Source organism: Leptosomus discolor, chromosome 1, assembly GCF_034619465.1.
Source record: "Leptosomus discolor isolate bLepDis1 chromosome 1, bLepDis1.hap2, whole genome shotgun sequence".
NCBI classification, from domain to species: Eukaryota; Metazoa; Chordata; class Aves; order Leptosomiformes; family Leptosomidae; genus Leptosomus; species Leptosomus discolor.
The window spans coordinates 77,273,534-77,334,481 of record NC_141391.1 but is presented as its reverse complement, the minus strand read 5'-3'; the positions used below and the strand labels follow the sequence as shown (position 1 = coordinate 77,334,481).

Here is a 60,948-nt window from a genome sequence, read left to right as displayed (position 1 = left end):
CTGTGGGTTGGGAATGTCCCCAACCAAAGGAGCCTGTCATCAGTGGGCAGCTCTTCTTTCAGCGGTTTACACCATAGCTCCACCTGAAAAATGAGGATTGAACATACAGCATTTCCACCACAGATGCCCTTTGCCAGCTTTTCTGGGCTTTTTTTGCTCCAGTCCTTTTGAGGCAGCGAGTGGGAACCTTGTATCCCCAGAGATGTATAGGCAGCCTTCCCCATTTGTCTCACTCCCCAATTCCAGAGGGCCACGGGATCACTGACCTGATGCTTTAGTTACAACCCAGCCATAGAAACAGAGGAAAATAAGTGACTGTTGGGATCCTGAGGGCACAGACAGCCTTCACATCCCTGACCAGCCTACCCTGGGGCATCCCAGCTGTGCTCCAGCTGGATTTCCCCAGCATAACCCTGCCCAAGCCTTCCCCCAGTGCCCAGGCAGCAGCAGCTGACCCTGGAGTCCACCATGGCACCCCCACGCTGAGGCTTTCTGAAGTGCCGGGGGATCCCCAATCTCTCATAAATGCCTGTGAAGCTTCTCCGCACACCTCTTGCATTTCACTCGCGTCTTAGTTGTTAGTCCCATTACGGAAAAAATAGCACGAATTAGAGCTTTAAATTGATCTCTACAGCAGCTAAGGGCCAGGGCCAGCCTCTTCCCAAAGAGCCAGGAGCCAAGGGCAGCTGCAGGGGAGCCCGAGGTATTGCCTCCCCAGCGGCGGGTGTGTGCAGAGGGGCAGTGATGGCAAATGGGCCCCATGGACAGGCCAGCCGTCATCGGGTGAAGACAAGGCAACCAGTCCGTCCCAAGGCCAAGCCAGGAAACCCAGCCAGCCATCCGGGCTCACGGCTGGGGCAGGCATGTGGGGATGTGGCGCAGGCCAGGGCAGGAGGCCCACCCAGGCCAGAGCTAAAATGGGGCACCCAGCCAGAGGGTACATGAGGTGCCCCGGGTGAGGCTGACCTGGGCCATGCAGGCTGGTTTCCACACACAGAGCCACGACAGTCAGTCACATCTGTAGTGGCAGAGGCCTCACGTCATGTAATTTCCTTGACAAAGTGACATACGTCCATCTTCTGGGCACATTATGGCTTGCTATACTTGTCCTTGATGAAGAATATTAATTACCAGCATCTCTTACAGACCAGTGGAGTTGTTTAGGATGAAATTTTCAATTGCCCTTATCCCTGACCTATTTCTGCCCCCACTTAAATTGTTTGTAAAATTCCCATCTACTTCAGCATTAAATCAGCTCAGAAAGTGGGAAACTGATTTGGTCTTACCCTGTGGTTTGAAACAAAGTTTCTTGTTCTTGTAAGCAGAGTAGGCCGCTATGGATCCAACAACTAATATTACAAAAGCGGTAATTACAGGAGATGTAACTCCAGCTATTAATCCTGAATCTGTGGAAAAAGGAAGAGGTTTTTGTCAGAGGCACTGAAATGGACTTGAGCATATTCTCTACTAAGGTGTGCTTTTTCCAAACTACAAGAATTGTTTGGTGAAACACTGGAAATTCATCAAATAGAATTAGCCGGAAGACTAGAAATTATGTTACATTACAGCTGGTATGAAAATGATGTCTTAAAGCCTGGTTTAGTATATGTACTACTTTTATAAGGTTAAAATTTTCTTACTATCTTATGATGATTGGAAACAAATTATAGAATAAATTATTTACTATACCTGTGTTTCCTCCATGATTGAAATGATGCTCCTCTTCTCCTGCAATAGAGGGTGAATTTTCATCAAGAAGTGTTTTTCATCTTGTCTTGAGAACAAGGTCTTTACTCGGCAAAGTGTGATTTCGTATAGAAGGTGAAAGGGGGCGGCTCGGCAGGACTGTGAGAGAGGAGCTCCCCTTTCAGTCTGACTGATAGCTGTGCGGGCCAGAGGTATAACTGCCCATCATCCTGATACTTCGTTTTTGGAGAACATTGTCTTCAAAAAACGGGATAATACTTAGCAGTCTACATCAAGCGAATTTTACAGGGAGTGGGGAGCCAGTGTGCTCTGGCTGTTCTCTACTCCCAGACAATCAGGTGATTTATCAACAATTTAAGTCAAGATCACAGGCTCGGTGCATCTACTTCCAGTTCTCAGCAGAAGCCCCTTGCTGTGGAACTGTCCTAGCTGAATTCAAAGACTGTCCTAGCTGAATTCTGGCATATGCCAGAACTCTACAAAATGTTTAGGAATATGTTTTAAGTTTTAGCTTCTGGCTCAAATTCATGGTTTGTGGAGAAGAATAATCAAAAATAGCAGAGTCTTGTCATATACCTTCAGTGACAAGCAGATTACCACTAAAGCAAAACCAGTCAGCTCCAAGTTACAAGTATTAGGGAGAAGCTGCAAGGAGGGTTGTCAAATACTACCTGTTACGTGTGGTGGTAAAGGCTTCCCATCAAGGAGATCTGAGTCATCAAAACCTCCTGCAAGATAAGGATTAGGATTTCTGTTGCGAAATTATCTGAACAATGATAACCCCTTCAGCTCCCTTTGTCTGGTCTTTTTGTAATGTTCTAGGGAGGGGTGAGGGACCTTTGAAATCTCAGCTTCGACACAGCGGATGTGTCAGGTGCCTTGCACTGCATGCTGACAGAATGCCACCTGTTCTGCATCTGTATTGGCACCTGTGCGATGTGCAGGCTTGGGCTCTCAGTAGCACAAATCCTAATGTAGTATCAACATCTCAAATCCCAGTGGTTCCTGGAGTAGGAATTCAGTGGGTCCTTTCCAGGAAAGACTCCAGAAGGACTCCAGAAGGACCTGTCTATGTCTCACCACTACAGTCACACCAGAAGTAAATATGGGATACATGGTGGTAGCTGGGATAGATGTGCCACTTCCACTTTATTTAAGTGGGTGCCTGGGACCACACTCAAAAGCCATACGGGCTTACATCCACCTCCCCAGTGCCACCTGTTGTATGCCCTGCAGCCATCTCAGTATGGATTTGAACATAGGCTTATCCACACCCTGTGGCTAGATGTCAAATTTGAACCTTAGCATCAGCGTATACATACCCAAAACGAAAAGGCAAACAAGATGTTAGTCTCATGCTACCCAGGAGTCAACGTCCCACATTTTGGGCAGACAGAAAAGCTTGATGATACCAAAACTAAAACTCAGAAAATCTTTCCAAACACTGGGTCAGGAACAGTGATTACAGAAGGGACATGGAAGGAAGGGATGATAAAAACTATTAATAAAGAAATAAGAGAGTAAACTACTCAAAATATCTGCTCTGAACAGCTCGTAGTGCTAGATTGTCTTAGGAGAAGATATGCTTACCAGAATTACTATAGCTTCCTGGTCGTGGTGGAAGAGGTGGGTATAAAGGTTTTCTTGAGATGTCACCTAATGGTAATTAATATTGTTAGATGGTTGGACAGGCAAAACTGAGAGCTGTAAATAAAGAGTGTGATAACCTGAGATTTTACACCTATTTCTAATTTATCCTCTGGTGAATTAAGAGAAGGACCTTGTCACTAGTTAAAAAAATCTAAAGCACTGTATCAACAAATAGCCAGCTACTAAAACTAATTAGAAGGAGAAAATGGAACAGTTTCAAAATTAAAATGAGAGAAGAATTCACGAAAATGTGGAAGGGAAATATTTAATGTATTTCTGGCAAGTGCTAACATTGTTTAATGCTGACAGCTGGGAAGCACAGTGTGTTACTGTAGGTGTCAGTGGTGCAGTTATGCAGAGCCGACAGAGGAGCTGGTGTTCTGGGCTGGGAAGGAAGCAACAGGTTATCTCTGCCTTCAGCAGGTATTAAGATCTGCAGATTAGTTTCATCAAACAGATGCTGAATTCATCTAATGCTTGATGAATTTTCTACTCTTGAGCAGTGCAAAATAAACTCAGACTTCAGCTTTGGTTTTTACAACTTGGTGCTGGTATTTGGCCTTAATTTTTGCAAAAGTTTTAGAAAGAGAAGCATTGGATAGAGCAGGAGATCTGATGACAAATAGCAGTTTCCAAACTGCACATACAGTGCTGGAGTGGCGAGAGCTGACTCAGGTCAAAACCTGCCAAAGTTAGATCTGCGTATGTAGAGTAGGTTCCCTCTTACTGTCTTTTCTCTAACCAGTTCAGTCACATACTTAACTGCTGTCATAGCCAGACAGTGAATTTAGCTCTGAATAAATCAAAGGTCACAGAAATAAGCAATACTTTCCCACCCTCTCCCTAAATCTTTCAGCTTCAATACATGCCAGATGCCCTTTTATTATGTTTTCTTCTTGCCTTGCTGCTAAATGTAATGCTTCTGTTTGTGAGTAACATTTAGGTTCTCATTCAGCAAATTATTTAGGTGTATGTTTAGCTTCAGTCGAGTTTAGGCTACTGCCGCCAATGGATTTTAGGTAGAGTCTTAAAGCTTTGCTGAATTAATTTTAATTATTAATTATTTTTAATTAACTTTGCCCAATTAATTCTACACAATAGAAGAAGAAAATTGTTCTGTTCCAGACCTATGTGTAACGAACTAAGACTCACCATGGCACAAAAGCAGAAAACTACTGATCCCATTATTCATTTCTATTATGATGCTGCACTTATTCAGCCTTCTCTAAGCATAAGACAATATATTCTATGGCACAGCTAGTGAAAAAATCATGTCTTCAGAACTATTGGTAATGAGGTACATTAATCCCATTATACCATGTATGAATGTCAATTAAGAACCTGAACTGAAAATGGGGCAAAGAAGTAAAAACTGAGGGAAACATCATTTGCCATCCTCTGAATGAAAAGGTGGGGTTTAGTGAAGATACTTAAGCTATTCGTTAATAATTTAATCAGCATACTAAACCCACCCTCTCATAAAAGTACCCATTAAAAACTCGGGGGAATGGAACAATTAGTATGGGCAGGAAGAAGTGACAGTGTAAACATGGGAGTTATAAACAAAATTAGATTCAGCTTTATAAATGGTTGGGCTCAATGATCTCAAAGGTCTTTTCCAACTTGAATGTTTCTATGAGTCTATGATTCTGTAAAGTGTGGGCTAACATGTCATTCAAACACAGGCATGACATGCCACAGGGGAACCTGGAAATGCAGAAAACCCTAGGAATGGGAAAAAATAATATAAAAGTTATGATTCTCTAAGACTGAAACATGAGTAAACCAGACTGCTGCAACTGGAGCCACAATTCAGGGGTTCTGGGCAATGGGCTGAGCAGTAATTTTTCTTTTGTGTAGCCTTGATTCAAGTGAAATTTTAGGCTTTGATTCAATACTACTTGCATTTTAGATAATTTGAGTGTACAACGACCTTTCTAGAGTACTTAACATCCTTGGTATACGTCTAAACACACTAAACAAAATGTGGTACAAAAATTCCCAAAGTCAAGAATTTCGTATGTCTACACAGCTCAGCACAGTACGGTGAATGCTTCCTGGGTCAGGTCTGGATGTTACGGAAATACGTGGAGGTTATAGCATGTTACAACAGCTTGACTGCCTCAAGCTTAAGCTATATCTTGTCCATCAGTGCTCATCTCTGAAACATTCCTTCCTGCATTTCTGATTTGGGATCAGCAGAGCTACAACAAGCTCATACCTCCTCTCTATCCACCGTTACCTCTGATTCCTAATCTTAGGCAGACTCAGTTTTGGTACCTGAAGAAACTTCTGCCATCACCTGTTGTCTTCAACCTTCTGCCAGAGGCCACCACCCTGAACCATCGCGGCTGAATGGGCAGTACCTTCTCTTCCCAGCCATGACTGCGGTAGCCTGGCATGGTAACGCCGACCGTAGCTGACTCCAGCTCACGGAGGCAGGCCAGCCTGCAAGCTCCCGTAGCTGGCAGCCAGACACAGCCCATCCTGCTGTCCCCGCTCTGCACGATGGCCTCTGGCAAAAGGGCTGCGTGTACCTGGGTTGTAATGACTCCCATTACTACAGTTCCTCCTACAGTCTAGAAATAGCTTTTCGCAAATTAGGCAGACTTCAGAAAAAGACTACGAAAAAAGCCAACCGTTGTATTTGAGAAAAGAAAAGAATACTCACCCCCACCGAGAGCATCTCCTAAATGCAGATCATTGTCTAAAAATTAAAAGGAGGAAGATGTAGAGAAGCGAGTTACACACAATTCTTGGTGGAAGTGAGATGTTAGTGTTATTAGAAAATGTACAACTGAATGTTTGACAAGCAACTTTTTCAGATCAATCCCACAAATTCAAATAAGGTATTACCCTTTTATGGAAAACCCTTACAGAATTTAGTATTTGCCCACACAATAATTGACAAATGATACAGTATTTTCTACTCAAAATAGGAAAGATTTGTTTCTGCTTTAAATAAGCTCAGAATAAATCTCATAATGCAATTAAGTTCAATACCTCTTTAATATATTTGCAAGTACATAAATAAAATTAGCTATGTTAAGATATTAAAATGTATCTGCTTTTTAAGCATACTTATTTATCAACATTTATGTCTGTTGTTAAAACTGGTGTATGCATGTTTGGCCCAGGTATAATTTGTTGAACTGCAAAAACAGAATACACATTTCCAGAACAAATACTGGGAAGTAATAAACCTACTTAGGGAGAGAGAATTGAATCAACTAATTTATGTGAGGGTCATGCTGACATAAAAATTTTTGCTTCAAGCGATCATACGCGCCTCTCTGAGGTTGGGTGACAGTCTGTTTTTCTTTGGCTGAGCTATAAATGTTTTAAAATATACTCAGACGTCTGCATGTGCGTGTTATGCAGGGAATCAACAGGCTATGACCATTCCCCCAGCGCTGTACACACGTCTTGCTGTACCCGGGATGGAATTTTCCATCCGATAACCAATTTGTCTGTGAGCTGCAGATGCATAAACAAGAGGAACTCCATTTCCAGTGTGCAGGTGTTGATATGAGTTACGTGGGTGATATTTTAGGGTGTGTGTGGAATGACGGTGAGCTCTGAAAGGTCACTGAGTAATAGGCATTACATCAGATGGTTGTCATGCCTCCAAGAATCCCTTGCTCTTTATAAATGTAGAGTGCTAGAATGAATCAGAAGAAAAGGGAAGGCGAAATCTACCTAAATTTTGATACCAATGCTTATTGCCACAGAAAATTAGATAGACACTCACTTAAATAAAAATTTTTTTCGTTGTGATTTTTTCAGAATTCCCAAAACCCAGGAAAAGCCATCCGAATGCGTCACTGTGCAGAACTCTGCCTTCTTGTGTTCTTTATATCCAGAGGGAGTGGGAAGCTGCTTTTGCACAGTATCTAGTCTCATGTGTGTAACAACTCAGAAATGCTTTGATGTCACCAGGAAAGCTGGCAGGAAAATAGTCAAATTCATACTACATGACTCAGTTTGTTCTCATCAAGTCAGCTGTTGATCCTGACTGTGGCTGGCCAGCAGAGAGTCGCATTTCAAAAATAACTTTACCTGTCAAATGTTAACACCTAAGAAGCAATAAATTGCAAGCCGGATTCAATTTATTATTGAGATGGAGAACTCAGGTAAAATGCAGGGTTCCGCTCTGCAAGGTCCACGCAGAGATTAGTTGCAGAAATGCTAAGGTTGATATGAATGAAACACAAATGGAAATGCATGTGTCTGTAGGGACCAGAAACAACAGCAGAGCCAAAGGTTAAAAGAACAGACAATAAAGGTCACCGTGTCCAGCAGTAAAATTGAGGAATGTGTTGTTTCTGTCAAAACCAGCAGGCTTGTGCTCCGATAAGACGACAGTACAGATGACTTGTCAGCAGAAGGAAAGCAGAAGGGCACTCTAAAACCAGAGGTTGCAGCATTATCAGCTATTCCACTGCTTCTCCTGTTTGCCCACCCAGAAAATAGACCGTAGACGTACTCTATGTACCCCAAACAAGCAAAACCAAACAGTGGGCAGCAGCCTGGCCTGGGGTTCAGAGATGCTGAAGCAAGCAAGATGATGAGGCAAAGGACCTCTCCATAATAGCTAATGACTCATAAAGGGTATAAAAGATCTGTACATGACCTAGTCTGTCATTTCTGATCAAGGACCACAGAGACAGGATAAGGACTCGGTAGCTGGCGTACCTTGTCCTGTGTTGCACGTGATGCTCACCAGACCAGCTAAGCATGCACATCTTGGTGCTCATGAGTACGTGGGTTTGAGCGTATGGCTGAATTAAATCAATGGCAGGATAAATGTGATAAATGGCTAAAATCAACTTATTTAGGGATTGTGTAAATAAACATCACATTCCATTAAATTTTGTGTTGAATTTTGTTATGCTGGATGGGAGGTGCCTACAGGAGAGCTTCAACCCAGGCAGAGGTGCATGGGAAGTGATGCCCAGAGGACATGACCTGTACAGCAATTGGCTTCAGCTGAACCAAAACCACCATCTCAGCCAGCCTCATTTCTCAGTGATACCGGCTGAAAGGGACACAGAGGAAACCCTGAGGTTAAGATGAAGCATCAGGCAGATGCTAGGACGTACTTTTGTATCGTCTTTCTGCACTTTCCAAATCCAGTAATTGATTTTTAACACTGATTTTTAAAGGTAGTTTTAATTGCTTTTAAACTCCCTGAAATCCTTTTCAGTGCTGAAGGAGATTCCAAAATGGTCTGGAAAACACGGAGTTCTTCATTCCCAAGAATTAGTGAAGTTGATTCAGGTAGGACAGATAATCACCTGATGGCCATAACTCTAACAGATTTAGGAGTCCCTGAAAATAATCAAATTCCTTTCACCTGACTGAGGCAGCTTCATGGTAGATATTGGCATCCCCAAGTTACTTTTACATGTGACTGAGGACAGAGTCTTTTAGGGCATGATTCAGGTAACCTACTTGAAATGTCTATATTAGGATGACTGTAAATCCACATTCAGTGTTATGACCTGTCCCTAGACGTGCTGATTTCTCTCCACAGACTTTAATGGAAGTCAGGACAGTTCGCTAAGTAGAGGGCAATGGCTCAGCAGTCCTTTACAACAGTCACCCCTGATCTAGGCAAACACAGGCCTTCTTTGCAAAATTGAAGTGGGAAGGAAGAATGCAGCCATTACACGATTTAGTAGCTACCACATTCGCAAAATGCTGCCTCTGTTTGTTCAAAGAGCAACCCAGAGAATCATATGGAAAATGTAACTGCTTTCATGTACCTGAAGACTTACTGCAATGTTTAGCCAGAAAAGGACTGAAAGTTGTTGTGTGGGCTGATGTTCTCCAGCATTTCCTGATTCAAGCATTTTGTTTGGTAGCCAGAATTTTCTTTCAGTATAGTTTAGGTGAAAAATGTCTCTATTACCATAAAATGTTCTGTCATAACTACATGTTATGTACATTTTGTTGTTGCTTGGGGTTTGGGTTTTTCAAGAGTAATGAGTGTTGATTGGAAATCGTCATTTGTCATCCTCAGGACTACAGCTAAAACCTTTTGGTTCTCTCCGTTTTTCAGAGCCTTTTTTCCTTTCTGGCACAGGTCACCGTAGCAATCAATTCTGCGTAATATTAAGTAAATATATGGGGAGAAGAAAGAATATCCAAATTCCTTCTGATTTTTTTCCAAGTCTTATCAGGCATCATGAATACTTATGCAGAAAGAAAAGATGGGGTAAAAAAAAGTAGAAGAACAGTTACCCATTTTTAGCAAGAGTTACCCATTGTTATACTCCCCAAGGAACCCAGTACAGGCTGGAAAAGTGTGAAGATCTTCAGGAAATAAAATGCCATCAGTGGCCAGTCATGCTCTAAAGCCTTACTGGAAGCAGTAAAGACATGTAATTGGTAATTGTCCAAAAAACGTTTACTTTACATACAGAAGACAGCTAGTATTCACACAATGAATGCAGCTGTGGGACATGAGCAAATGTGATAAAGAATCTCATGGGAGACAGTTTCTACATATCTAAAATCAATTACGACCCATTGTCTTCATTACTTACTCAGCACAGGCCTCGTTGGTCTTCTGATCACTGTAGGCTTCCTGGTAATTACGTCCTCTGTGGGACACAATGACATACCAATAAACAATAACAGCTTAAACTTTTTCAGCTTGCCTATCTGCAAGGTATCTACAAATCTGGGTTTTTACATTTTACTAGAGAGCGGCTTTCAATAAATCTTTACGTATCATGACAGAAGCTAAAAATGAAGTGTTGTGTTTTCAAAGCCAATTTTTTTTGTTTTAAAGACAATTTTAATTTTATGACAGAAACATTGAAATATAGCATTTCTCAATTCTGTATATCTTTAACTTAAGTACTAGCCACTTCATATTCCAGTCCTCAAGGAGAAGGACTTAAGATTTATTATTGGGTCTAAATGCCATGGTGAAATAAGAATAGGAGATTTACCCACCTGGGTGATCAAGAGCATCAGCTAAATCAAAATCACGTTGACCTAGAAGGAAGGTGACAGAAGGAAAGAGACTAAGTCAGTGGGCAGGTTTCCATGAACTCCAGATCTGAGGGCTCTGGACAAAGCCAGAACACTAGTAAGAGGCAAAAAAAAAATAAATCCACCCAAACAGGAGCAGGCACAGAGCAAGCTGTCAGCTCGTGTCCCTGCGCCGTGCGGTCCTGAATGGCCACACGAGACGCGCGCATTTAATTCAGAGAAGCTGTTCGTTCAGGTACCGCAAAGAGAAGCTGCTCTCTCACGTTACCCATATCCAGCTGCTGTGCAAACACGCCTTTGAAGGACACCGGTTGCCTGTTACGGGGCACAAGGGCTATCGCCAGGAGGCGGCTGAAAGTAGCATTCAGCACGGTACTTGCAAACTAGAATCATTAGGTGAGAATTTTTAATATCTTCATTATTGTTTTACTAGCTCAGCTTCAGAGAGCAGCTTTGTTGGCAACCTGCCTTGTGATCACATGTAACATGAATCATCTTGTTTTTAAAAAAAAATTCTTCCTGTAACGTGGCAGCAATAAAAGATATACAGGCATGTTTGTCTAATTTATTTTCCACTATACCTTAAAAATTCTGAAAGGGGAGAAAAGAACCTTCCTGTTGTGTGTTAGGTGACAATGATGGCAGTAAATGTCACAGCAGGGCAATTATGACCCTGACCTTTGATGTTAGCAGGTAAATAAAACTGGGAAATGTTTAAAATGTATAAACTGAAGCGCATGGCTTTGAACTGAATGAACACCATTATTCATGTGAGTTTTACTTTCCACTCTCTACAATCTGCCACCTTCCTTTTAATACACATCCTTCATGAAACATCTCTTTGAAGAGTATGTACTCATTAGTTTTCATCCAGACGGAAACTTCACCGTCCTTGTGTTTGCACACCAAATACAAGATCAGCCTGCGCAAACCCGCAAAAAGTCACGACGTGCCATGGCTTCCCTAAGTAGAAAAGTTTTACTGTGCTCTATTGAGTGAGCCTCTTGATCTGCGTCTGTTTATCATCACATCTAAAAGGCTTAATACCTAACTCTTCGATGGAGTGATTTTCTTGTGATGTCTTGAACACTTCACAGTGAGAAAGGCTTCATTGTTCAAGCAGGGAAACTGAGGAAGAGAGAGAGGCTGTCAGAGGTTCTCCAGCACGACAGCGTGCTGGGTTCAGCTCTGCCCTCTCTTCTTGACAGGTGCTGTCTGTCTTCACGGCATTCTTCACATTAATCACTATTCCTGAATAATACCTCTTGCCTGTGTCAAAGAGCTCCTGGGAAGATTAATTATCGGTGGTAGAACACTGTGTGATCCTCAAATAACAATCAGCACACGAGCATAAAGTAGAAATGTTTTGATTCCCGTGAGGATTTTCACATAAGTCTGTGAACTTAATTAGAGCTGGTGTCTGATGGAAAAGATAAAACAAGGCTGGAATGCAAAATAGTGAATGGCTACTTAAGCAAAACTGTCCATATAAAATATTATAACAAACCTGAGTTTGGAAAGGAAAAGTGGCTAACGGCTTTCCCAGTAATGTTATCAGAGTAGCATTTTATCTTTTATCATTTAAACTGATCTTAGAGTGTCACCTCATCTGACCATCTCTCCTTCCCCTGCCCTGGCTGCTCAGCCAACCTTGTCAGGTCCAGTAACCTTCAGATTGGGTCCTTAGATGGATGATGTTCCAAAACCCTGACAGTCTTTTTTTTATATATGAATCCATTAAATACATAAATACATAAAATTGACACGTGGCTTCCTCAGGAGATATTCCCTGCCAGAGCCCTGAGGGCACCACCAGGCCCTGCCCGCGGGCTGTCACAGCCGTGACGCTGCCCAGCCACGGCATGAGTTGATCCCGATGCAGACCCCTCCCCTCAGGCTGACATCCTGGCATTGCCTCGACTTATATGGTCAGATCATATTTTTCTGAAGCATTTCTTCAGTGCCAGCAATAACGAGCAACTTAGATTTGACTGTCCTTTGACTTTGTCCTCTGGATAAATCTTCGTTCTTGTTTGGCGTCCTGAGTGCTGAAGGAGGCTGTCTGACCTGAGCCCTGCTGCTGCAGGATACTGCCAGCAGGGATTAAACCATTGCTTGTCGGAGTGAGTCACCAGAAATAATTTTGTAACACTGAAGAGCTGTAGCCCAAAACAGCTCCTTTCTTACAGGTCCCGACATGCAGGAACTAATGTTACAGAAAGCAGCTACCGAGGTCCTAATGCTCTAAGGGGAACGTGAAAAAATCGTCTTGTGAAGGAAGACTCTGGAAAACTTCCGGGTATAATATTTCTTTGAAGTTAGGAAAAAAAGCAAAAATAGAAGGAAGAGTCTAATCAAAAGAGGTTCTGAAATTCAAACAAGATAATGCAGATGCTTCCAGTTGCCTGAGAACCAAAGCAAAACAGCAGACTGAAACAGTTACTAACATCTGCCCTTCTCTGACGTTTCCCTCTCCTGTTGTATGTCTGCTCTGTTCTTGAAAAGATGGGAAAAGACAAGAGGTGTTGCTTTGAGACACCAAGGGAGAAATGGAAGACAACTAGAGAAACTTGAAGAAGAGAAAAAAGAAGCCTGAAAATCCACTGCAGAAATTATTCAGATTTACTTTTTTAAAATTATTTCTGATGATAAAGCAAATAATAAAACAAACAGACACCAACACAGAATGACTGATTGTGAGTAAGACAGGAATCTACATTGAAATCTCCTTGGCTGTGTGAATATAAACCTTGACAGATGGGCAGATTGTATGTGGACATCTGTGCAGCATGGTAAATGATATTCCAGCAAACCAAAAGAGTGCTTGGACTTCCATCCCGACTTTCTCCAATAATAACGTCAAATGACTGCAAGGAGTAAGATTTTGTGGAGCAGAATTTTAAATGCTCATTACCATTTCTGAAACTGCACCTAGACATTTTAAGAATCTAATTTGGGAGGATAACAGATGGTTAAATATCTGAACAGCCCAGATTTCATCTGCAAAATGGTGGGTCTAAAAACAAAAACGCATTAAGAGAGTCAGACAGTGTTTAGCTCAATAGGAACTGCAGTCACTTCAGGGAACTCTGAAGATAAATGACAAAAGAAACAAATTAGTCAAGCTTCTTCACAGAACAGACTGAAAGAAATTAGTTTTCCACATATAAAAATCGCCTCTTTTGGGACCAGCTTCCATAATAGAAACAGATGGAAATATATTGATGAAAACGAGAATGAAAGAAATATTAGTGGAGAGAAAACAGGTTTGTTCCTTTAGGGTTTTTTATTTGGCTGATTTTGCATGTATGTGGTTTTTGTTGAGTTTGTTTGGGTTTTTTTGTTGTTGTTGTTTGATGGGGTTTTTTTTAACCTGGATAAAGTATGAAGATATTTAGCTGTGCAGGAGGTATTATCTCAGAGTTACTACTGTTATTCCTGCTTTGGGCTAGTATGCTATTTCTTAGCATCACTTCTAGCCTTTCTTCTGGGAGTATCCCTGGTTTTACATAGAAATAAAATTGTTGTAATACTGTGTTTTGTTGGGTTGTCTACAATGATTCATAACAGAGAATTTGAGAAAGCTTGTAAGCTCCTGCTTGACACCACAGAACCGTCCTTATCTGCAAATGAGAAAATGCCAAGCTAAGAAAGCAAGCCTTCCAGATGGATATACAGTTTGTATCATGAAAGGACCTATTTTAATGATGTTTATACTAGCTGCTCAAACACAATGAACTACACTAACAGCAGGACTTTTGCTGGCACTGCCAGCCTTATTTGGGATGTAATTCCCTCATCTCCACCCAATACATGTAGCTGTGCCAGTAAAAACCTGAAGCGTAGACCTGGCCTACATAGCTAACAGCAGACTTCTCTGTAGCAGCCAAGCAGGGGAGAATGGACTCCATAAAGCCAAGCAGCAAAACATAGTAGCTTAAATGTCAAAGTTGCTACGTTTATTTTTACAGGTGTGATTCTTCCAAGTAGGACATTTGCTTTCACTGATGCCCATGATTTCTATAAGTCTTTTTTAATATCATGTGTGGAAGGCTGGTGATATAAAAAGGTTGTTAGGCCACTTGCTCTCTTATGGGGACTGTTATGGTTGCTGTTTGCCGCAGAGATACTGAGCCAGCTTTTACTAAGTTCCCTTGAATATAAGACACATCCTGCTGAAGCATCACGGAGCTGAGGTCATCTTACCCCACCAAGGCAGTGCCTTGCAAAGTGGTGTCCTCAGGCACAGGCGCTTTTCATGTTCACAAACTTTTGCCCATTTTAGTTTTCTGAAAATGTGACCAAAATATCCAGTCACTAAAATAGAGAAAGCAGCACCTTTTGCCTGTGGTTGAATTTGTGACCTGAATGTTAACTGGATCCATCACCCTTTAGCTGTGTAGCTGATTGATCACAAGGGTCTGAGGTCCCACACTTTTTGAGAAGGATTTACAAGGAACAAGGCTGGATTCTGCAGGTGGCTGTTGCCTGTTCGTCATTACGACTGTAGTCAGAAGTTTTCTGACAAAAGGGTACCATGGCACCAGTCTGCAGTTTTTAATCTCCATAAGCAGTCTCACTCCTGCACTGGATCCACATGGACAGAGCTTGTGGCCATTAAAATGACGCATATTTAAATAAGACAACATGAACATTGCTAAGTGAGAGTCGGGTTATGCGCAAAAGAAATTAACTTCTCGGGCATTTAATATGCATTGTCTAACACTAAAAATGAAGCTGAGATCCACGAGAAAATGTGTTTGTATGTGTGTATACAAGTGCATGGATATACACCTTAAATGCATACATGCACTTGTGTGTTAGATAAATCCCTTTGTCATTAATATGATTAAATTAATGGGCTTTGAGTGCATTGCTAGCAGCCATATGATTGGGATGAGATTACCTGTGTTACAAATAAATTAGAAGCAACTGACTGAGAAATGCGAGCTAGATAGAAAGGGAAAATAAGGTGATTTTACTTTATTTAAAAACAAGAACAAAAATTATTTCTTCAGTGCAATTAAATAAGAATTGTTTTGTGAATACAATGAGCTTAAAACATGACGCTGGCAGAGACTGAGAAAGAAGTGGGTGACTCACAAACGAGAACAAAAATTTTCTAAAAAGGAATGGTATGTTACCCAAATCACTCCTGGGACCCATTTTACATTCTTTTTAGCTGCAATGGTTGTTCTTTGTATAGATCACTTCTGATTACTACACAATTGTGAGACATATTTCCCCTGTAATGAGAAAATAGGATGTATTCTCCCAGGTATGTGATTCAGAACATACCCGTTTACTGGTCCAACTTTATTCAGGAAGCAATTACGTTTGTTTAAAGGAAATTACTCACGTAGGAAAAGCTGTGGGAGAGCATAAAAGTTTACACCCCAGAGTGGACACTTTGGACAAAATCTCAATGAATGGATACTATTTCTTTGATGTAATACCCTCATGATCCGTATTTCCTGTTGAGGTTACTGTAGCTTTTTTTTCCACCATGGCCATTTCATTCCATAAACAACAATTGTCACTACAACCCCTTGATGTTGAGGTGGAAAATGAGTATGCTTTAAAATCTGTAATTAAGGTCTAAGTTCCAGTCTACAGACCACAGCATATGGACCTGATTATTGGTTTCACGTTTTCTGCTGGGCCACTTCTGTTTATAGTTTGAATTCAAGGGAAATGAAAAGGTCTCTCTCACTTATTCATACGAGAACACATTTAAATAATTACCAGCAAATAAGATGCACTAATAAAGCAAGAATGGCAGTACTGCTTTAGGTCTGTGCAGCATGGTCTCATCAAACATGAAAGAAAATCTTCTAGTCCTACGGTGTTTGCTTTACTGCGGACAAACAACAGCTGTTCAAAGGTAGCTGCCATTCTTTACGATGTGATATGCCCGGCATACATAAAATAAAACGTATATAATTTTCTATATTTTGCTCCAGAGTGAGTGCAGAAGAAGCTGCTCTGTGCTGTAAAACTGCAGGCAGAGCAAAAGAGTTGGGACCTCCGAGGAAGCAGCACCATGTGTCTGCGCATCTCACTGAAACTCAGATTTTCAGCTTTGTGTCACAAGGAAGCAGAGCTCATGCCATGGCAGGGCGGCTGTTCAGCCAAAGCTTCTCTCTGTCCCTGTGCGGTTCGTGAAGCTGTCAGCCATTTTCAGCCGTTTGGTCTGAGACTGTCACGCTTAATGATGGTCACGTTACGTGAGAATTACACGAGTAGAAAGGCTCAAACAAGAGACCTGTATGAGTGTTCCTACTGAAACCCTGTAGCGTGGCACAAGCAACAGCTTTGCTGGGCTCTCGGAGCGACCACTCACTGCCTAAGTACCAGCTGGCTAATCCACACTTCAGAGACAGTTTAGTGACAACAGAGGGAGCTGAAAGTAATGTGGCAGGTCAGGGAGATGCCAGACTTTATTATTTTTGTTGCTTATAGAGTGTCTTTTAATGTTCCTCCTCCCACCTTCATCCCAAGTACACTGGCAAAACACATGCAAACTACCTGTAGCTCTTCGATATGGATAGCACAGATCTCAGCAGTGCTATTCTGTAACTTAACACTGAGTCGAATTTGTTTCAGAAATCCTGTTGCATAACTAATCCTGTGCCCCCTGAAGTCACAGCAGCCCATCAGCATAATTATTTATATTGCTTCCAAGGGGGTCAGTAGTACTGCCAAGTCAAAGTAGACGATCAGGGTGTTTTGTACACATTTTTTGCTTGTGTGTTTAAGAGGCAAGAGAGCAAAGAAGCAAGACCGCAAAGAAGCAAGACCTGCGTCTTCTCTATGTCATGCCATTAAGAACGCATTTTCTAGAAAAGAATGTTGCCAGAAAGAGCTTCTGGACATCAGTAAGCAGGTTTGTTCAGCAACAAAGTCTTTGCAGAGTCTCAGAAGCCACCTCTCATCTCATTTGGACTAAAGGGAGCAATTAGGCTCCCTTCACAGAGCTGAAGAAGCCTCTGCACGTGCCGCTGGAGCGCACAGAGAAGCCTCTCTAAATGACCCTGGGCAAAGGGTGATGAAGTATCAGTTGGTAACTGAACTTCAAAAGCAGGGGACTCAGAAGAGGATCTGGCAGCTTAGCCTTCAGAGGGAACAGAAATCAGGAGTCTCGGCATGCAGAATGCACTGCAAATCTGGGTTGGATTTCTGACCAAAGAGCCAGCCTTCTTTTTGTTACCATTATACTCAGGAAAGAAAATGGTCGATATGATCGTTGTGAATAGAAATATCTGGCTCATATCTCAATTTCTGCTCCTCGCAGATGGCAACCTGCAAGGTAGAGTTGCAGTTTTGATGCTATGTAGATTGTGATCCAGGAGGCTTTGCTGCTGTTAACTCAGGGCTGTTCCTGGTGTGGAGTGTATGAGCCTGGTTCCTCCACCACTGATGTTGTAAGACCTGGGGTGTAAGGAAGGACTTTGCTTTAATTTGTCTGCTAATCTCAGTACCCACTCTGGCCTCTGTTTTCATTTAATCTGTTGCCCTTTGACAATATATTGCTGTGATTTAGCTTTTTAAATAAATTCCTCAGGAATGATAAAATGCATTGATGGCTGGCAAAGCTTATACAGCGAAAGTGGGACTGTTATATTATCACAACCTGTTTCAAGCCCTTTCTTTCAACTGGGGTGGCCTATTTGCCTTCATGAGTTACTGTACTACAGATCAGATTTTAGATAGTGTTTTCCCATAACACTCACATATGTCAGCCCTCATGTGGAAACAAAGGCAGACTCTGATCAAAACAATCTGGATGTCTCTCCTCCTAACCATGAGGCAAAACGCCACAGAAAGCCATATTTTTATTGATTTTTAATCTTGAAAGAATTGTGATACTTATTTGTTTATTTATTACCCTCAATGGAATGGAAAGGGATTGACAATTGCTGATGCAAATGAGAGAAAAATACATACTGAAAACAGTTCGGGCACTGCTATCAGGCTTGCAATGCGGCAGTAACGTTTGAGAAGTGAACCCGAGAAGCTGAGTAACCACACCAGTTGTTAGCTCTTCCCAAGCTCTGATGTTGAAATATCTCTGCTGTTGTTAGTGTTTCAACCAGTTCAGGTATGTCTGTTTATCAGACTGCAATCACACCCTTGGACGGTAGCACTGGCATGCCTACGGATGATAGCAGCTCTGGTAATTGGGAGTGAAATAGTTTTGGCGCCCAGCAACCAGAGCATTCATTGTCTGCTGTGTCCCTGCTGATACTGCGAGCACTTCAGCAAGTACGCAGGGACCTCACACGGAGCGACTGAGAGGACTGGAGCTTGATGGAGCAGTATAGGAAAAACAGGGCTGTGTTTTTCATTTCTCCCATTCTTTTAATTCCAGTGAAAACTACATTATTCATAAAACTAAGTCACTTAAGAGTCTCAAATCCAAACAGGTCTGTAATTTTCTCCCCATCAAGTGCCTGGCTAATTAACCGAGAATACAACTAGTTTTGAGTCAACATCTTTGTAAGCCTTAGCTGGACAGCGGTACATGGTTTGCTGGCTAGCAAGAAATGCTGTTCCCTTTACCTGCATAGCATGCAATGCCTGATGGAGTAAACGTAATGTGTCTGAAACATCATCAACCTTTGCACTGTCTTTGTTACTGACTAAATATGTAATCTATCAGTTGACCTTAAAGACGGTGGATATACAGATTCTATCTCTGCTGGGAGTCTGAGGAGCATTTCTGAGCAGTCGGGTCTGAGTGACAGTCTGCTTTCCAGCTCCGTATAGGAGAGAGCCCTCAGGTTGCGCTGCTTCCCCACTGCAGGTACACACACAGGTGTCCAGCCCAAATGGGACGTGCAGCATGTTTCAAAACTGAGGTGTGTGATCCAAGTGGGACCTACAATATGTTTCAAACAGGGGCATGATCTCAGTTACTGGGGGACCAGGACCTAAGCTATGTCTTACCGCACCCTAACTGGGCCATGCAGACACAGCCAAAGCTGAATTACCACAGGTCAGATGGGCTGCAGTAACCAACGTGGAATGTTAGCATGAACTTCAGTGGAAGAAGTTTCTACGAAGGTTCTTTCATTTGGGTTGGACTAAAAAGCACTCAGACAGAGTTGTTGCAGGTCAGCTTATATGGGAGACCTCATGTAACCTGCCTAAGCTTGGAACTAACAAAAGCCAAAGAGTGTAGATAGAAGTATGGAAGACCGCAGGGAGCATGTAAGCTTCTGAACTGTATCAGGTCTCACTCCCTTGTGCAATGTGGTCCTTGGTTATGCCATGCTTCTGCGAGATGTGTCCATCAAGGCAGCCTAGCCAATGGACAGAGGATAGCCAGACATAAAGGAAGCACTTGCATAGTGATGTGATCTGGCCTGGCTGTGGTGGCACAGTAGTTTCTAGAAGCTATCACAAATGGTTACAGCTTAGATAAGAATTAAGGCTGCATGTAAAAAAAGTGAATCATGCCATCGACATTCCTATCATAAGAACTTAGACCAGGTTTTCACCAGCAAGGCCAAGCCTTTCAAAAAACATGTTGATGTGGCACTTCAGGACATGGTTTAGTGGGCATGGTGGTGTTGGGTAGACAGTTGGACTTGATGAACTTAGAGGTCTTTTTCAGCCTAATGATTCTATGATTCTATGATATCATGTCTTGATTAGGACTGAGAAATGGTTCCTGTAAATGTCCCCTGAAACATGGTAAATACTTTGATGATAAAATTCAGTGGCTGTTTCCATAGCCTTAGAATAATTAATTTTGCTTTTCAAAGTGGATTAAATAGTTTCCACAGTCATAAGACCATGCCCAAAGCCCAGAGCAGCTTTCAGCAATGACTTCTTCCCTAAAGCAGGGCCTGAACTGGCTCTAAATTAGCACATGTGTAAAGCAAGAGCAGTTGGGCTGACTATCCTTGTAATTAAAGTGACAGAGTGTATGGAAATTGGCTTGCCCATGCTCAGGTTGTTTGAACAGAAATATTCATCAGAAGAGGGTTCTCCAGAACAAGAAAGTCTGCATGCCAGTGATGCAGAGACCATGTGAATCATCGCTGTTCACAACACGCTACTGGGCAGGCCAGCACAGTCCTACTGCTCTCTGCTGTTTCTGTGCCACGTTACTTACTGAAGACCTCTAAGTAATTCCTCATTTGTTAAAACGGAACTATGGCACTAATTTAAGGCAAAGTTTTTCGCCGCCTATCACTGCAAGATCTCCTAGGGAATCCCCTGAAATCGGGGGTGGTGGGAGGATGAGCAGCAGCAGCCATTTTGGAACTAGAGGTTAATGATTGATTTCTTCAGTCAAACACTACAAGGTTTTGCAGTAATGTTAATATATAAAAAATAAAAGGTTACAAAGGTTACGCTACATGTAAGATGCACATGAGGATGATCCTATTTGGTTGGAGATCAAAAAGTTTTACAGAATTTTTTGCTAAAAGAAATTTATGTTTGAAAATAGAAAAAGCGACTCAATGTGAAAGGACTATGTTTTCCCAACTGCTATTCATGTGTCAAAAAATATGTACAAAATGTATTCAATGCTCATTAACCCTGCATGAAAAAAAAAGTATGCTTGTGTGTGGATTTTACATATTCAGGAATGTGTTGGTTAAGGTTAATAAATTATTAATTTGTAATTATTAAAGCATGAGCACCAATATGAAAACAGAAGCATCTTTAAACTGAATCAGAATTTGTTTTTACAATAGAATGATATGTTTCAAAAGATCAATAACCAAGAAAAGCTCTAAAAACATGAAGTTAGTATTTGACTAAGGATCTCTTTGGAAACTTTTAAGTTCCCGTGGAAGCTCTCATTTTACAAGTCGATTTTCAAGCCCAAGCTTGTGAATAATTTTAGAGGAGCAACACTAAAGAGAAAATAAGAAATTACAACAAATTCCAACTAGCATTGCTGCTGTGAGCAATCATTCAAAAGATAAATATCTCTTTAGAAACTGCAGAAGTACTTATCTAAGCACTCTTGAATGCTTCTCATGAAGCAGTAGCAACAAAAATAACGCCAGCAAGCATTTCTAGATAAACAAGCATATTTTTTTAGGGGTTGGGGGTTAGGCTTTTTGTTTGTTTGTTTGTTTGTTTCATTTTTAATAATCACGCCCTAGAAATAAACCAAGGCAAAGGTCACTTACCTCTTACATGGACTAGAAGAAAGCCAAGGCACAGAAGGAGGATGCTTCTGAATTTCCCCATGGTCTTCTATCAGTGCCTTGATTGCACTGGTTGGTTTTTTCCAAGTGATAATGGTAGATGTTGCAACTGCAGTGCTGCGGTTTGAGGGAGACGCTTGGAATCAGCGGCTCCGTCCGAAGAGTTCTCTTACCATCGCACTCAGGCAGGGCAGAAGAGAGAGAAGTCACTAAAAACCTCTTCTAGTACGAGACAAGTAACAAAAGCAAACAACCCCGCTACGGCCACGCCGTGAGCAGCACCGTAGGTGCCACGCGCCCTCTAAGAAATCTATTTATCGCCCAGGCAGGGAGCGTGGAGAGCTGGGGAACCAGCAGCAGCACCCAATGAGGAGGGAGCCAGCGCGCTCTGAACCCACCTCCTTCCCGGAGGGAAAGCCAACCTGTTTGACATCCTCGCCTTCAAAGCAGGGTGTGGTGCTGCGGGAGCTCAAGTAGGTTGTGAGAGGAGACCGGCCTCCTCTGAAGCGCACTTGGAAAAAAAATCTCACAGATATACTCTGCCCTCAGCGCGCTGCTTCCCTGCTTTTTGGCTGAGCAGTAACTGCTGATAAAGGCAATCCTGTCGGAGTCCTAACCGCTAACTCGAGCCGCTGCTTTAGGGAAGTGGAGGCCAAGAGTCTGCTTTGCAGAAGACCTGGGAATTGTCTACAGAGGAGTGACAAACCCCCCTGATTTTATGAACTTAAAATGTGCTGTTGCTCTACTGAAGTGAAGCATGCTCAGCCCCCCCGCTGACACTTATCTTCACAAGGTAAATAAATGTTGTCTGTCACGATTTTTTCCACTGATCTAGACATAATTTTAAACATAAATATCCATGCATATCCTACACGGACAGAGATCTCAGAAAGTGCTGAACCTGAGAACACAAAGCTTTGCAAAAATGAACAAAAATTCATTCATCCGTACACGAACATACTTTAAAATCACTGATGTGATTTAAATCCAGTTTTGTCATAGCTTCTTTCTAGCAAACACGTATGCCAGCACGCTCATCTCTTGACCTGGACTGCCACCGTCACACTGGCGCCCAGCAGCAGCAAGGAGACTGGTGCGCGTCCTCCCTTTTGCTGGGGGGTAAGCTGCAGGCGTTTTTGTCAGCACTGTTTTGACTAGGGCAGCAAATACGCCCAGGACTCTGCTACCACGAATGGCTGATCCGTACGCTTGTGGTGTTGCTGGGTGATTCAGCCTGATGTGGGGCACTGGCTGGCCTCAACTGCGTTTCTGTTGAATTACCTAGAACATACAAGACCGTGTGTGGGCTGTGTTCATGCTTTTATGCCAACTACAAAAAACTGATGCAACAACATAAACTTGACTGACAGAATCCGGTGACATTGGATCTCCAAGAAGCCTGACGTTCAAGTAGGTCAGCTCCCGGTCCCTGTCCCCCCGTCCCCCCGCAATTTGAACCAGCAGAATGGTTTATAAAGGCCTGGCTTATTGTATCACACGGCTTGACTATTTTTAAGCTATCAATAGAAGCTCTAAAGCTCAATTTATGTATCATCATTCTCCTCGTTAGGGCCAATTGCTCAGTTTCAGGAGTTAAGGACATTTAGGTGTAAGAAGTGACTTTGTCAGCCAGTTAAAACCAGAACTATGCCATGACACGAGCAATCCCGTAAGTCCACTGTTTATTTTTTTTCCAGAATAACAAAAGCAGACACACACGTCCTAATCTTCGTATCAGTGACGAATCTTCCTGAAGGGAACAGAAAGGATAGCGAGGCTGTGTACTAGTCCCAGGCAAGTCCAAGCAGCTCACAAACGTTCAGTAGCTTTACTTCAAAACAGTGCTCTTGTAAGCGAAGTCTTCCCAAAACGCGTTATCTCACCTGACTGCTGATACTAGTTCACGGGGGTACTGAACATTCTCAAATTAAGTCTGAAGATGATGCACCCCTTGTCTAGTTCTTCTGAAGCCACCTACTGCTCTGCCTAGCTAAATAAAAGCAGTATGAAAAATGCACAGGAGGGAGTGGATCTAGCGTTGCAGTCGGGATGTCTCGAATACTGCACCTCTGTTCTCGGTGGCATTGCAGGAACTTCTGAATCTCAGCTCCGTCAAAGACGTGCAACTGCTTGCCCAAGATATTAAGCGTATTATATATTAAAAACAAATATAAGGCCTTACACCTGACCATAAATTGCAATTTTATCACTTTGAGAAATCATTGACCCATCTTTTTCTAATTAAAGGAAAAACCTTCTATTTAAAGAAAAAGTTCTGCCTAATATTCACCTGACAAGGTGGATGGCTTGCCTATTTTTTTTTACTTGTTCTTTCAAGAAAAAAACACGTATATTTAAGAAATAGCAGATGGGTGAGGAAACAGAGCCACTGTGTCTGTGTGCTCCCTACAGCATATTCTTTTAGCCCACCGGGCCTCTTTCAGATGAGACAAGAGAAGAGGACAGTCACCACTCACCACAGTTGCAGCCCCATCCTTCCTGTGGGCAGAGGTTAGACATTGTTCGCTTTGGCGCAGGTGACCTGCTGTATGAGTCCACCAGAGATGAAAGAACCAAATTACAAACTACTGGGGAAGGCCACTCATATCCTACAGTATTCATCTTTTGTCATAAAAATGGAAGTATTTTAATTAAAATACTTAAACAGCTGGTAATATTAGACATTAATTTAAACACAAGTCAAATATACAAGTGAACCAGTGATACAATTTCTTGGCAATGGAAGAACACAATTAACTACGTGCTAGCTAAAACTTCAATTTTTTTCACAAGGAGATGGAGGAACGTGCATTTTAGTATTTTGTTCTTGTGGTTATTAAAGTACTCCAAATGCAGGGGTTTGGAAAAAATGTATTTTTGCTCCATTCAAGTCTTTTTCCTATTCCTAACCATCTCTTCACTTTCTTTCAAATGTGTCTTTTATACCTGTATAACAGAAAAGACCAAAAAGAAAATAATCTTTTCCGTCTGTGAAAAGGTTAAGGTTTGTTTCATAATCTTGTCAAGTGAAAAACACACAAAGAATTAAATAGTGGCCTCAAATAATTAGTGAGAAAAACACTGAAATGCACAATTGGGAGTGTAATTCAGCCTAAGGTACACTGAAAGCTGAGTGCCCTAGAAAGTTTTCCTTAGCATTCAAAATTTGGCATAGATATTGAAATGAGCATGAACAGGAGCTACAGTAAAAAGCTGCCAAATTTTATGCTTAAGAACCGCCTGCTTTCATTTCCACAGCCTGATGAATTCGCTTGGATAAGTTTGGATAAGGATTTGAAACAGACATCACATTTGAAAACTGTCAAAACATTTTTCAAGCAGTCCTTTCACCGATCATTAGAGTGAACTAATCTGCCACCTCAGCTCCCGTGTAGAAGCTGAAGTGACATGATATTCTACAAGAAAATCCTGCTTTGGCTTTTTCCTCCTGTTACTGGAGGTAACTCCTCCTCAGAAGAGGAGGCAGGCTGGAAAAAAACAGCACCGAAGAGGATGTGCCACAGGACAAGGACAGAGCTCTTTGTTGCCACTCATTTAAAGTCAGCTTAACGGCGAAGGTACCTGACCAGCATCAAACTTGCAGTTCGGGCTCGGAAAGGACAGTAATTTTTCACCCCACTGCACAGTCTGACTGAAACTAGAACGTTAATTCCCAGACTGGGATCTGAAAGTCACTGACAGCCCGTAAGGCCAGAACGGGCAGCAGCTGATCCGCGGGAGATAACCTTAACAGCGCTTCAGTAAGGTGAAGAGTCACGGTTAACTGGTAATGCTTCTTGACCCAACCAATGTGAGAAGTAACAAATTTGGGTATTTAGTTACGCAATGCAAGAGCAGTTGAGCTAGGAACGCACAAGATCGAAGTCTCAACGGGCAGCGAGGCAAATTGCAACGTCGCAACTCATACCCTGGTAAGTGAAAAATAAGTGAGCTGCTATGTTTGATCCACAGGTAAGTAACAGAAACCCCTAAATTGGCAGTTTCTCGCTCACCGGAAGAGCGCAGCCTGAAATTGCAAGCCGCCTCTTTCGCCTTTTGTTCCCAGGTGGCAGCAGCCAGTCTTTCCTCCTTCTTTCACAACTCCAGCCTGTGAAGCCATAAATGGACAAAGCCAGAGGAGACGAGAGTGGCTGAAATCAGCATGGCAACGGCCATTCCCTCCCAACATCCTCTTCAGGTTTGCCCGCTTTGTGGAGTATAGCTGTGCCCAAATTTCACGCAGCAATCTATGCCTGTTTAGATTGAAAAAAAATCACTAAATTTGTTACTTGGCAGCCCTTGCATTGCCATCTCATTTAGCTACGGTCCTCTCATATCAGAAGGTGAGACGGTGACACACAGCCCTGCGAAAGTGTCGGCTCCTAAAGGCCGTGACCACAGCTGGATGAGGAACACTCAACACACACACACATACCGCTGAGCTTGCCCATACTTGCTGTGCATTATTTTCAGTAGATTCTGTGTTACCAAATCTAAGCGTTCTTCTTCAAAAGCCGCGCCTGCCCTTCACACGGAGCGCGGTCTGCTCTGCACTTCGCCCTGGTAAGCACCCTGTGAAAGCAGCTCGCAGCTTTGCTGCTACGGGCCAGCTTCCTTCTAAAATGATTAAAATATCTGCAAGAAATAAACCTGAATTGCTGATGGAGCACGAAGACAAACTCCCTTTGAAGACTGCTTCTCTGGTAATGCACCAACATTTTTGTATTTCTAGAGCTACTAAGAAGGAAAATACATAAACTTTTTTTTTTTTTAATTTATTTGTAGAAAAATCACAATGTTGATAGGAGGTTTTAATACGTAATTTTTAGGCTTGCAAAAGGTGAAGAAGGATTCACGAGTCTGGTTAGCTAAAAGCTAGTTTGAGCTCCCCTTGCCATTCTATCCCTAACAAACACTGCCTTATTTCTGTTTTCTCTGCACTTGGCATTGACAGGAGATATCTGTCATTTCTTTGTATTTATATAGATCAAATGTTTATATAAAAATCACTTTTCCACCCTCGAACACATTTAAAGTTATAGTACTTTTATAGTAAAAGCAGAAGTGGGGCAAAAAGAGGTTTACAAATTAATTCCATAACAAAATACTAAAATCTGTGTAAAGCTTTGTTGCAAGCTAAGAAACATGTACAAGAAATTCTTAAATGAATTATCCTTGGCATACATTCATATCTGAATGCACAGACCTATTTACATGTTTAATATCCAAATTCATAATGACTTCTAGGTGTTCCATGAAATGTCATCTTTCTGTAGAACTTCGCCAGGCGGCTGAAGCACATCAGTAAGACGCATTTTGTAAATTTGCATGAAAACTGGAAACAATTACAACGAAAGCCAACAGAACTGGTCAGACTATTCTTTCCAGACAGAAGTAGGTATTATTCCAGACTTAGTCCTTTAACTGTTACGAGCTGGAGTTTTCCATGTTTCCACAGATCCTTGAAACCCTCTCGTGGCTTTCAAGCGCCGCAGCAAAGCTCACAAGTGCCTTCAGTTGATGATGCAATCACGGGTCCTCACCCCGATGGCAATCCTTCGCAATTCCAAAAGCACCCTTCACACGGATGCTGTCTGCACTGTTTAATGGGCGCTCGTGGAGTTGAGGGTGGGTCGGTCTGGTCAGCCTTGCAATTACGTACTTTCAAACTGTAGTGCTGTTTCTAAGTGCGTAAGATAAACCTTCCGAATTCAACACTATTTTCTGTTGAGTTTTTGGTTATGGAAGCCTGAAGATGTTAATCCCCACTGCCCAAGGCTTCATCCACAGCTGTTTAGACAACCGCCAAACATCAATCTCGTCAGATGTACAAAATCTAATTACGGTTCTGATTTGCAAATCAGGCTTTTCCACCTCTGACCAGTTCAGTACTTGCTAAGCAGAAAGAGCCGGAAAGGATGAAGGGTCTGTGTGCACTAGTGTGGGTGTTCTGAATCTGTACCAGACAGATGCAACGAAAAAAGTGCAAAAAAGCCAACTCTGAATTTTTGTCTCCTGGATGCTCAAAGAACAAGTATGTCTTCCCTGGTGGCTGACCCAAGCAGCTACACAGACTGTACCAGCAGCACCCACTCCCAGATCCATCGCCCACACGCAGTGAGCCGTTCGCTCTCAGGTGCCCACAACATACACCACGTTGGTTGGTTGGTTGGTTGGCACACTCACTGCATATGGGATATTAAAAAAAAAAATGTTTGCACTGCCTGGAGGCAATGGCATAACCAAACATTAATCGCTTATTGGTTTTGGAGAGGTAAGGAAAAGTTAAACATACTGAATGCACTTGAGACACACCCATTTGTCACAGGAGTAAAGGAAAGAATGTAAAGGCACAACATACATCTACGCTCCTGTCATTAAGGCCATATACTGGTCTGCAACAATGCTTCACAGGGCTAACCATACAGGAGTAGTCAGGTCTAAGTCACACTCCCAGAGGTGTTTCAAACAAGAACTGTTTTCTCATACAGCTTCAGACTCTGCTGTTTACATTACGCTTTTTTTGTTTCCTTTTTTTGTTTTTTTTTCAGGCAGAATGCAGGCTCTCTATCCAGTTTCAGTGATCTGTTCTTCATCGCGGTTTCTTTAACTTAGTTCTCCAGAAGCGTGCGCTGAACTAAAGTGAAAAACAGCTCAAGATTAGCAGAACAAGTTAGCGTACGTTGTAAGTTACATATTGCTATGTATGTGGACAACAGACTTTTTCAGTAGGCACTTGAAACTGTGCGTTACAAATTCAGGTAAGCAGCAGCTTGATTCTGTGAAGCCAGTACCCTGCACGCCGAGGGGTAATACATCCCAGATTTCTCACTCGAATAACCTCGTCCTACTAGATCTGTGTAGCTACCGACACTTGCAGGATAACCCAACACGCAGCTTCAGACTTGCACTTTTGCAGATGCAGAAATGAAATGGAGTACAGTCTGCCTAACTGATAGAAAAAGTGGGTTATTGAAAGAAAGTACTGGCCTAGGTTATCCACATTTTGAGGAAGTCAAAGATACGTCTACATAAAGTTTTAAAAACACAACCTGTTCTGCCATTCCATCTGACCTGGCTTAATGCAAGACTGCTTCCAACTAGAAGCCATGTAGCTGTATCAGCGCTGTATTACCAAAAGAGAGCTAATGTCTGCTGACTCCCAGAACCTAGATGAGGATTAGCACCATGCTGACCATGGTTGTCCAATTTCTTGGCCCAAAACATGCTCATGCTTGCCTGAAAAATATCATAGAAGTATGAAATTTGGGATGTAACATGACATCAGTACACAGGCAGGAGCAACCATTTGTAACTACTTGAAAGGAGGTTGTAGAGAGGTGGGGGTCAGTCTCTTCTCCCATAACTAGCAATAGGACAGGAGGAAATGGCCTCAAGCTGTGCCATGGGAAGTTTAGATTGGACATTAGGAAGAATTTCTTTACTGGAAGAGTGGTCAAACATTGGAACAAGCTGCCCGGGGAAGTGGTGGAGTCACCATCCCTGGAGGTGTTCAAAAAACGTGCATATGTGGCACTTCGGGACATGGTTTGGTGGGCATGGTGGTGTTAGGTCAACGGTTGGACTTGATGATCTCAGAGGTCTATTCCAACCTAATGGTTCTATGATTCTATGACAACATCTGAAGTTTTACTTTATCAGTTAAAATAAACTGCATCATCTGATGCATTTCACATCTAAGTTCCAGTGAATCCTGACAAAATTTTAGCATATCCTGACTCCAACTCATATGTCTTTGAACAAGACTACTTGCTTCACTAATGCACAGCTGAACTGAGGATATCTGCCTATCTCCACTCCCGACTTCCAACAGCCAGTCCCAAGAAAACACTACCTCCTTGAGAGTTTAAACAGCTTAAAGGAAAAATGTTTATAAAGAGGATCGTGAGCCAGATGGAAGTCTTTAGCAAACTGATGAATAACCTGAGAGAAATAATGAATAATTATTTTTTTTTATTACAAAAAGAACAGAACTAGTTCTGCAGGTTTTAGATTAAGCCCACAGAAGAATATACTGCAAATTTATACTGCTTCGAGATTTTAATATTCAGTGTTTCAAAGACACCCAACAGACTTCAGCCTGAGGTGGTACAGCTTCTTCCTTTGTTGACCAGTTGACCAGTCACAAAGCCTAGAAGGCCAAGTTTTCACCTGTGCTGTTTCCTCCAGATCTATCTATGGCTTTCCTGGAGTTCATGACCTGTTCCATCAGCCAAGTACCCTACACAACCACACCTGGAAGGGCGAGGTTGTTAGAGGTTTTGTTGCTTTAAAAGAGATCCTTCCACATCTGTCACCATTGTAGAAAGACTTACTATTTGATGATTCTTTCATACAAGAATCATTCTCTGTTCACAACAGAGATGGTTTTAGTTACAACAACATGCTAGTAAATTCAGCCCCTCCTTGCCTTCAGTGTAGTTTCATGTCTGCCCAAAGACTACTCATGTTTTTCAATATACATTCTTGCAGAGATGTATATGGGTTCACAATCAAAAAAGGTATCAGATTCCAATCAGACACAACATACACTAATAAAACACCTGCCAGCTAATTGCAGTTATGTATCACACTAAAGGAGCAGGCTTGTGTTTTCATAATTGTCTTTAATAATACTTTTGCAGAGAAAATTCAACTCCGCTCTTTCTAAGCTCCTGTATTTCAAGGACTCCTCAAGGTAATAAACTAACCTGTCCAAAGAATAAAAAACTAGAGAAGAGTGGCCATATTATCAGAACTGAAATCTTGATTCAGTTCTAAGTCAGTTGTCATGGTAGTTACAAACTTTTTTTTTTTTTTAAACAAAACAAAACAGCGTGAAGTAATTTTGTCCACTATGTCAGATGTCAATAAAGCGCATTTAATAGGTTCCCCACCAAAAAGTTGATCTTCCATCTAGATTCTTCTCTTACCAGGTGGCTCAGATTGCGCTCCTCGATGGCTTTCCATATTCACATTCTCTTCATCTGCTGGGAAACAAACAAATGTTTATCATTCAAATTCTCTTATCTTCAAAGTTGTTGATTGAGATAATTTGAGAGAAGAAACAGCGCTGAAGAAGCTGGGCTACTGATAGCAGTTGCGTTGCCCTTGTGCCCACTGCATGTTAACTTCAACAGGCACAGTAGATGTTACTCAGTTTCCAAACTTCCCAAAGTACAAAACAGCAGTGCCTGGGTGGATGGCTGCTCTATTATCTCCCTTCACCAACCAGTCAGAAAGACTAGAAAGGATAAAAACAAAGCTTCTGCCCCACCTATCACCCACAGTCCTCCCAAACTTCTCTGATCCAAGCTGTATCTTATTTAGGTGGAAAGGAAGCAGACAGCAAGCGATAGGTGACTGCAGAAGAAAGAATCATTTGGGTATGAACATCTGGGCAGTTGTCTGAAAACTAGTATGCAGGCAAGCATCTTGGGAAAACACAAAGGCAAGATTTACAAAATCAGAAATTACAACGTATTTTTCAGCATGAAAATAGTCTCTAAACCCCAACCTCCACTCAGTTTTCCTTAAAGAAAGTCTCTCCTGCTTACTCTTTAGCAGGAAGCGCTTTTATTTTCAGAAATGCAAAGCCTTAAGTCTGCTTCTGAAAGTCTACATTTTAGGCGAGGCGGTCTTCAGGCACCCTGTGTTAGATGACTAGTAAGAGGTAACTCCCTGTGAATGCAAATTCATTGTGCTATTAAAACTACCTTATGCGTAAGATCAATTTCTAGACCCCATATAAATACAAAAATGCATCTCTTTAGACAGCAGGAAATAAAATTAATTGAGAATTCTTACCGCTTTGTTTGAAACAGAGTTTCTTCTTCTGGTAAGCAATGAAACTAGATACTGCTCCAATTACAGTAGCAACCACAGCACTTACAATTCCAGCTATTGCTCCCTGAGAAGCTGGGGGAAGAAAGAAAAAAAAAAAAAGGTTTGTATACATTTTTTTCAGTACTGAAAGCAATATCAAACTTGTATTGTCTCAAAGTAAACCCCGTGAACACTTCCGAAAAACAATAAACTGAAATTATTACATGAAACTGTAGTAATCAGCTCCTCCTGTCTTTGTGAATAACGGAAAGTGAATCCTCTAATTTTATAACCACTGATTTCATAGCAATGCCTATTGTCAAGGAACTGAAGCACTCCTGTTCTAAATTCCACTAATTAAAAAAGCCACCCTTTCATAGCCAAATCAAAGTTGGATGCGCGCAATCACTGCATCAGCGTCTCTGAGACCTCAACACTTTTGAATAATTTGCAACACAGAGATTTTAAAGAATTATGAATGCAGAGCTTGAAAGTGAGAATTCCAGATTCCACAAAAGTTTTTAAGCTGAAGCCCGCTACCAGCAGTGACTGCTCTAGCAGGGTAGTAGCAACACAGAAAAATCCAGAAAACAAACTTCAGACATGCAGACACCACCATACACACAAATTTATGCATTTACCATCAGATTCTTCACCACTATTTGGATTTGGGCCCTTTCGTTCTGTAAAAATGAACAAAAAGTTTAGATTTTACTTATCTAAAGAACAGTCATATCATAATTGACAATGTTTTTGTCAGTTAATCATGCAACATTACAAGCCATCTATTATATCCATACAGTGCTAAGCTCTGGCACACAAACTTCCTGTTTTCAAACCGCAGCTCCTGGTGGTGCCAACTTCAGCCTTGGGGGCTCAGCACTTCCACAGAATGAGTGCAGCACACCTGTGAAATCTGGTTTAATCAACTTGCCCACCAGCACGGAATACTCAGTGGAGAGAAACAGCATATCATTTCAGGATAAGGTTCAACTGTATTTCCACAGAACCAACTATCTTTTCCTAAAATCTCAGCCTCAGTTACTAAATACCTTGGCAATCCTCCTAGTAAACAAGACAGAAGTTCTGTCAATACTACCCTTATTTTCCACTCTGCAACTCATACCACTGAAGCAGGAACCTGTGCAGACGAAAACACCCCACAAGTCTCAACAGATGCTTCTTGCCCCCGCCAGTTTTCAAGTTACTGCCCCAAAAGAACCTTCAAAGGTGAAAGCTTCCCAAAAAATTAGCATCAGTAATCTCTGTTTAGGACAACTCCCTGAAGAAGTCAGTAACCAGCAGCACATCTCAACACCACATCAAGACACTTAAGCTCTCATCTGGAAACAGCGAAGTTGCAGCAATGTGCCCAGGGACGACTAACCCCATCCTAATGATGGCCCCATCACTGCAGCGTGGTCCCAATGACCATCTCTGTGCCAAGCTGAGCCATAACAATTAGACATGGCAGATTACTCAAAAAGAGTTTGGTAAGCTATGAAATGGTCTTACACTGCTCAGAGTAGATACGCCCCACATCACCTGGAAGTCTAAGGATCAATTCATCCTGTGGCACAGATGAAATCTTTTGAGAACACAAGGCGGAACCTTTTCTGGCCCATCCCTGGGCTTCCTGACCACAAGAACTTAATGAAACAGAGTATGTCACAGAAGATCTGAAAATAACACCTGGATGCCTTTAAGAACTAGATTCATGGTGAGTTTTGAAATAAGTACCACATTTACATCTCAGTTTTAAACCCCATCTTTCTTAGCATAACCATAAACATCACTGAGGTTTTACCTCTAGACCAGTTTTACCTCTTAATTATCTGGAGGTTTTTTGGCAGAGACAGAACACACTGCTTTTGAACTGGAAGGAATACTCCTACGTTTCAGATACCAGAACCAAAGGTGTTACAAATTCGACCGTGTTAACCAGCTTGTGAGCAAGCTTTTATCAAAAGCTCAGGTAGTCATAGGATCAGTATGAAGCACAACCTACTATCTTACCATTGCTGCCACTACCATCCCCTCCTCCTTTCGGTAAACTGCCATCGTATAGATCTGAATCATCAAGGCCACCTATAAAAAAGAAAAACCGTATCATCTGAGACGTTTTAAGTTCAGTGAAAAGACATCTCGAGGCACATAATGACATGGAAGTTTTCTGTAGATCATTCAGCTGAGTTCTTGGCGGTTTTAGGCTGAGCGTCATATCACAACATGTTTGCGTTCATGTTCAAAAGCCCTCCCAGTCCCAAGTCCCTTCAGCTCAGCACTACACAGTTTGATAGCAGCACTGCTGCCTCTGGACTTCCTGAACAACTAAGGGAAGTCAGTGTCCAAGACCAGGTAGTACTGCACAAGTCATAGGCTAAGCGAGCATGAAGCCCTGTAAGCTACCTAACTGGAACAGCCCAAGTCTCACTATCCTGTTAAAGTAGAGAAAGTACATGGACAGGAAAGGACCATTCCTTTTCTAGGCTGCAGCTGTGAACGTTTCCTCAGAGCTGGGTTTCTAAGTCACAACCAGTCTTTTACACCTGTACAACACAGTAGCTAGGGGAATTAAAAAAAAAAAGTTCAACATGCCACAGTCCAGTGGCTGCAGTATTTGCATAACAATGGGAAGATCCAAACGTAACTCCCTCCTCTGATTTATTGCAGGACACAACTAGTCCCTCTCCACCTCCACTGGACCCTACCTCATGGGGGGTCTGAGTTCTCCTTCTTGCCTCTGCTGCCAAATGAACCTTTAGTTTATGCAGAGCAAACCCTTTTCAAGCAGCAAAACCAGAAGCACTGCATCGGAAGATGTTTTAGTTGGGTTGCAAAAGCACTGTACTGGGCCATGCAAGATCTGAGTTCAAATATCTGCTGCAAATCAGGCAGGAGAAGGAACAAGAACCAGGACTTGCATCCCAGGTAAGGACTCTTTACTGCCGTATTTGTGGATATGCTGCATCCATCAGAATCTGTTTTGTTCCGAGTTAGGCAAAGAGAGAGAAGGCCTCTAAAGCACAACAGGCAGGGAAGGACATGTATTTCAAGCCTACCTTTCAAACACAAAAGAATTCTATTTCTTAACTGAGTCTTTAAAAAAACCTAAAAACACCACAACCCTTTAACTTCAAGCTTTACCTTTAATTTAGATGCTCTAAGAACACAGATCACAGGTAGTTCCTACTTACTTTCCAGCGACTAGCAGGAATTCAGTTGGTAAAGATGAAAGGACTCAAACCAATACGCAGGTGCTCCACCATAAGCAGCCAAGAACAGCATTGCCCCAAGCACACACAATCTGTCCCATCCTTCCTCCTCCCGCACCATCCCCCTTTTAAGTGAAAGGAAAGTGACTCAACAGGTTTGCAATGGAATCTCAAGACTGCTGCAAAGCTTATATGCAAGATAATTTTTCCTCTATCCTCAGTGTTTATCCAGTGCAACATCTGACATACAGGGCAGCCAATTAACAAGGAGTAATTATTAGAAGTTTAACAAAGATAGTAAAACCAGGTCACAATTCAGGAATTTGTGCTAGAAGCCTTACCAGTGTCTTTATGATGTGTAGGTGGACCTTGCTTGGGCTTATCTACACACAAAAGAGAGATTTAGAAAAAAAAAAGAAAAAGGTTAAGGTATCAAAAGCGAACTACAATACAGTAACTTTGAAAGGGACTAGGAAAGATTAACAAATACTTTCCTACTGTTCAGAAATTCCTGTTAGGTCAGTCTTACCAGTGCCTCTAGGACTTGCAGTTGAAACTGTCTTGTGGTCATCTGTAGACAAATAGTTAGAATAAAGTGAACAAGGTTACCAGTGTGAAGAGACAAAAAGCAGAGCATATAGGAACCTTGAAAGACTATCTGACCTAAAAGAATGGTATCAAATCTTCCCCATGTCATTTTCATTTCCTTTCATTAGCTAATGCTGTATTTGTTTGGTTATTTTAGGTTAAACAGTGTACTTTAATGCAATTAACAGTGTTTCTCCTACATTAGCCTGTATGTCAGACCATCGCTGTAACTGAACATATACAGAAGAACTCACCAAGTGCTACGCACCATTTTAGTTTGCACCTACGATTTCAAGCACTGAACTACTTTAAATTTTCCTATCAGGTACAGATTAGTTCCCTGTTTCCTCTTTTAAAAAACTACCTGATTTTTACCCGCTAATAAAGGTTGGTAACTCACTTTAAAAAAAAAAACCAACAAAAAAACCCTCACACAATAGAACCAGACTTATGGTCCCCACAATGACACTTCATTTAGCTTGCCACAAGATAGGACAATAAGAGATCTTAGTAATTATCTCTGTACTGTTCGGTCACAGTCTTTGTTACCCACATCAAATTAACACCTGCAGCGGTTTTCTAAAACAGTGTTTTCACCAACAGCTGAAACAATCTAGCCGACCATGTCTTCTGTATGCTACTTCTCCTTGATGTTGCACGGTCTTGCCTCCTCTCAGCTTTAGCACAAGTCAGATCAGGTCTCCTTAGGCTCTCTGCATGTTCAAAGTAAAGACGCAGGCACCTCCAGAGCACAGTTCGAAGTCCCCAGCTTAGGCTTGCCATCCTATAAAGGGTCCTCTCCACTCACCTGAACCATCTGATCCATCCAGCCAACTGTTTCTCAACTAGCCAACTCTTTTTCAAAAATGTCAGCAGTTGGAAACAGACTGCTTTAAGAGAGACAAAACATCAAGGGGCTAAATCAGAGTAGCAAACAGCGCTACTGTCCTACAGCTGTACACCCTGCGTTAGGAAAGCTGTCTATACTGCAACAGGTCTAGTGATAGTACTCGAAAAGCTACTGCCCAGTATCTGCCCAACTGGATGCATCTTTTACTGGCTGAGTGAAAACCATACCCCAATTTTTTGCTGCTGCCCACGCTGCAGAGCTGAAGTGCATTAGAAAGAGTACCCTCCCTCATATTATTTCAAACAGATTAATGTTTCCTTGTGCTACTAAAATTACTTCCCGGAAAGGAAGAGATTACTTGAGATTTAAAAACTACTTTCATAAGTAATAGTTTATGGAATGAGTGCCATCTAGTGAAGACACAGCAAGGATACAAGTAGGACATGGCTAAGAAATGAGTGAAATACAAACTGGTTTTGTGATTCAAACCCTCAAAAATGAAGGTAAGTAAACATAACTAGACTGCAACTATTTTTATCTACAGTCTGTTACCTTAAGCAACTCAGCGCCCTTATCGCATTTCGGTAATGAAGGATGGACAGGCTTTGCACCAAGTTCCACTGAGCAGTATCCAGGAAAACATACTTACCAGGAAGAGCATCTCCCAAGTCAAAATCATCTACAAAGAAAGAAGGCAAGTTTTAAATGTAATGCAAAAACTGAACAAGTTTTAGACTATTTTTACATAAAATGCACATCACAATGTTTTCACCAAGAATACAACGGCATGCTCATGCAACAGTGGCCCACGGAAGAGCACCACAGTCACCAGGCATTATCTGCCAAACCACACGCTGCTTTTGGTGATCATGGTACCTGCCAAGGGCCAGCTTAAGGTGAGGAAGCTCAAAATATGCAGATTCAAAGCCAACAAAAGAGATTCCCACAGGGTCTTCAAGCTTGTGAAATCAAAAAGTAAATTTCTGAAAGCGCTAGCAGAAGACTCCAAATTGCAGAAATCCTTTTGCTATTGAGGAACTGCTTTCTTTCATAGAAACATCACAACTCTGTGTGCCAGTGAAGTGAAAAATTCAGGCTCTCAAATTAATAATTACCTAATCCATCTTGTAATTTGAAGTCATCAAAATTGCCTGTAAAAGATGAAAGCAACAGTAAGAATACTGGTTTTTCTTACTCAAAACCAACACTTATTACAGCCATAAACATGTCTTTGATCTATCTGGAGGTATTTTTTCTGCTTCCTGCATCAGACTTGAAGAATGTTTTGAGTCAGAGCTGAAGACAGACATTCTTTGCTATTTCTCCAGACAACTATCCACCCATCCCTTTGGCAAAAAAAAAAGAAACAGCACTAAAAATTGTCTCTATAGAAAGGATCCAGAGGGCCAGAACATATATTCCTACAGTCAATATAAGGCACTTAACTGTTTATTCTTGCCACCGCTATTGCACGCTTGCTTAGTGCAATCCACAGCACATTCTTTCCCAGCCTTCTTTCCTCTGAATCACAAAATGATCTGGCACACGGCTTCAGTTCACAAGAATTTACAAGATTCAAGTGTGAAGAAAAGCCTTGGAGCACGAAGGCCGGTGTGAAAGTTGTATGATCCGGCAATGGATTTAATACTTTGGCATTATCAATTACAGTTTCATGGGTTTGTAAGACTTATCTTTTTCCCTGACGAAGGTTAACAGTGTGAAGGTGGTTAAGTTATTAGCAGAGATGATCTTGAAGAGTCTCTTCAACTTCCTAAATGCAGCTGTCACCACTATGGGTTCTCCACTCCAGGTAGATTAAGTTTCATTTTTAGGCCCTGGGAAAAGGACATTCTCTCTCGCTGTATTAGGTCACTTGCTAGAGCTACTGCTGCTTACCCAGCCAACTGCACACACACTAACTCAACATATTCATGAGACAAACTGGTATGACAGCATGAATACAGTAGGGTGAGCTCAGCTGCAGAGGCTTGTAAGATAAAGGGACAGCTAAAACTACTGCTTAGGATATTTCTGATAGTTCATCATTCCTACTTTCACTGAAGCATGGGAAAAGGCATGAAAGTAGACACCAACTATTAAAGAGAAAGACATCCAAATATACCACTCCAAAGAAGCTGGAAGACTTCTTCTACCTACAGAGTATCATGCCAGCCAGATCAAAACTTAATTCCAGCCAGAGCTACCTTAATTCAGAAGATACACTTCAGAAGACACAGGCATAAAGCATTGATGTGTCTGGCTTTTCCTCTAAGAATGTAGCTACAGAAGAACAGTCAGAACTGCTACTGCAAAGTCTGAAGAGAGGAATAAAAATCAAACACTTCACTCCAGGTGGAGACCATCAGCTCTTTTACATACATAGCTCATGAAAAACTGTTTAACAGAATGCAAAATATTTGAAGGTTGTTAATCTGAAGCCTACATCATCTTGCGCAATACTATCTTAAAAACCTCAGTAAAATAAGCAGTTGCTAAGACCCAAATCTCAGTTACTTCTGAAGTTACCCCTTTGTTTAGACTACACCAAGAAACCTCCGTATTAACAGGCAAAATAGGTCAAAACACTCAAGAGAAATTTGAACAGGTATTTGCATAGTTGTTCCTCAAACTTGAATTCTAGTTTGTTTGTTTTCTCAAGTACATACATCTCTCAGGCTGCCGTCCTCTAGGGAAGAATGCCTAAGGCAGGACCTGATCAGATACTTGCTAGTCTAAGGCAGCAGGCAGAAGGACCTGTTGAAGATGCATGCTCCTCAAAACCCTACAGAGTAGCAATGACAGGATGGACCACCGCCACCTGTTAACACCATCTGTCTCAAGGTTAAAGATACGTCACTAACTCAATGAATGTTACATTGGTGGGTATATTTCAAGGGCACCATTTCTTTTTGGAAGCAGTGGCAGAGGGAAAATCAAGCACATATACTTGACATTATGCTCTGGTGCAGCTGAAGTTTTACCTGGAGCAGAAAAAAGGCCATAGGAAGAGTCGCTCACTGCCACCATGAAACTTAGCCTGAGAACTCTGAACGGTTCCAGCTGCAGTGGTTTCCCTCAAGAGGAGGAAACCACTGTAAAAGTGTGCATTCAGTCACACAGCTATTTTAAGGGACTGTTTCACACATGAGCTTCACGGAGAAATAATTTAGGATGAGACTGCTGACTGCCAATCTCACAGAAGACACACTCTGAGAGAGCAATAAACAAATCTGAGAGTTAATAAAAGAAAAAAAAAAATCATTATATATTGACTGGAATTATTCAATATTCTGCAACCACAGTTCTGTTTTCCAAGCATGCAGTAAGATGTCAGGCTCTTCAAACATTACTTTATCTCAACGAAGTAGCAGAAAATGTCAAAACCTAGCTTATGAAACTGAGTACAATAATGTGCACCCTGAAGTGCTGGTAGTCTGCTTTCCCAGCAAAGACCAGGTGTTTCTCCACTGTTTGTGATAGACCCTCACATGTCTTTAAAGCACTTTCTTTTACAACTGTACTCACTCAGCTTCCAGCACAGGTGGGTGCAACTGAACTGGAAGTTCAATTACTTAGCTTGAAAGGAGAGAAGCTCAGTACCAGGGATTCAGATGGTTCCAGGAAGAAACAATCAGACAACAGAGATAAAGCTACAAAACCAGAATAAAGGTAGTAGCAGGATCCAAGAAGAAAAAGTCATCAAGAATATGCTGCACTCCCTACAGGCTTAAGGAGCACCCAGATTAACCGAGTCTATGAGTATTTTCTTAGTCTAAGCAAAGACACCTGCAAATAAAGCAGATATTATATTGCGTATAAAGCACAATACAGCAGGTGCTCCTAGGGGCATGAGCAGATTCAACATTTCTGAAGCATGTAGACTATTTTCCTTCCATGTCCATAGCTCAAACAACAGGATGTCAAAGAGACAGATCTTCAGCAGGCTGTCCCCAGTAACGTGCATAGTTTGTGTCAAATGGGGGAAAACCAGCAAGTAAAACAAAAGAGCAAACATAAGCTTCTGAAAAGCCGATGAGGTAGAGGGTACTCAAGAGAGCCAAGTAACTGCGCAAATAGCAGTCCTTTGTAAAGAACCATCACTGCTCTCAGATACTTACTGCTGTGTTATTAGATTAGTCATATTTACATTCCTCTACAGAAGCCAACACGAGCTTTGGAAAGTTCCTCCACCAGTCATGTGTCTGGCGACACACCAAGAAAGGAGACTTGTGATGAATCACCACAAACATAACTTTCTGACTTGAGCAACAGTCTGCTTGAATTTTGTTTTTCTAAAAAAGCTGATGCCCTCCTCCTTTCCTCCCTCCCTGGCCAGTGCCCTGTGCACCACAGAGCCTGCACGCTGCCGCTGGTCTTCCGGTTGCAGGCCTACGGATCAGATGACAGTGGTCTGCTTGTCCCTGTCCCACCGCTGGATGTTACCTCCATCAGTGGCCAACTACCTTACAATCATAGAATATTGAGAGTTGGAAGGGACCCAGAAGGATCACAGAGTCCAACTCCCTGCTCCTTGCAGAACTACCTAAAACTACCGTCCAGACGTTCCTTGAGCTCTGACAAGCTTGGTGCCATGACCACTAACCTGTGGAGCCTGTTGCAATGACCAACCACCCTTTCAGTCAAGAACCTTTTCCTAATGTTCAATATGAACTTCCTCTGATGCAGCTTCATTCTGTTTCTTTGTGTCCTATCACTGGTCACCAGAGAGGGGAGATCAGCACCTCCTCCTCTGCTGCCCACCTTGAGGAAGTTGTAGATGGCAATGGGATCACCCCTCAGCCTTCTCTTCTCCAAGATGAACAAACCAAGTGACTACAGCTGCCTCTTGTAAGTCTTGCTCTCAAGGCCTTTCACCATCTTGGTCACCCTCCTCTGGACACACTCTAATAGTTTCATCGAATCATTTAGGTTGGAAAAGACCCGTAAGATCATCGAGTCCAATCACTTGATACCCTTATACTGAGGTGCCCAAAACTGCACACAGTACTCAAGGCGGGGCTGCACCAGTGCAGTGTAGAGTGGGACAATCGCCTCCATTGACCTGCTAGCTATGCTGTGCTTGATGCACCCCAGGACACAGTTGGCCCTTGTGGTTGCCAGAACACACTGTTGACACGTGTTCAACTTGCCATCATCCCAAACCCCCAGATCTCTTTCCATGTGGCTGCTCTCCAGCCTCCTGTCCCCCAATTTGTACATATAACTAGGATTAACCCATGCCAGGTGCACAATGTGGCACTTGCTCCTGTTACATTTCATTCAGTTGGTGATTGCCCAGCTTGGGTCTGTCCTGCTGCCTAGCTGCTCATTTTCATTAAATATGCAAAAGTCTAGGGCTCAAAGAGGCCTCTCATCTTTGGAGATTTTACAAGAGGTTTGGCAGCCTTCTTGGGGGACAAGGATGCTGGCAGCCACAAGGGCACAAACTCTTGGGCAACCAGGCAAAAAGCAACTTCTCCCAACTTCCAGCAGGGAAACTGGATTTTATACTCCCGTGTCTTGTGCTTCTTCCCCTTGAGGGATGGAAAACATGAGAAGAAATCACAGAATCACAAAACGGTTTGGGTTGGGAGGGACCTTGAAGATCATCCAGTTCCAGCCCCCTGCCATGGGCAGGGACACCTCCCACTAGACCTGGTTGCTCAAAGCCCCATCCTACCTGGCCTTGAACACTGCCAGGGAGGGGGCAGCCACAGCTTCTCTGGGCAACCTCTCCCAGTGTCACCACCCTCACAGGAAAGAATTTCTTCCTAATCTAATACCTAATCTAAATCTCCTTTCTTTCAGTTTGAAATCATTACCCGTTGTCCTATCACTACCCTCCCTGATAAAGAGTCCCTGCCCACCTTTTCTGTAGCCCCCTTTAAGTACTAGAAGGCTGCTATAAGGTCTACTCTCTCAGCCTGTCCTCATTAGGGGAGGTGCTCCAGCCCCCTGATCATCTTTGTGGCCCTCCTCTGGACCCGCTTGAGCAGGACCATGTCTTTATTACGCTTTCTTATTCAACACCCCATAACAAAAGCTACAGAAAATACGGGGAAGCCAACACATTGGAATTTGTTCATGAAACACTTCAAATAACAGAGCAAAGCCATCACATCCCTTACAATTGCTTTTTTAAACTTACCAGCATTTGATTTCAACACAGGTTTTGCCCCACCAGCATTAGTTATCTACAATAAAAGACTTCTGCTGCTCAGCTCACATTCTGACCGCTGTTTTCCAACGTGTCCTCATCAGGCAAAACCAAGAGGAGGCATTTAACCACAAAAAACCCAGGAGAAAGGCGACTTCGTTCTCTACACCCTGCTGTAAGAACTGCCTTTCTGAGGTTTTAAATGAAGAACCTGGAACACGAAAACCACTCGCTGCAAGCGGAAGAACATATTTTAAAGTGTACTGCTCCTCTCAGCCAGGGCAGAGGTTTGCAGGCAAGATCCCTCTGCGCCAGGCAATGCAGATGGGATGTTTACTCCCACTGCCAAGCAGCAGTTTATAATTAGCCTTGTCTGGAGTCTCATGAAATTAAATCCCACACAGTTGTTTTCAAACCCTGTTCCTCTTACAACTACCTACCTATTGATGCTGTTTTTCAAGTTTAGTTTCTCTGCAAAGCAAGAGAAAACAAAAAGTTTTGCATAAAGTTCTGTTTAGAAGAATGAAGCTCCTTCCCACCTAAAATAAATACGGACCAAACACAATAACAACAGTAAATCATAAAAAAAAAAAAAAGATAATTTTTTACATCTGGGGAGTGTCTGCTTTCTGCACATCTGGAGTGTTCACTAATGTATCTGACAGGAATAAAGCCAGCTAAGCCTCTGCTGCAACCAATAAAAAGATTTATTTCCCCTTCAAAAAAAAATGCACAAGACTACCCTAATAACTATCACATCTAATTTTTGTCCAGCGAACCAAAAGCTACTTCCCTGAAAAGTTACTTTTATTTGCACCAATCTTGAAAATACAGTACAGAAAAGGTTAGGCAATTATGTGGCGTAATCTTTTTCTGATCAGACTGCTAGAAAATAGTTTTTAGACTAATCTGCAATTTATTTTAATATCTGAAGTACTAACTTATCCTTCCACCCAAAAATGGCAATTTAATATTTTTAAAAAGCCTACAAGGTCACATTTTGACTCAAAACTATTTACTTAAATGACTGTAGTTCTGTGACATTTTTTTAACAGAACATGGTAAAATAAGCCATTTACTAAGGAAGAAAATCCCATATTTTGAAGCACAATTTGTGGAATTCTGCTTCTCCAAAAGTTTCCAATGCACTGGGCAACTTTTGTTGCCCCTTGGAGCTGTAGAAAGTAGGAAAATACAACAGGGCTCTAAACATTAGCTATAAACAGAATTTTACGGGGATGATTTGATACTGGAATAAGAGGACAGAATGGAAGTTCTAAATCAAGAGAAAGCACACAGACCAACAGAGCCAACCATGGAGCTAGAGAATTAACATGATAGCAACAGCCCTGTCAAATGCTGAGCTACTTATCCAGAAACAAGAAGCGGTAAAAGAGAACTACACAATAGCTACCAAAGGTCCAAGAACTCTTATAAGTCCCTTCAGTCAGGTAGTGAAGATAAAAGCAAATATTTGGCCTCTTAATCACAACCTGCCCAGTGGTAAGATGTCTAACCTAGCCTGGCCACTTTCTTACAGTATGTAATTCTGCACGTCCATAACGGATGTGACCACTTTCCCTCCAAGCAACAGTCTGGACTCTCGGTGATTCTCTTCTCGTTACAACCCTTGGTGGCAAACCAACATTACACATCAAAATGGCAGAGCCACAGGTCCCAGATCTCCTCCTTAAGCTTAAAAGAGCTTCCAAAGCACTGTCACTAACAGCAGCTTGGAAAGAGCTAAAGTATCTTCCGTGCTTTGAGGAAAGTTGTTTCTTGCAGAAAAGTACCTCCCCCACATATTCAAAATATTCAAAACCCAGCTGACCATGGGCCTGGGCAACCTGCAGTGGCTGACCCTGCTGGAGCAGGGGGTGGGACTGGAAGGTCTCCAGAGATGTGCTCCAGCCTCAGCAGCCTGTGGTCTTGTGATCTGAGCCAATTCTAGTCACTGGACTAAATTCCTTGTGCTACAAAACTCATCTAACTACAATCAAAATAAATCACTCTGTCCCTCTGCAATTCTTTTGACAGATGAGAACTGAAATACATTGCTCTGTCTCATGAAGTTTGTAAGTGAAAACCCAAGCTACACTAACAAAAGCTGTTAGAAGAACATTTGGCATGCTCTTCTAGAAGCATGGCACTTGCATCAAGAAGTTTTGGGGAAACTGGGATAGGAAGTGGGAAGAAAAAAGGGGGGTGCAAAATATAATAAAGGTGCTGGATCCAGATGGCAACAAATAAAAAGATATTGGACACATTTATTTGATTTTCGCTCATTTCTTCTTACGAGTAACTTCAGAAGTGCCTGACCATGCTTCAAGACTGCAAATGTCATACACTATGTTTATTCCTATTTCACCTAAGTATTTGGCCTTACCAAGCATAAATGCATTACTGAAATTAGTGAGTGTTTTAATAAAGTATTTTCTAGAAAGCAAGTACTAAGTTTCCTTTTGTGTAAATCCATGGACTAAGGCAAAATACGACTGGCAGACAGAAGCACAGGCTTGTCTGCTTTCATGTGCAGCACACCCTTGATGAAGGCTGCAGGTGTTGACTAAATATTCCCCAGCCTTATTCAAAGTCTGCACGCTGGTCCTTGTACCTGCAAGTGCTAGGCACAGTGAAATTCTCAACCTTCTAGGTAGCTGGTCTTCACTTCTTGATACTCCTCCTCATAGCAGCCCCAAACCAACAGAGACATCACTCTGCATTAAGCATGAAGTTACCTGATGTCAGGAATGCCACTCCTGGGGCCACTGCTGCCACTGCCTTCTCTTGTGTCAACAGAGCACCTGCAGAAGCCAGCCCTGTCCTTCTCCCCCTGGGGCTGGCAAGGAGTACCCCCTGCCCCACTTCCCAGGTCTCAGGTGCCGGCACAATCACCCTTCCCCCAGGGAGGCTCGCGGAGCAGGCAAAATGGGCCAAAACACCTCTGCACTCCACCACTGCCTCTGCAGAAACCTGTGCCAGGGTTGGACTGTGAGCTCTGAAGTAGTCTTAGGAAACCCCGTTCTCACATCTCACCAAGATCAAGCGGGCACTGTGTCCCTACTTTGCATTCAGCCACTTCTGAAATTCTGTCTGGCATAAAAAATGTCAGTAGTTTTTTTTTTTATAAGGCTAAGAAACCAAAATCCTTTAAATACATGTTGCTCACAGTCTACAGCTTCAAAGTTTAAGCTGCCTGATAGACAGGACTTTAAAGCTTTCACAATGCTGACAAGCCTTACAGCTACTACTCACATAGCCTAAATTTCCATAACCAGGTGCATTCTTACCACAAGGCTCATGTTCTCTCGTTATGAAAGTTCTCTTCCCTAACTATTATATCAATCCGTCTTTATAGTACGAAAGTGTATTAACTTTGTCAAGATATATTACTTCACATTATACACTGCAATGTACCAAAGTAGTGGAATTTTACTGGAGACTTTGGCATTGTTCATGCTTAAGTAAAAGAAACCAAGGGACGGCTCAGCCCTGTAAATAAGGACTTTTGTTTCTTGGAAGCGTAGAGCTGTTGTGTGAAGAATAAAAGAAGTGCCTGGACAACCAAGATAATGCCAGCATCTGAGCCCCTCTAACTCCTCTTCGAAACTCTCCCAGCATCAGCTGGCATCATAGGTAACTACAGCGAGACCGACTCCAAGGACTTTTGGATCAACAGACAAGTGGCAAGAATGCTGCAGAAATACAGGTGCTTTGCAAAGTTTCACTATGATTAGTAATCAGTAGCGTGGGCGTTAGTGACTAGTTAAATCATGTTGTATCTCAACGTTTAAAGGCTACAAGAACCCTGTGTAAAACCACATTTGGGGTGTCTCAATTTGACTAGGACACCTCATGTGCATGAATAAATATTTACCCTTATAATTCTGCCTTTTTTCATCCTAGCCTCTCTCCTCAGCTGGCAAGGGCAAGCTGCAAATTTTCATAACACTCTCCAAAGGTCAAAGTCAGTATGTTAGCACCTCTCCCTCTTCCAGAGTCAAGGAATCTTGTTAGTTCTCGAGGATTTCTGCACTTACATCTAGTAATAGCTTCAGCAGTTCTTGGCAAGAACCTTTCTGCAGTTGACTGACACCCGTGAAACCTCTTGCTCTGAAGCACGTACTTCAGAACAGTGGGCATGTCACAAGCAGTCAGAACTACACTACGAAAACTGTGGAGCAATATATACACCGATGGCATTAAGATGGACACCAGAGGAGATGATGGGGCTGGGAAGGGGCATGTATTCAAGGCTCTTTGAACACTCAGTGATCGCACCTTCATGAACAGATCCATGAACATTAAGATTCACTGGGATAACAACCCAAATTGTAGCCAGCACCAAAAATTAACAGTTAAATACACTGGAAAGACTGCAATGGCAGTTAATCAAACGATTAGTCTTAAATTCAAGAAAACTGTTTTATCCAAAGAGGTTGCAAACTCTGCAGTATTGTGTAACTTAATTAAAATCATTGGTTCTCCTGAAAGTAACTACACCTGACATCATGTAACCTAATGCTATTTTAACACCAGAAGTTTATCTATACTTCTGTTCAGATAATAACATTCTCCTCTCTTTGCACTGAAAACCTCTATGTGTACCTGTGCAGTTCAGTACCCTGTCCACCCTCGTGCAAAGGAAGGGAGAAGCGTTTTCAGGGCAATTTGTGTGATCTCTTGAGCCATGACTCCAAGAGTTGCAGAATTTTTCTGCTAATCCCAATTCAGTAAAACACTTTACACAGTGATAAAGTGTGTAAGATGATAGACTGGAGGCTTCCCTCCCCACCAAATAGTCAGGAAACACCAGCATTTTGTTTTGTCTGCATCCTTATTTGTTCACACTCTGCACCTTTGGCACCCCCTCGGATTGGGGCAGGGAGGGACGGAAGAAAAAAGCAGTCCCAGAGCGGGGGTCAGAGGAAAAGGGAAGTGCAGCAGTGAGGCACAGCTGCAGAAAGGTTATTAGGGAGGTCTGCACTCAGTGAAAGATGGTAAAATTTGAGCACAAGGAAGAAGGCAGTATTAAGAAACCAAGAGTTGTGATCTGGCTGCCAGTGAAGTAAAAGCTCCGAAACCCAGCCGTTAGAGTGGTAAATAACCCTCACTCTGAGGAAGGAAAAAGAATTTCAATTATAACTTATGATGAACAAGTAAATGGAACTTGGCCTTCCATTTAGAAATTCCTGCTTTAATTTTAGTTGAAACGTACACCTGCAATGCACACAGAACTAGGTCAAGAATACTCCTATTTTCACAGCAGAACAACTAAATGGTGGCTCGTAGTAAGCAGGATTGTTTTACGTCTGCTGATACTTGTAAGCTGACAATTCATTTCACAGCCTGTTTCTTTTACCTTCCTCACCAGAAGTCCAACCAGTTCAATACAGTTTGTATACTAATTGCAAAATCCAAATAAAATCTGTAATCTAGTCAGAAACATTAACTGAAGAGTAAAATTGACTCTTCTAGACTCTTTTTCATTGTGGCTTGTTCAGCTATGGCTAAAAAGATCCTTCAGCCTTCTCAATCTGCATACTTAAAAACAGCTACTACAGCTTTTGCTAAAAGAAAGAAGAGGAAGACTTTGGGTTTTACAATGAGGGTTTCCTGTGCGGGAGGCGGGGGTAGGGGAAACCAGGCCCAGCAGAGTGGTTTGCAATGATTAAACTCACACTGTAATACATTGCTCTGAGATTGAATCAGATCTGGTAGTAGTCAACTCATTTTATAACAAAACCTATTGTTCCACTCAAACTTCAAACGTTGACATGTTTCAGTAGCAGCAGTGACACTTCTCTTCCTACAGGTATTTACTATTAAGCAATTAATTGAGACAGAGTTGCAGTAACTGACAATTCAGTGAGCCAGGATTTCACAGCTTGTGCTCCACTGCACCACACCAGCACTGGTTTGGAAACGTGCAGACTAGCTTCAGCCACAGGACATGCGGTGTGATAGCAGCCTGCTTCTCTAGGCGATGTGGAACACCGCAGGAGAACACTCATTTTTTGTACTTCAACTGACTTTGTATCACGTATGCAAAACTACTACCTAAAAAAATATTTCTGAAGGACAGTCACACACAGAGATGCTGCATGCACCCAGGTCAAAGTGACTAGTTTTAGTTGCCCAAACCAGACAGACAAAAAACTAAATAGATTAGTTAGAATCCAACTAAGTGGCAGCCACAGATATGTGGCAAGCCAGAAATGTTGTACAGGGCTTTATTTTTTGTTTCTCATTTAAAAAAAGGCTGTTTGTTCTTTTTTTAACTTCCCATCCTTCATTATTGTTACTTGAGGAACAAAACAAATATTCCCTTTTGTGCCAAGGCTGTGTCTTAGTAGTTCAAACATGTTCATGTGCTCAGCAAAACATCTGGAACGTGTTCACAGTGAGACCATAAGCATTCCTACTTCAAGTGCATCTTCTGAAAGCACTTCTATTCTGCTATATTTACATAAAAGCTTTTATCAAGAAATCTCTACGTCTACCCTAAATAGTTTCACCATCTCCACTCTGATTCTGTAGCACTTTCTAACACAAACTGGATTTTAAATTCCAGTGTGACCACTTGCAGGCAGCCATCATACATGCCGGACTTTAGCCTGCACTACAAATTTACTCATTTTGTAGATCACCACAGGAAAGCAATAGGAACGGATGGAAAATCTGTCCTCAAGACAGGCAAGAATTGCGAGCAGAAGGGAGCCGTGCCTGGGTATAGGATTGGCAGGGGAGACAGTGACAAAGATGCAACAGCAATGCCCAAGTAAAAGGAGTAGAAGAAGCAGTAGGCAGGGAAGAGTAAGGAGATAGAGTCAGAGAGATTTGGATGCAGAGATGTTGCCAGCTCGCTACAGCCACAAGCTTCAGAATCACAGCTATCGCCTGAAGTTTTGGGGAAAAAAGGTCCACAACTCTGCTTAGTTAGCAGAACTGGCCAAAAGAGCAAAAAGGAAATCTGGAAGGTTTTATAAGAAGGGGACGGGAGGGATGCTGTAAATCTGATTGCAGACTTGCTGGCTAAGACAAGCAGGGACAGCTCTGATCTGAAGAAGTGATGTCTGTATAACCATTCGCCACACCTGGGGAGGGAGAAGGCAGGGAATAGTTGGTGAAGTAACTACTGAATTTGGGATTTGGTCACAAGATGCCTGGCATGCAGGATGTACTGAGAAACACTAAGGCAGGTAGGGATTTCTGGCATCAAAGGGGGAGAATATAGACAGGCATGGATAGCTGGAGATGAGAGGAAAAACAGTAGACTGAAAGATAAAGATATAAATACAGAAAAAGATAGCCTTATCCAAAAGCTTTCCACATAGGCTTCCTCAAACCCTTCCCCCACACCTTATCCTGAAACTTCTTGTTTCTAAATCTAACAAGGACTTGTATGACTCCAGAGCTGTCTCGTTTGTACAACAATAGTATCAGCTCTAATAAAAAACTGTATCCCACCTGACACATTTGGCTCACTTATTTTTAATTCGCTACTTCACGCTACTACTACTATCACCGCTAGCCCCTTCTCTCTTCATGCGAGTTCAGTATATTCCTCCAAATCACAGGAAACATACAAGTAGTGGTAAAATATAAGTCTAAATACTCTATTTTTTCCAAATATAAAAGGTTTATAGTGTAGTATTTTTGTGGCAGTAACAAAAATGGTAATACCACCAATATTGCAAAGTATAACCAGACTTGCAGAATTGGCTGTCCTGAAAATATCAGAGTTTAACAAATTTTTCACTTTCCTTCAGAATATTGGACTCCTTCACAAACAGAAAAAACGCAACCAATATTTTCTGTGGTTAAGCAAAAAAGCATACAAAGACAGTTTTATAATTAAAATCTGATTTTTACCAATTAAATTGACGGGTGTTTAATCAAAAAGAACTTCTATTTCACGGAAAGATTAACTTGTATACAGAGCCGTAACATTTACCTGATGAAAGAACAACTGCTACCCTAAAAAGAAAGTTTGATTTTAACTAGATTAAAACTCTTTGGCTCTAAGTGAAATGAACTTCTTGGATACTTTACACATATCAAGAAATAAATACCATTTCTTGTGAAAAACTTCGAAGAAACCAGAGATCCAACAGGAGTTTTAGAGGACCCAAGCTATGAGGAAAGTAGAGCAGAATTAACATCTGCAGTTAATTAACAGCTGCCTCAGTCGAGAGGTTTTCCTTTTACACGTACAGTTAGAGATGTTTATAGTACTTGTACTCTTCACAGGTGACTGAAATCTGTACAAAGGAAACCAACTGCATTTGTTACACATCCAATGATGTTGTGTGATGAGACCTGACTTCAAATGTAAATGTTTTCTTTCAAAATTATCTTTTTCCCAAAACATGTTAGAACAATTCCTGCATTTGACGTGCTAATTATGTATTTTTAAGGAACTGTTCTGTATTTAGAAAAACTATCGTAAACAGGCCTTATGCCATGAAGAATTAAGTTCTTGGACTGTCACAGGAATTTGCCTTATGACTTTTTGGAACACTTTGTAGAAAATCTTCTGGATCCTGTTCTTCTGGGCTCCCCAGTCACATCAAATGCAGTTTAAAAGGAGTTTGTGATGAGCATCACTGCAGTAATCTTTATTTCCAACAGGGGAAAAATGTGCTTTCCTGCAGCAGGCAGGGAAATCTTTCCCAGACTAGAATTTGCAAGCATATAGAGAAAGCAAGACTTTTTTTTTTTTTAATAAATGAAAAAGCAACCAAAAACTAGTTTTTATGATACCAGGCAACCTTCCAAACACTAGCTTTTGCAGTATTGGTCCCAAGTCTGCAGAGAAGCTGACTCAGTGCTGTTGCTGCCACTATGTGCTTCTGCAAGGTGGCACAGAGACCTCCTGCAGCAGCTGGGAAGATACAGACATGCAAAGGGCTAGACACGCAAGCTGGAACACTGTTTCTCTGTATTGGGAATAATTTGCAGGACCTAAGTAGCAGGGGCTGATAACATGGTGGGACCCCTGCTCACCAAGGAATGACCTATTACGTACCATGCTGGAGGAAGCACGCTGTAGGATTAACAGTAAAGCCAGGGATAATAGCGAGATTCCATCGGTATTGTAAAACTTGGGGAAAAATGCCTGGAAAGAATAGGAATTCTGCATGCCCCTGTAATAGATGCTGGGACTTATGGATGCTCCTGAACAGAAAAAGAGCAGGTACGACCAAGTCGAGTAGAAGGCCCTTCAGAGATGCAGCATTGCCAGCTGAGGAGAAGTGGTGGAGTCACCATCGCTGGAGGTATTCAAAAAAACATGTAGATGTGGCACTTCAGGACATGGTTTAGTGGGCATGGTGGTGTTAGGTCAACAGTTGGACTTGATGATCTCAAGAGGTCTATTCCAACCTAATGATTTTATGATTCTATGACTGGTAGCCCCTACCTGTTGCCACCGCCCCTACTGCCCCTGCCCTCAGAATCACAGAATGTTAGGGGTTGGAAGGGACCTCGAAAGATCATCTAGTCCAACCCCCCTGCAGGACCACCTAGAGTAGATAGGACTTGACTTTCTTGACCACTGCAGATGGACAGATGAGACAGGAAGGCACTGGGCTTTTGGTATAGGCAGTGTGTTTTGCACAGGAGTGAACCAGCTACAGGACTCTTCCTGACCCCAGCACTGCTGCATGCACTCAGATAGACGCAGTTGTTCTTCCCTTAGCAACACAAATAATTTGCTGGAAGAGGTACTGAACTGATCAAAGAGCTGCTGGTGAGATTTTAAAAGTAATTAGTAACGGATTCCCCAGAAAAACAAGGGGAGTGGAGCTCTCAAACACACGCACCTTACAACAGTCCTGTTCAGCCTGTCCAGTAGCATACTGGAGAATGGCAGCTAGCCATAGATGTCAGAGCTTTGAATTACGTAGCTGCTGCATTAGCGTCTGTAGTTCCAGGCTTGCTGCAGCTCTTGCATAAGCCAGAAGCCAAAAAATATACCTGGTATGTTACAACTGATGTTGCAAATGCTTTCTTTTCAACCCGTCTGGCTAAAGAAGCAAGACCCCAATTGCCTTCACCTGGAATGGTGTGCAGTATATCTGGAACTGGCTGTTGCAAGGGGTGGAAACAAGAGCCCTACCGCCCACCATGGCATCATTCACAAAACTTTACAGCATCGTATGTCTAGAGAATTTTTCCACTGCATTGATGATTTATTGATTAGAGGAAAAATTCTCGAAGCAGTACCAAGTAATGGGCAACAGGTAATCTTTATCTTTCCCAACTTGAACCAATTAGTCTGTGGCCAGCAAATCAACACAATGAGAAAGACTGGACTCTTCTGTCTACAAAATGCCCAGTACACGATGAGTTATACGCTGAACATAACCAACGGGGTTTGTTTACTGAGGGATCCTGTAAAATCACAGCAGGCAGGAAGCCTCCACAGGGGAGGCTGCCACCTGCAAAGTGACAAGAGGCTGCCATCAGTTCACAGAAGTAACGGCCTTTGGAGTCACTTTGGAACACGCTCAGGAGCATCAGTATGCATATACACAGACTCCTGAGTGATGACTAACGTGGTGCAAAAATGGCTCAAAGATTGGAATTGTGATAATCGGCAGCAGTGAAGAAAACCACTTTCAGCAGCAGAAGAATGTAATGTAATGCAACAGCTACTCAGAGAAACATCTACCTGAACACATGGTGTTAATGCACATATCTGAAATTCAAAGGCAATTTGAGAAACATCATAACCAGGCTGATCAGTTAGCTCAACTTGCCAGCACAGATTTAGGGTGCGGGCACAAAGGAAAGCTATTTTTAGCCAGGTGGGTCCATGAAACTGCTGCTATTGTACTGGGGCAGAGAACACAGATTAGCCTTGTCTCAGGAAGCCACAGCGCAAGCAACTAGGCAGGGTGAGATCTGTGGAATAATACCACACACATGGAAAATATGAATGATGGATCAGTATGTGTGAGGGGAGAAAAGGAAGTTTGAAGAAACCTGGCAAGTAGATTGGCCCCTTTCTCTCCAGCAACACCATTAGGTGCTGTGTCTTCCCAGTGGCAAAGCTAGAAACGGGTTGCTAGCAGCTCTTCTACTTGGAAACAAAACATAAGCAGCACCCTAGATGGAACAAACAAACGTATTTGATGGCAAGATGGAATGCAGCCTTGGCTAGACTCAGACAGCAGTAGTCATTGCAAAACCACAGCTGTCCAAGAATGAGGGAAAGATTGCGGAACAGAGCTGGTGTATCATATTCCCTCTAATCCCCAGGCCTCTGGAAAGGTGCAACAGTACAACGGCTTACTTGAAACTGCACTCCAGGGAAATGGAATCTCACCTCTATGAGGCTGGGGGGGACCTAGTCAACATAAAAGTAAGAACCTGCCATAGCAGCCCTACATAAAACCATACATGCCAAGCTCAGATGGATGACAAAGTACCAGCCAGCGCTGGGGACACCAGAACTGAGATAGAAGTTTGTGTCTATCCTCCTGGAGCAACTGAAATCCCTAAGGAAGGAGCCCTTACCACTTGAGGACCAGGAACTACCTACTAGGTGGCCTTTGGAAAAGCAATAATGAAATTAAATATGTGCTGTTACATACGATAAATAGTCTTATTTTACTTCATAAACTACGCCGTGTTTTGGAGACACAAGACGTACGTCTTTGCAGACAAGATGTATGTCCAAACAGGTCCTAGGTACACGTGGCTCAAGAATGTGCATGGCACGAACTGAGCAGGGTCTCAGCAGCAGAGGGCTGCAAGGTCTCCTGTCTGGGAAGAGGCCATGAATTGCCCCGTATCACTTTCACATCGTGTTGGCACTGACACTGATGGTGCACACCAAACCTTCAGCTGGTCAGAAAAGCAGAGTGCTCCTGCTTGAACACATGTAAGAAAGTGCATCAGCCAGCAGGGACAGGAGACACATGAAGAGACGGTCCAAGAGACTCGCAGAGGGAGAGTCTAGAGGGGGGGACATGTGGCTGGAGATGTGCTCTGGGCAGGAGAGGTTCCATGCCAACAGGGTGCGTCCCTGAGGGACTGTGGCTGTGGGCCACTCACACCAGGGCCACCCACATCAGAGCAGCAACAGCCCTGAGGGACCATAAGTGACCCTTGCCGGGGCAGGGACACCGAGAGGCAGAGGGGAGCAGAGGAAAATCAGCAGGAAGCAAGGAGGAGCAGCAGAAAGAAACCATTAGGCATACAACCTTCCCGCTCTGCCCATCACCTCACCGAAGGGCTGAGCATAACTTGAAGTGAAAACCAGGGAAGCTGAGAAGGGGCAGGTAGGGGTGTTTGGCTTGAGTGAAAGAGGAGGACCTTAGGGGTTTGATTGACCATTTTCTTTCACTCAGTTCCAAAATCCATTATTAGAAGCTTGTGTTAACTGACAGTAAGCTAATTTAAGTAAAAGTTCCCCGGGTTCAGACTGTTTTGCTCATAACATTCTCTCAAAACATTTTTACTAGCCTCCAAAGAGTAGGTTCCCATGCCAGAGCATGGAAAAGCAGTTTGGCTAAAAGAAAGAGGCTTGCCCCCAGCAAGATGATCTTACCTGATGAAGATTACTATTATTACTGCATTTTACTAACACAGCTGTCACCTGATAAAATGCGAGTTGATTGCATGAGAGGTTCAAGACAGCAAGAGTTAAAGCACAGCCCTTTCTCAAGCACAGTGACCCCATCATATGCGCCAGGGTAATATCAGGAAGACGCTGAAATTGGTCTTGGCTGGACAGCAGTAGGCTGAGTCACGCTTAACTCTTGCCAACTTAAATCACTGTAACTAAGGAAAGCTTAAGGATTTTTGCAGCAATGCCATTTTGATGTAGTAGTGCTGTGGCCATTTTATATAAATAACAACACTAAAAAACCCCACCCTTTTAGCCATTTCAAATTAAAGGAAATAGAAAGATTGAGAAACGTGCTGTGCTTTTCAAGTTCACACTACCATGTACGCACACCAGCACTGCTGCTAAAATTCTTCAACTGAAAGAAAGTTGTGTGGTTGTTTAAGGGTTTGGGGCTTTTTAAATCACATTTAAAAGGCAAAAAACTCCAGAGCCCACAAAGCACAGGAGTCCCCAGGAGTCCCTGTGCCACCTCCCTTCCCCAGCTAAAAGCTCCATCTACTAGATTACAGACAGGCTCATTTCACCATCTTTCATCCAACTAGTCATTCTTCTGAACACTGACTTGCCTCAACAAGAAGTCAGTGGCCCAAGTGTTTCCTTCCCTTTCCTCACAACCCTATAATTACAGCAGTCTTACGAAGAAGGGATCTCCACTCGTAATTCACCTTAGGCTATTGATCTTACAACACAGATACCTCAGCTTCCAGGGTGTATTTTGCTCACCTCCCAGTATTCTCTACCACAACTGTTTCTTCCGGCAGCTGTATTTCAAACAATAAACTCTACTCAATTCTTGCAAAGGCTACTAAAAGCTTATATTCCTGAGTCCAAACTCGAGATCCTCAGTAAGCACACACTTTTCACGCCTTGATCTTTCTACAGTAGATAAGGGAGACTTCTCAGCCTTGTGTCTGTCTGCAGCAGTTTTCCATTGCTCATCATATATGGATGTTTTTTGTTGAATTCTATCTGCTCTGCTGTGCTCTTCATATAAATTTTACCGAAGATCTACTGCCTAACACTTTTTTGGTTGTTGTATTTTGAAAACCAGACGCCTAAAATTAAGAGGCTGGGCTACCCTGGAGATGTAAGGCAGCTGAGCCGGTCTCCCAGTCGGCCAAAGCAGGAAGCCTCCTGCCCTCTCCTCCCCTGCCCCCATCTCATTTCCACTCTCGATGCTCGGCCCTGCCACTCCCTTGCGCTGGCTCTGACACCCATCAAACACTCTGCAGAGCAAACTCAATGCGCCAGATTAGTCATCTGCTGATTTATCAAGCTGAATCATCCCAGTACGGGCCTGATGGGCACCAGACCAAACACAGGAGAAGAGAAACAGAAAGATCCCACTCCTCAGCAGGGGCAAGCTGTCAGACTGCCCGCAGAAACTGATGATATAAAAACTCACATTTGACCTTCTGGATCCAGCCTTAATTATATCTAAATTCCAGCTCTGCCTGAGTTGCAGAGCTCATACTTGGCAAATGAGACGACACTTGAATACCAGTTTTGAGGTTAGAACTGCAAGCTCCTTTTCTAAGCAAGCTCAAATAACAAAGTTCACCTTTGCTTAATAACACATTCAAATCCTCATGATGTTTCATATTGTTTCAACGCTAACAGCTTTCACGTGCCTAAAATGGATGATCCCATAAGAACTTCTCAGTCCGGATGCACAGACTCATCTGCTTGAATTGTGAAAGCAAGCAGTCCCAGTGAAACCAGTCACCTTCAAAGCACTACACAGCAGCTGAGCTGCTTATATGGTAAGATCCTCAACTTTCTATAGCAGTTCTGCAAATTCAGGCTACAGCCAGCCTACCAACAGTGAAATTAAAGTTTTCAAAAGTATGTAATTCAAGATTTGCCTCTATTTTAAATTAAGATTGCACCACCACATATCTGAAATTCCCCTGGAGAGCCTCACCCTCCCCAGGCTGACCTATCTACCCAGTTGGTATTATAGGCACTAACCAGTACCCAGATAAATCAACCAGCTTTTTAAGAGCAATTGGTTAAAAATGTAGCATTATGTTCCTCAGAATTCAAAACAAAAGCCCTGAGGAAGTTTTTGTGCACTTTCCCTCTAGTGAAGCAGAAACCGGACAGACTCTCTTCACATCCAAACTTCTTGGCAGAAAGTTTAGAAAGACTGTTTTTGAGTGATTCCAAATACTTCCACATCTTACCAGCATCAAACCATACTGCTTGCAGAGGTACAGGAGCAAGTTTTTCACATAAGTAGTAAGATGATATCTAAATGTTACCAGCCTAAATCATCTGTCAGTTTTAAAGGTGGTTACTGTAAAATTGTACTATTTTTCCAAGAGCTTGGTTTTGCTAATCTAGCAGTTAATATTACAGTAAGGCCACACCAGAAGAACGGAATTCAAACAGGCTTGGCACCAAATTGCTTTCTGGCATCCTGCATGCAGTATCTAGAGCGTCAGAGTGTCCAGTCAAAGTTAGGAACACCGATTTTTCTTTCTCTCTTATAGAAGAGATAGATATTTAAGTTTCAAGTATTACTTTTACAAAACAACTGGAAGAAGATACCTAGATATAGCACCGAGTGTGCTTATCAACATAGTCAAAAAAAAAAAAAAAAGCTTCTTAGAAATAAATCATATAAATGGGAAATGACAGTTTGCACTGCATATCGCAGTTTAGGAGTCCTCCTGAAAAAAAACTTGGTATTGGGAACTTCGCTGCTTTTCTCCCCCGCCCATCCTTACACCAAATACCAGCGTGCTATTACGTACACACCGTTTTGATCAGGGTTCAAGAAAATCGTCGCTGACACACACTGAAGCCGTGAGAAGCTTATCAGAAAATACGCTGGTGTGTTTCACCCTGCAGTTTTGCTATAGTTAAGTTTTATTTTAAAAAGGCTGCCGTCTGACGGGCAGCCTTTCCGAACGCCCTGGGACCGCCGTAACTCCGCTTTCTTTCCTAAAATGGAAGCCGAGCTCCAGCAGCGCTCCCCGCCGCCCTGAAACCCCCTCCCCGCCTCCTTCAAGGACCCCTCGCACCCAAGGGCCCTCCTGGGGCGAGTACCGCGCATTCAGCGAAAAGATTAAAAACAAGAGGGACTCTCCAGGGCGGGAGGCGGGCTGAAAGCTCAGGAATACTTTTCCAGTTAGTTAAAAGGGAAAAAAAAAAAAAAAAAAAAACAACAAACCCACACACAAAAACAACCCAAAAAAGGGCTGGGGGGAAAAAGCGCCGTTTCCCTGCCCCAGACGGACCCGGGCAGCCGGCGCCTGGGGACACGCCTGGGGACCCGCCCGGCTCCCTCCTGGGCTCCCCTCGTCCCCGGGGCCGCCCCACCGACCCCCTCCGGCCCCCGTGCCCCCCGCCCCGGGGAAGAAGGGCAGGGGAGCGGTCCTGGTCCGCGGCCGGCCCGCTCCCCGCCGCCCGCCCCTCCTCACCTCTGACGGGGACCAAGACAGCGAGGAGCACCACCAAGGGAAGGAGCCTCCAGCGCCGCATGGCTGCCCGCCCCACACACACCGCCCGCTCCCTGACAGCCGCTCCCGGTGCCCGCCGCAGCTGCTCCCGCCTGGCCGGAGGACGGCACCGCACCTCCCCCCGGGGCCGGGTGCGCCGCGGGGAACACGCCCAAGCCGCCCCGCTGTCAGACCAGGCGCCGTCCCCCCGCCGCGGGGGGAGGAAGAGGAGGAGGGTGAGGGCGGACCGGCCCGGCCCGGCCCGGCCCGGCGGGGCTGCTGTTCGCGGGGCGGGGGGGGCCCCACCCGGCGGCGCGGGCCCCACCCGGCGGCGCGTCTCTCCTCGGCCTGGCGGGGCGGCGAAGGGCCCCACCGCTCCCGTCAGGGCGCGGCCGTTACCTGAGGGTGGCGGCCATTACGCGCCACTGCCGCGCTGCCGCCCCGGGGAGGGGGGCGGTGGCGGAGCCCCGTTCCCCGGCGGGCTGGAGGCATCGGGCTGAGGACGGCAGACAGGTTTCCCGTACGGGCTGGGCCGAGTCCTCCTGGCTCCAGCGGGCTGGAGAAGGAGCAACGCTCCGGGGGGCTGCGGGCTGGCGCTGCTCAGCGCTGACCGCTGCCCTGCAGCCTGCCTGCGGACCGAGGGAGGCACCGGACCAAGGGGCCCCGAAAGCAGACCCCGTTTTCTGGACGAAATGAGCTCCAGGGCTTAAACGGCGGCCACAGGTTTTAATAGTAGAGGCGCATGCTCTTGCACTGCTGCTCTCTCTTCACTCAGGCGTTCTCCGTTCCTGCTTTTCCTCAGGAAAAGTTACCCAACACTAAGCACACCGGGACACCTAATAGTCTTGCCCATAATGAGCTTGCTTTTTCTCTGGTTGGACAGAAAATTGGTAAAACAGCTTTGAGCACCCCTAAGCGATGCCACGCTGGGCCCACAGCTCACGGGTACAAATGCAAGCCCACGCGCAGTATGGCACTGAGTTTTCTTATTTTGCTGGTGTGGGAAAGTGAATGTTAAAGATCCTGTTTTCATAGAAGTCCTTTTCTAATGGCAGTTTTGTGTCTTACATGAGACGCTGTCGGTTGAGGGCTGGTCAGTCCCCCGGGTGTAGTTGTAGCAGCCTGAAGCGCTGCTGCTGCGGGTCGGGGTGGGAACCATGTCAATCCAGTTGTGCCGAGCTCTGCTTTGGGGCACGTACGACAAAAACACCCCTCTCAGATCCTGATTTTCCACTTGCCGAGTTGGTGCTGATTATTGGCTGGATAATAAATAGTTCGGTGACACACAGTGTGTGACTTAGAAGGTAACTGGTGGCGTGCGGCTGACTTGGACTCACTGGTTGTAGGTCTACACCTTCTTCAGAGAGGTCTACGCCTCTTCTCTAGCATTTGTAGGACCTTGCCAGCTGGAAAAGTGGAAAGTCACAGTTAGTACATCATTGTCACCGGTTCATAAATTGATGGTAATATTTTTTCCTCTTTGACAGTGCCTAGCCAAGTGATTTTTAGATTTAACTTGAGGCAATAAAGAGTTTAACTGTAGTAATAAACACATGTAATCTTAAAATTATGCTGTGTTTTAAATTAAGGATAAGCTTTTCCATTGAAATATCTGAGTTTTGCAGGAACAGTACTGGAGTCAGCATTACATTGTTGTTAGCAGCTTCCTTTTTTCTGGACTCCAAGCCTAGAAGATTAAATATATGCACATGCATTGTTTAATCCAGCAGTATGAATCTAGTCATTAATGCTATGTGCACATACACAGGAAATTATTAATGTTGCTCAAAGGATTTCCTTTAACAGAGTGTTTGTTTATAGTTGTTGTTAAGCATCATCTAAGAAGATGCTCTCTTGACAAAAAGAACAAGAATTGGCACTCCACAGAGTACTGCACACTTCTCTATTTAATAACATTGTACCAAACCACTTTTTTTTTTTCTTTCCAAGATTGCAGAACTAACAGAGAAAGCCTAGTTGGCTCACTGGAATTACCACGTCAGATCAGGGCACTGTAGTTTCCTGTTTCCAATATTAGTCTTCATCAAAGTTACCATCTTCAGATGAGGTAAAAGCAACCTCCTGTTAGAACAGATGCAATGTAACTGCGCTTTGCACTAGAGCTCGCGGTTTCCATTTGGTTTGGTCCTTCATGGCTAATACATTTTCCAGATTTATGAATAGCAGGTGTTTTTTTTTTCAATCTTACTAATTTTTGATCTGAAGAGTCCATTGACATCTTGTGAAAATTTGTTTCTTTATTTGTGGTTACCACCTCTTCTATGTGTGAGACTTTGATTAGAAAAAAAAAACTCCGGGCTTTGTCATTTCATACGTAAAGCCAACTCATCTATGAAAATAATAATAATTTAGTACTGGGGCTGGTTGTCTGATTGTGTGAGCAATGTTCATAATCCAAGACCCACTTCTTCTGGGAGCATGATGTACCTTTGCCCTGCTCAACCTGCAATGGTTGTCCTAGAAGGTCCTTCACTCTGTCTGTGTCCTGCCCATAGCCTCTACCAGGGTGCCTCTGCGAACAGCTCAGGCATTGGCCTGATCTGAAGATGCCTTGGAAGGAGAGAAGGTTACCTTAACGCTAAAAGTTGTTCATGGTCTATGGTTTGGCCTGAAGAAAAATATGATTTATAGAGCAGCACAATGAAGGCTGGAAGTTGTAAACACGGA

General features: G+C 42.9%; 2 protein-coding genes across 3 annotated transcripts; both read right to left on the bottom strand.

Moving 5' to 3' along the window:
• Positions 1 to 1,251: 1,251 nt before the first annotated feature.
• XG (Xg glycoprotein (Xg blood group)) lies at positions 1,252 to 11,232 on the bottom strand. The gene is made up of 8 exons (XM_086481974.1): positions 11,144 to 11,232; positions 10,324 to 10,394; positions 9,909 to 9,965; positions 6,029 to 6,064; positions 3,298 to 3,363; positions 2,379 to 2,435; positions 1,690 to 1,728; positions 1,252 to 1,406 (listed from the first exon to the last, which is right to left on the bottom strand). The coding sequence occupies exons 1-8, from the start codon at positions 11,230 to 11,232 to the stop codon at positions 1,252 to 1,254; spliced, it is 570 nt and encodes a 189-aa protein (XP_086338100.1).
• A 16,874-nt stretch (positions 11,233 to 28,106) lies between these two features.
• On the bottom strand, positions 28,107 to 58,331 carry CD99 (CD99 molecule (Xg blood group)). 2 transcript variants are annotated; one of them, XM_086472217.1, is made up of 10 exons: positions 58,243 to 58,331; positions 37,130 to 37,165; positions 36,664 to 36,693; positions 35,106 to 35,147; positions 34,918 to 34,959; positions 33,378 to 33,449; positions 32,003 to 32,044; positions 31,344 to 31,454; positions 30,470 to 30,526; positions 28,107 to 28,173 (listed from the first exon to the last, which is right to left on the bottom strand). In XM_086472217.1, the coding sequence occupies exons 1-10, from the start codon at positions 58,301 to 58,303 to the stop codon at positions 28,148 to 28,150; spliced, it is 519 nt and encodes a 172-aa protein (XP_086328343.1). In that variant the 5' UTR covers positions 58,304 to 58,331; the 3' UTR covers positions 28,107 to 28,147. The 2 variants fall into 2 exon arrangements, with proteins under 2 accessions (XP_086328343.1, XP_086329027.1); XM_086472901.1 differs by having other exon boundaries at positions 30,470 to 30,523.
• Between the last annotated feature and the right edge of the window lie 2,617 nt (positions 58,332 to 60,948).

Coding starts and splice junctions, on each gene's coding strand:
- XG (XM_086481974.1), bottom strand. CDS start 11,232: ATGAAAACTAATGAGTACATACTCTTCAAAGAGATGTTTCATGAAGGA. Junction 6,065..9,908: donor ACCAACGAGGCCTGTGCTGA/GTAAGTAATGAA, acceptor TTTAATTTTTAG/ACAATGATCTGCATTTAGGA. Junction 1,407..1,689: donor CAATCATGGAGGAAACACAG/GTATAGTAAATA, acceptor CTTTTTCCACAG/ATTCAGGATTAATAGCTGGA.
- CD99 (XM_086472217.1), bottom strand. CDS start 58,303: ATGCGGCGCTGGAGGCTCCTTCCCTTGGTGGTGCTCCTCGCTGTCTTG. Junction 35,148..36,663: donor CTTGGGAGATGCTCTTCCTG/GTAAGTATGTTT, acceptor ATTTGTCTACAG/ATGACCACAAGACAGTTTCA. Junction 30,527..31,343: donor ACTCTGTTTCAAACAAAGCG/GTAAGAATTCTC, acceptor TTTGTTTCCCAG/CAGATGAAGAGAATGTGAAT.